Source organism: Carcharodon carcharias (assembly GCF_017639515.1).
Source record: "Carcharodon carcharias isolate sCarCar2 chromosome 29 unlocalized genomic scaffold, sCarCar2.pri SUPER_29_unloc_3, whole genome shotgun sequence".
Classification (NCBI taxonomy): Eukaryota; Metazoa; Chordata; class Chondrichthyes; order Lamniformes; family Lamnidae; genus Carcharodon; species Carcharodon carcharias.
In genome coordinates, this window is record NW_024470676.1 from 1,646,760 (window position 1) to 1,718,848 (window position 72,089).

A 72,089-nucleotide genomic window follows, 5' to 3' on the forward strand; every position below is an offset into this window, starting at 1 on the left:
ATTATGACTGAGGGAGTGCTGCACTGTCAGAGGCTCAGTACTGGGGGAGTGCTGCACTGTTGGAGGGTCAGTACTGAGGGAGTGCTGCACTGTCGGAGATCAGTACTGGGGCAGTGCTGGACTGTTGGACATCAGTACTGGGGGAGTGCTGCACTGTTGGAGATCAGTACTGGGGGACTGCTGCATTGTTGGAGATCGGTATCTGGGGAGCGCTGCATTGTTGGAGATCAGTACTGAGGGAGTGCTGCATTGTTAGAGATCAGTACCGGGGGAGTACTGGACTGTCGCTAATGTAGAATGAAGGATGTCTGTACTTCTGTTGCACAGTTAGTACGAGGGTCCGCTCCGATGAAACAGATGGATATCTCACTCTGCAGCTGAGAGTGTGTCCGTGGTGTTTGAGTGATGGGATCAGGGTCAGAACAGAAGTTGAGACTGATGCAGGTACGTCAGTGGGAGTGTCCCAGGTTAAGACAGGTGCTGCTGTTCCATTGCACGTTGTGTTGAAGGTGCAGCTTACATCCACACGCTTTCCTGCAATAATTTCAGCAGGGAATATCGTGGGTTTATCTGTGAAATCTATCAGACAGAGAATGGATCCTTTTAGAGAAATATAACGTGAAGCATCAGTTCAAATAGAAATCACAGTCCCACAAGAGAAAGCACTTTTACAAGGATGATATCAGATCTGATAGGTTACAACGATCAGGAGAGAATTTCCTGCTTTGAGACTTTGGTGTTTCTGTCTCTCAGCTTAATACACGTTCACTCCGAGACACTTGAACTGATAATAGTGGGTGAGGGTGGTGGAGCAGACCAGAGTTTGGAGTGCACCCTCTGACCATTGTCTCAGTGATCTGGGTTATTTATGTTATTGCAGTCTGTGGGATCTTTCTGTGCATTAATTGTCAGCTGTGTTTCTGACATGACAATGATAACGACAATTCAGGAAATATTTCATTGGCTGTGAACGTGCAAGAGAAGTGTTGAGGTGGTGAACGGCGCTATAGAAATGCAAGTCTTTCGTTTAAAGAGGATTAGAGAGATCGATGGGAGTTGATAACATTGATGGACACAGTCAATACATTTAATCATTGATATTAAAGTGAGTATTAGAGGTTGATTTAGAACTGAACTGGAAGCTATCACCAGGTTGTTGAGAATCAGACAGTGTGTTATAATAAGCTGTGTTTTGTGTAAATATGTAAACATCACAGTTTGTGTTATTTCCCATTGAGTGTTGAATGTGAATTGTTGAGTAATTATAACACAGCACGTACCAGAAACATGAAGCTGGGTTACAGGGTAATAGTTATGGCTCGGACCATTGTCAAATTCTATTCTGAAAAAATAAGGTCCTGCATCTTCCCGTCTGATGTTGTTTATAATCAGGGAACAGTCGCCATCTTTCAGGTCTCCAGACAGCTGGGTCCGATGGTGGAACCGTGGTAACTCGTGACTGTGATCCTTGGAGTGAAAGGCAATGGGAGCCCAGGGAATCTGTTTCTCATTATTAAACCAGACTCCACCTCGCAGTTGGTTTTCCAGACACGATGGATAACTGTAATGACATGGAATCTGTACACACGAACCTTCCTGCGCTGTCACCTCTCGTGGAGTGTCACCTTTCCACTCTTGTGAGGGTTCAGCTGGGGAGAGAAATATCAATATTTAACTCTGGATGGTTTGTAGATCCACTGAAACCGATATTTACAGATGAGGCTGAATTGGGGGGGATGGTCAATAATGGGGAGGACTGCAACAAATTGCAGGAAGATATTAATAAACTTGCAGAATGGGCAGATAATTGACAAATTAGTTTCAACATTAATACATGTGAGATATTACATTTTGGTCAGGAAAATAAGGAGGTTGCATATTACCTTGATATTAAGAATATAAATGGTCTAGAGGAGCATAGAACAATAGATTATATTGTAATAAAATATCACAAGGTGCTACACAGGAGCATTATAATACAAAGTATGGTCCCACACCATATAAGGAGATATTAGGTCAGGTGATCAGAATCTTGGTCGAAGAGGTGGGTTTTAAGGAGGGTCTTAAAGGAGGAGATAGAGAGGTGAAGGGATTTTGGGCTTAGGACCCAGGCTACTGATGGCTTGGCCGTCCATGCTGGAGCGATGGAAATCAGGGATGCTGAAGAGTCCAGAGGTAGAGGAGTGCAGAAATCTGGGAAGGCTGTAGGACAGGAGGAGATTACAGAGATAGGGAGGAAGCAAGGACGAGTATTTTGAAATCATGAAATCATTGGCTCCTTGACCAGGAGCCAATCTAGGTCAGAGAGTACAGGGGGGGATGAGGGAATGGGAGTTACTGCTGGTTAAGACAGGGGCAGCAGAGTTTAAGATGACCCCAAGTTTACAGAGGGTAGAATGTGCGAGACCAACCAGGAGTGCGTTGGAATGGTAATTATAACGCAGCACTTATCAGAAACGTGAAGCTGGGTTACAGGATAGTAGCTGTAACTGTTCCTGATGTCAAATTCTATTCTGAAAAAATAAGGTCCTGCATCTCCGTCTGATGTTGGTTATAATCAGGGAACAGTCGCCATCTTTCAGGTCTCCAGACAGCCGGGTCCGATGGTGGAACCGTGGTAACTCGTGATTGTGATCCTTGGAGGGAAAGGCAATGGGAGCCCAGGGAATTTGTTTCTCATTATTAAACCAGACTCTAGCTCGCAGTTGGTTTTCCACCTCTGATAGATAACTGTAATGACGTGGAATCTGTACGCACGAACCTTCCTGCGCTATCACCTCTTGTGGCGTGTCACCTTTCCACTCTTGTGACAGTCCAACTGGGGAGAGAAATATCAATATTTAACTCTGGATGGTTTATAGATCCACTAGACTCGATATCCACCCCCTCCATCACTGGGGCACAGTGGCTGCAGTGTGGACCATCTACAGGACACACAAGGAACTCCCCAAGGTTTCACAACGGATGGAAGGGAATCCTGGACACAGGAGTGGACAAGTTCATTCTACATTGGCTCATGGTCCTCAGGACTCTGTTTAGTGAAGCCAGTCTTCCACCCAACACAGAGTCTACAAGACGCACCAATTGAGATCCATTCAGTGCTGATTTACAAGACAGGACAATGGATTAGGAGCCCTCAGAACTCCCCCCATTATCACCATTATGAATCACTATTTAGCCTATCATTCCTGTCTGCTCTTCAACACAGCTGATTGGCTAATCTGATTCAATATAATTAGTGCACTTTGTAATCTTCATTCTCTGAGGAATCTCTTTGGATCCTCATTGTCTAAGGAATCTCTTTGGATCCTCATTGTCTAAGGGATTATTTCTGATCCAAACCCCATATTGTTGTATTGTTGATTCCGATGCAGCATTGTAGACTGACTTGTCCCCAAGCTCAGCACTGACCCTACTCCAGCAGACACTGTGAAACACACTAACAAAGCGCCTCCAGCCTGAGCTCTGCATGTGTCGAGAGCAAAGACAAATATGCAAACTGAATATCGACACCTTCAGACATGGACAGCTTTACCTTCCTTCTCTCTTTCAGTTATCTTGCTCCCTTATTGAAGTTTCTATCATGGTGAGAATGGACAGTAAGTGCGATGCTGAACAGCCTGTCTATTCTAGGAGCTGCTGTGTTGTCTTCATGGGAAATTCTGACTAAAATCAGCAAAAGACACAAATTTCAGTATATGGCTATCGGATTCCTAGCATCGGGATAGACTTCATCCCCAGTTTTTATTCCTGATTTTCTACTCAACCTTTTACCACCCCCCATCGCTCACTGACCAACGTCCGATACCACCTGAATTTTAAGATTCTGCTCTCGCTGTTACAATCCTGCCTAACTCTGTAACCTCCTCCAGCCCCTACAACTCTCTGAGATCGCTGCTCACCTCCAATTCTGCTGTCAGACAGGGAGACAGTGTATATCAGTGAGCACAGGGGTGATTGGTGAATGGGACTTGGTCTGTGTATGTGCACAGGGTCACTGCTGAATCAGTTCCCAATCACAGCACAATAAGAATGATCCTTTACAGAGATTATTAACATTAAATCTGATGATGATGTTACCTTGGAGAAGGGACAGGAGGAAGTAAGATTTCCCGATCATTGTCCACTCCCAGATATTCCATCCACTTCTCACTCTCAAACTCTGAAAGAGAAAGGAGTTAATGAGACCTCACCTCTTGACCAACAGATCTCGAGAGATCAGAACTCCTTTTAGATAATGTCTTCACAGACTAATTTGATTCGCTGTGGGATGAGAAGTGCTCTGCTGAGGGTTACAAGGCTTTAAGAATGAAGAACAATGAAGGGCTTGCATTTCTATAGCACCTTTCACAAGCTCAGGGTATCCCATTTTCCTCATCCCTTGAGCTAGAAAGATGTTCTGTATGACAGACTTGAGCCTCACACCCTGATCTCAATAATCAGTAGAAATATTTCAAAGGCATCAATCATTGGAATCTGTCTTTAAAAAGTCACAACATCAACAAAGGACGGTGTTGGTCGTGGAAGTGAATTCCAATCGTTCCGTTACTTACCCAGGACCTGTCCGACTGCTCGCCTGGGGAGGAATTGCCCACACGCTCTGCTTGGGCTGAATGACCTCTTCCTGTGCTGCTCCCTCTGTGTATTTAATTAGAAAGGGTGGATGTGTCACTGTGAGACAAAATGTGAGTTGGTTTGTGTGAATTTGAGAAACCAACTCTTTGTCTTGCACCATAAGCAAACTGGTAACCCCTTTGGTGCCAAGGCTGTGGTTGAATGGCCTTCTCCTGTTCCTGTGTAACAGATTCAAGGGGGCTGAATGGGCCTCTTCCCGTACCTGTGTAACAGGCAGCTAGGTGGTTGAATGGGCCTCTTCCTGTTCCTGTGTAACAGGCACCTGGGTGACTGAATGGGCCTCCTCCTGTTACTGTGTAACAGACTCGAGGGGGCTGAATGGGCCTCCTCCTGTTCCTGTGTAACAGACTCGAGGGGGCTGAATGGGCCTCCTCCTGTACCTTTGTAACAGGTTCAAGGGGACTGAAAAGGCCTCCTCCTGTTACTGTGTAACAAACTCGAGGGGGCCGAATGGGCCTCCTCCTGTTACTGTGTAACAGACTCGAGGGGGCTGAATGGGCCTCATCCTCTTCCAGTGCAACAGGCTCGAGGGGCTGAATGGCCTCCTCCTGTAACTTTGTAACAGCATCAAAGGGGCTGAATGGACCTACTGCTGTTCCTGTGTAACAGACTCAAGGGGGCTAAATGGCCTCCTGTTCCTATTCAATGGGCAATCAATGGATGTGTATGATTCTGGAGGGTAGCGCCCTCAAACCCAATCCTGTCCTCAAATGATTAACAGAGGGAGATTAATCAATTACAGATTAATGCTGGTGAATTACTTATTTTCCCAATCTTTGTTCTACAAATGTGGTTGGGATCTTTTAATCAAACACAGAACTAAACCTGGATCTAGGATGTTGGTCTCTGTAATCTGTAACACACAGCACAGTCCACCCAACCACTCAGCCATCAGGATGAATGCTAAATGTACTTTCAGAAACTGAGAGACTAAAATGGTTGTTTATTGTAGCTTTAGCTTGTTCTGTAATCACATTGTGTTTCATCCATCTATGATGTATTGAAAAACGTACATCATAATTTCCTCTGTCCACAATTACAATGTAAACACGTCACGCTGTACTGATGTCCTCCCACCAGTGGTGGCACTCTAGGTCCTCGGTTTTCCTTTGTGTTGGAGAGAATTTCCCAATTCTACAAGCAACTCTGTTTCCCTGTTTCCCAGATTGTTGTTAGTTTCGCTATTTAATAATGAAATATAAAATCCAAATATCTGAAAATAAGTTTGACTGTAAAATGCTGAGTAAATTATTCCTATCTTCTCTGCTCCAATTATCCACTAATCGTGCATTTCCTGAAATCTACACTGGCTGATGAATATTCTGTAAACACTGACAGACAGGAAGGTGAATAACAGAATGAAAATTAACTCTTAATCACGGACACGGGATTGAATTTGTCCGTTCTGTCCTGGTACATCATCGAAAGATATCTAAAGACATTTACAATCAGAATGGAGAGAAGGATGTTTCCAACAGTGAGGGACAATTCTGAAGGAGGATTTTCGAATTGAAACCCACAGACAATCATCCTGGATAGATCATTCCGAAGAAATTCCATCAGATTGTAACAAGAGGTTTAAATCTATTTCCTGGGAGTGAGTTCCTGTGGATATTAGGAAGGTAAATTGGAGTTTTGAATGATTCTCCCATTCTGTATTCTCCCCACACTGTGTGTGTCTCATTCTTGCTCAGTTTATACATTCACATAAACAGAATCCTCGGCAAAATCACAGTTTGTGTAAAGATCATCATCTGTATCAGGATTGATTCCGCGGTTAGATTTCATTTTCAGATCCTCCTCATCTTTCTTCTGTAATAGAAACAGAAATGATTAGATTGACAATCAGAGTGATCAGTGTTTAGTATTATTGATCCAAATCGAAAATTCCACCCACAATAGATACATTAATTATTGATACTGAACAGGATTTGATTATTGACATTGAATGGGGTTTGATTATTGATTCTGAATGGGGCTTGATTATTGATACTGAACGGGGTTTGATTATTGATACTGAACGGGGTTGATTATTGACACTGGACGGTGATTGATTATTGATAGTGAAAGGGGTTTGATTATTGATACTGAACGGGGTTTGATTATTGATGCTGAACAGGGTTTGATTATTGATACTGAACAGGGTTTGATTATTGATATTGAACAAAGGTTTGATTATTGATACTGAATGGGGTTTGATTATTGATCGTGAACGGGGTTTGATTATTGATACTGAAAGAAGGTTTGATTATTGCTACTGAACGGGGTTTGATTATTGATGCTGAACGGGGTTTGATTATTGATACTGAACGGGGTTTGATTATTGATTCTGAACGGTGTTTGATTATTGATGCAGAACGGGGTTTGATTATTGATTCTGAACGGGGTTTGATTATTGATGCTGAACGGGGTTTGATTATTGATACTGAACGGGATTTGATTATTGATGCTGAACGGGGTTTGATTATTGATGCTGAACGGGGTTTGATTATTGATACTGAACGGGATTTGATTATTGATGCTGAACGGGGTTTGATTATTGATACTTTTACTTCTAAAGATGTGCGGTTGAGTTGTCCTCGATCAGCAGATCCACACAGGTGACCTGGGTCATTGTCACATTGGTGTTTGTTGGATCTTGCTGTATAAGAATTGGCTGCCTCGGATCCTACGTTGCAACATATGACTACTCTTCAAAATTACTTCATTGGCTGTGAAATGCTCTGTGACACACGCACATATGAATTAGGGACAGACACAGACCTTTCGGCCCCTGGAGCCTGTTCCACCATTTTATATGATCAAGGCTAATCTGACTGTGGCCTTAACCCTACTTTCCCGTTTACCTCCTATACCCTTGACTGTCCTGTCAGTCAGGAATCCAACTAGCTCAGCCTTAAACGTGTTCAATGATCCAGCATCCACTGCTGCCTGGGTAGGAGAATTCCAAATACTGAAGAATCCCTGAGGGGAAATAATCCCTCCTCATCACCATTTTAAATGGAAGGCTCCTTATTTTGAAACTGTGTTGCCTCCAATGGCTTCAGGCCCAGCCTGTCCAACCTTTCCTTGTAAGATAACCCCCTCATTCCAGGAACCAGTCGAGCGAACCTTCTCTGAACTGCGACTAATGCAATAATGTCCTTCATAAAATGAGACCAAAACTGTGCACAGTTCTCCACATGTGGTCTCACCAATGCCCTGTGCAACTGTAGTAAAACATCCCTACTTTTATATTCCGGTCCCCTCGCAATAAATGGCAACATTCCATTTGCCTTCCTAATCATTTGCTGCATCTGCTGACTAACTTATTGTGATTCATGTACCAGGACACCCAGATCCCTCTGTACCTTAAAGTTCTGCAATCTCTCTCCATTTAGATCATTTGCTGCTTTTCTCTTTCTCCTGCCCAAGTGGACAAGTTCATATTTTCCCACCTTGTGTTCCATCTGCCAATTTTGTACCCATTCACTTAGCCTATCTATATCCCTTTGCAGACTCCTTATGTCCTCTTCACAACTCACTCTCCTGCCTTTCTTTGTGTCATCAGCAACATTAGCAACAATACATTCAGTCCCTTCATCTAAGTCATTGATGTAAGTTGTAAATAGTTGAGGCTCCAGCTCTGATCCCTATTGCATTGCACTCATTAACCCGAAAATAACCCGCTTATCCCTATTCTATGCTCCTGTTCCTGAACCAATCCTCTCTGCACGCTAATATGTTACCCCTGACACCAGGAGCTCATATTTTGACTTGTAACCTTTGATGTGACGCCATGTTGAATGCCTTATGCAAATCCAAGTATACCACATCTCCTTTATCCACAGTTGCTTGATACTTTGTTAAAGAATGCAAGACTTCCCTTTCACAAGACCATGGTGACTCTGCCTGATTACATTTAGATTTTCTAAAAGTTCTCTCTAACCTCCTTATTAATTGATTCTAGTATTTTCCCTATCACAGGTGTTGGACTAACTGGCCTGTACTTTCCCGTTCTCTGTCTCCCTCCTTTCTTGAATAGAAATGTTACATTTGAGATTTTTTTCAATCTGCTGGGACTTTTCCAGAATCTAGGGAGTTTTGGAAAATTACAAGCAACAACTCTACTTTCTCTGCAGCCACATTTAAGGTGTGAAGATGCAGCTCATGAGAACCTGGGGACTTGTCAGCCTAATGGGGTGAAGGTGGGTTATGTTAATGGGGGCCCTGTTAACTATTGTCACTCCTCAGTGCTCTGTGCTCCATGGCTCCTGTTTAACATGTAATAACTGAAGCCTTATCGAGAGAGAAGGGGAATGTGCCGTATAAACGGATGTCTGTCCTTAACCTTAGCGGCTGGTACTCCATCTATGAGGTGAAGGAGTAATTGCACCACATGCATCAGTCATGGGGAAAGTTATTACCTGGCCCATTTTGGGAAGGAGAGAGAATATTTCAACACGTTTCATTCTGTTTGGTTCCTGTCTCACGGACATCATTTCAGGCTACTCCTCTGGGATCACCTTTCCTGTCTGTTTTATTTCAATTCCTCTTGGTCTGAGGACGTAGGTCAAGATAAAGTTACAAGCCAGGGAAATGATAAGGTTCCCATTGTAATGCTGGAGATTGCAACCAGATTATAATATTGTGACTGAATTTTAATTCTTGTGGTTGGTTCACTGTCTGAAATTTTCCCGACTCCGGATCGGTGTTGAGTTCAGGAACATGACAAACTGGGAAAAGGATGGGTCAGTGACTTCAGGAGGACAGGGACTAATTGGGAGTTTGGATAGAGAGATGACATTTAATGCAGAGAATTCAGAGGTGATATATTTCAGGAGGAGGAATAAGGAGACAAAACAAACCATTCAGCCCATCGTGCCTGTGCTGGCTCTTTGAAAGATCTGTCCAATTAGTCCCAAATGTCCGTGACCCCACTCTTTCCCTCATAGACCTGCAAAATTTTCCCCTTTGAGTATTTATCCAATTCCCCTTGTGAAAGTTGCTATTGAATCTGCTTCCACCGCCCTTTCAGGCAGCGCCTTCCAGATCACAACAACTCGCTGTGTCAAAAAAAAATTCCCCTCATCTCCCCCCTCTGGTTCTTTTCCCGATTCTGGCAGGATGCAGGAGGCTATAAAGATAGGGAAGGTCGTCGGGACTGGAGGAGGTTACACAGATTGGGAGGGTTGTCGGGGCTGGAGGAGGTTACAGAGATAGGGAGGATTGTAGGGTCTGATGTGGGTCACTGAGATGGGGAGGGTTTTAGGGACTGGAGGAGGTTACAGAAAGGGAGGGTTGTAGGTGCTGGAGGAGGGTACAGAGATAAGGAGGGTTGTAGGGGCCGGAGGAGGTTACAGAGATAGGGAGGGTTGTAGGGGCTGGAGGAGGTTACAGAGATAAGGAGGGTTGGAGGGGCAGGAGGAGGTTACAGAGATAGGGAGTGTTGTAGGGACTGGAGGAGGTTACAGAGATAGGGAGGGTTGTAGGGGCTGGAGGAGGTTACAGAGATAGTAAGGGTTGTAGGGACTGGAGGAGGTTACAGAAATAGGGAGGTGTGTAAGGATTGGAGTAGGTTACAGAGATAGGGAGGGTTGATTTCCCAGTTGTGCCCACACTCACTTGTCCGTTCTCCTGTATGTCTTTGTAATGAGGTAAATCGCGATTGTCGTGGTGATGAGCAGGACAGCCCCTCCCACAGAACCTAATCCAATTTTCCACATCAGGCCAGACCTTGTTCCAGCTAAGGAGGAGAAGAATTAGAAATGATCAGATGAGAAATCCCTTAAATTCTCACACGCACCCTGTAAAAATCACTTGCCATAAATCACCAAGCGTCACACAATTATCGTCAAGTGGCTATCCTACTGTGGGATGCATCACAGATAATGAGCCTGGTCCGCTCAAGGTCTCTTGGCCAGGCGCAGAAGAGCAAAGACGATGGGTGCAGGGGGAGTTCTCTCAGCCCTGAAACCACAACAGTTAACATAAAATAATTATCAACTGATTATTTGGCCATTGGCATTTGTGGGATCTTGCTGTGCAAAAGTAGGGCTGTGACCACACTCCAAGCAAAGGCTGGAATGCTCTTTGGGGTGTCCTCAGGTTCTCAGCACGTTGAATAAATGCAGGAGACCTAGAATTATCACAGGATAGAATTCACTTCCAGCACAGCAAAAGGCCGTTCAGCCCATCTGCTCTGTGCTGGTGTTTCTGCTCCACACGAGCCTCCTCCCACCCCCTCTCTATCTCACCCCATCACCATGTCCTTCTATTCCTTTCTCCCTCATGTGTTTATCCAGCTTCCCCCTTAAATACATCGACACTATTCACCTCCACCACTCCCTGTGGGAGCGAGTCCCACATTCTCCCCACTCTCTGGGTAAAGAAGTTTCTCCTGAATTCCCCATTGGGGTTTATTAGTGATGGTCTTATATCGATGGCCCCAGTTCTGTTCTCATCCATAAGTGGAAACATCTTCTCTACGTCTACCCTATCGAAACGCTTTCATCATTTTAAAGACCTCGATCAGGTCACCGTTCAGCCTTCTCTTTTCTAGAGAAAAGAATCCCAGCCTGTTCAGTCTTTCCTGAGAGTTGTAACCTCCTTTAGTACTAACCCTCTGACAGTGCAGCACACCCTCAGTACTGACCTTCTGACAATGCAGCACACCCTCAGTACTAACCCTCTGACAGTGCAACACACCCTCAGTACTGACCCTCTGACAGTGCAGCACTCCCTCAGTACTAACCCTCTGACAGTGCAGCACACCCTCAGTACTAACCCTCTGACAATGCAGCACACCCTCAGTACTGACCCTCTGACAGTGCAGCACTCCCTCAGTACTGACCTTCTGACAGTGCAGCACTCTCTCAGTACTGACTCTCTGACAGTGCAGCACTCTCTCAGTACTGATTCTCTGACAGTGCAGCACACCCTCAGTACTGACCCTCTGACAGTGCAGCACTCCTTCAGTAGTGACCCTCAGACAGTGCGGCACTCCCTCAGTACTGACCCTCTGACAGTGCAGCACTCCCTCAGTACTGACCCTCCGACAGTGCAGCACTCCCTCAGTACTGACCCTCCAACAGCGCCACACTCTGACACAGCTCTGAGCACACTGAGCCACAGCCTTCAACATCTGACGTGGATACGATGGGAATGTCTTTCGGGATGTGCCTTGGTCCCGCACTATAATAACGTGACCTTGTTTTGTCCTGAATAGGGACAGGTTTCTGAATCCCCCGTGTGTCCACTGTCCAATGGTCATTTACTCTTTAATGAGCCTTTATTTAACCTTGGGCAGGGACTGACCTTGTTCCCCCACAGCCTGGATTTCCAATCGCCTCTGTAAGTATCTGTCCCCTCGATCATTCACCACAGAGCAGTTCACCGTCTGAAAGGCCATGTTGCTCCCACTGATGGTCAGCGTGTTGGTTACCAAGGGACCGACCCTGGCCGACACCGTCTTGTAGATCCCGTCCGATCCTGTCTGTCTGACCGTCCTTCCCGGCAGAGCCCACGTGATGTGGACTGAGGAGTTTGCACGGACCAGACAGAGGCAGGTGAGGTTGGTCAGATACTGTGTACACCTGGACTCTGGCAGTATGACCGCACCATCTGTGAGATACAGTTCAGAGGAAAACCGCCCGTTAATATATCCCGTGTCACTCACACCGTAGCAATAGAGAATTCCGATGGAATAGGGACCTTTATCCCAAGGAAGTGGGAATACAAAGAGGGTCGGAGTGATGCATCAGGTTATAAATCTCTGCTCAGAGCCCACCTAAGTTAGTGGGTTCAGTTTTTGGTCCCACAACTCAGGGAGGATATGTTGTCCTTGGAGGGGGTGCAGCCCAGTCACCAGAACGATCCCAGGGCTGAAAGGGTTAAATCCCTAGGACCGGTTGCACAGACCAGGCTTGTGTTCCCTCGAGTCTCGAAGATTAAGGGGTGATCTAATCGAGGAGTTTAAGATGATTTAAGGATTCGATAGTGTCGACAGAGAGAAACTATTTCCCCTGGTGGTGTGGGGGGGTCCAGAACAAAGGGGCAGAATCTTAAAATTGGAGCCAGGCCGTTCAGGGGGTGATGTCAGGAAGCACTTCTTCACACAAAGGGGGGGTGGAAATCTGGAACTCTCCCCCCCAGAAAAAGCTGTCGAGGCTGGGAGGGGTCAATTGTAAATTTCAAAACCGAGATTGGGAGATTTTTGTTGGGTCGGCGGGGGGCGGAGGTGGTTAAGGTTTAAGGAACCGAGGTGGGTGGATGGGGTTAATATACAGACCAGCCGTGATCTGATTGAATGGGGGAACAGGCTGATTATTGAATGACTGGGAATGTCAGCCCAGTGTATGGATCACCAATCTCGAGAATGGGAGGACTCCTCTTCTATTGGAATTCATTCAGTAATGTGGGCATCACTGGCAGGGCCAGCGTTTATTGCCCATCCCTAGTTGCCCCTTGAGAAGGCGGTGGTGAGCCGCCCGCTCGAATACAACTGAGTGGCTTGCCTGGCCCATTCAGAGGGGCAGTTAAGATTCACCCACATAGGTGTGGGTCAGGAGTCACATGTAGGCCAGACCGGGTAAGGATGGCAGAATTCCCTCCCTAAAGGAGATTTGTGCACCAGATGGGTTTTTACAACAATCTGGTATTTTCACGGTCACCATCACTGAGAATTGTGAACAAACCGTGGAGAAATGTCGACTTGCCAGCCAATCAGCATGCCCTCTTCTCCCGCATCAGAAATGGCTGTTCCCGTTGAGATTGGGTTTTCTCGTGACTCTGTCCTGACGAGGATTGAAACCTTCGACAGCATGTTTTCAGCAACACCCAAGGGGAGATTTGGTTCACCTCGGAGTTTGGACAAGATGTGGAATTGTTTAAAAGTCAGGATTGAAATTACTCACATTCAGTGGGAATTCTAATGGGCAGAGACTGGGAACTGCCCAGGATACTTGTTGCTTCACAGTAGTAGGAAATTTCCTCATCGAATCCATAAGGAACTGTAATAGTTTGACCAGCGAGCGCCAGATTCGTCACCTTGCCTTGGGAGATCTTAAACCAGGTGAAATTGTGGACTGCTGGATTCCCGTCACTGGAACAACTTAGAGAAATCACCTTTCCTTTTTCCAGTGTCATCCTGACAGACGTGTTGTGAGGAGAATCTTTCAAATACAAAATTATCAACACATTAAACACTGAGCTGAAGTCAGGAGTGTGAATAGAATACTCTCCACTTGCCTGGATGAGTGCAGCTCCCACAACACTCAAGAAGCTTGACACCATCCAGGACAAAGTAGCCCACTTGAGTGGCATCCCACTCATCATCTTCAACATTCACTCCCTCCACCGCCGATGCACAGTGGCAGCAGTGTGTGTACCATCTACAAGATGCACTGCAACTGCTCACCAAGGCTCCTTTAACAGCACTTTCCAAACCTGTGACCTCTAACATCTAGAAGGACAAGGACAGAAGACTCATGGAAACACCACCACCTGTAAGTTCCCCTCCAAGTCATTCACCATCCTGACTTGGAAATCTATTGCCATTCTTACACTGTCACTGGGTCAAAATCCTGGAACTCACTGCCTAACATTGCTGTGGGTGTACCTAATGCACATGGACTGCAGCAGTTCAAGACAATGGCTCAAGGGGTAATTAGGGATGTTGCCCATATCAGCAAATGAATTAAATATGGACAAACTCATGAGGTTTAAAATCTAGATTTGAATAGTCTCTTTATATAATCATGGACTGGATACAGCTCCAACACTAGCACGCGTACAGACTGCACTGTATTCCTCACCTGCAGATAACGTTACACAGAATTACAGGTAGTCTACAGCTGCGTATTCAGCCCCATCTTTTCTATGTCAGAAGCCAAGACTGTACACAGTACTCCTGATGCAGTCTCACCAAGAGCCTGTACAGTTGTTACATGTGTCCCTACTTTTACACTCAAGCTTGCTTGCAATAAACACCAACGTTCCATTTGCCTTCCTAACCACTTGCTGCACCTGCATACTAACTTTCTCTGATTCATGTACCAGAAATGATGTGTTCGTCATTTGAGAGAGTATTCAGGATTCTGATTTACAGAAGAAGATATTTATAGTCACTTGGCAGTACTAAACTTAAGCATTGGTGTAAAAGGAGACATTCTCTAAAAGCTTTTCATCTTTCACTCATCAGAACAGAATTGCAAGAATATCAAATCTCAAGAGGAACAACAATTGATACTGCATGAGTAGAGTGTGATGATTGCCTTGGAAGCAGATAATTGTGGACAGATTGTTGCCAAAGTGTCAAATGTCCACTTGTCAACCAATTCAATTAGGATCTGGAATTGAAAGTCTAACGATGACCATGAAAACATTGCCGATTGTCGTTAAAAACCCATTTGGTTCACTAATGTCCTTTAGGGAGGGAAATCTGCCGTCCTTACCTGGTCTGGCCTACATGTGGCTCCAGACTCACAGCGATGTGGTTGACTCTTCAATACCCTCTGAAATGGCCCAGCAAGCCATTCTGTTCCAGGGTAATTTGGGATGGGCAATAAATGTTGGTCTAGCCAGTGAGACCTTCATCCCATGAACGAATAAAAAAATTACTCACATTCAGTGTGAATTCTAATGGGCAGAGATTGGGAACTGCCCAGGATACTTGTTGCTTCACAGTAGTAGGAGATTTCTTCATCAAATCCATAAGGAACTGTAATAGTTTGACCAGCGACTGCCAAATTCGTCACCTTGCCTTGGGAGATCTTAAACCAGGTGAAATTGTGGACTGTTGGATTCCCGTCTCTGGAACAACCTAGAGAAATCATCTTTCCTTTTTCCAGTGTCATCCTGACAGATGTGTTATGAGGAGAATCTTTCAAATCCAAAATTATCAACACACTAAACACTGAGGATAAGTCAGGAGTGTGATGGAACACTCTCCACTTGCCTGGATGAGCGCGGCTCCAACAAAAATCAAGAAGCTCGACACCATCCAGGACAAAGCAGCCCACTTGAACGGCATCCATCCACCATCTTCAACATTCACTCCCTCCACCGCCGATGCACAGTGGCAGCAGTGTGTACCATCTACAAGATGCACTGCAACTGCTCACCAAGGCTCCTTTAACAGCAGCTTCCAAGCCTGTGACCTCTAACATCTAGAAGGACAAGGACAGAAGACTCATGGGAACACCACCACCTGTAAGTTCCCCTCCAAGTCATTCACCATCCTGACTTGGAAATCTATTGCCATTCTTACACTGTCACTGGGTCAAAATCCTGGAACTCACTGCCTAACAGTGCTGTGGTTGTGCCTACTGCACATGAACTGCAGCAGTTCAAGACAATGGCTCAAGAGGAAATTAGGGATGGGCAATAAATGTTGCCCATATCAGCAAATGAGTTAAATATGGGCAAACCCATGAGGTTTAAAATCTAGATTTGAATAGTCTCTTTATATAATCATGGACTGGATACAGCTCCAACACTAGCACAAGTACAAACTGCACTGTATTCATCACCTGCAGATAATGTTACACAGAATTACAGGTAGTCTACAGCTGCATATTCAGCCCCATCTTTTCTATGTCAGAAGCCAAGACTGTACACAGTACTCCTGATGCAGTCTCACCAAGAGCCTGTACAGTTGTTACATGTGTCCCTACTTTTACACTCAAGCTTGCTTGCAATAAACACCAACGTTCCATTTGCCTTCCTAACCACTTGCTGCACCTGCATACTAACTTTCTCTGATTCATGTACCAGGAATGATGTGTTAGTCATTTGAGAGAGTATTCAAGATTCTGATTTACAGAAGAAGATATTTATAGTCACTTGGCAGTACTAAACTTAAGCATTGGTGTAAAAGGAGACATTCTCTAAAAGCTTTTCATCTTTCACTCATCAGAACAGAATTGCAAGAATACCAAATCTCAAAAGGAATAACAATTGATACTGCATGAGTAGAGTGTGCTGATTGCCTTGGAAGCAGATAATTGTGGACAAATTTTTGCCAAAGTGTCAAATGTCCACTTGCCAACCAATTCAATTAGGATCTGGAATTGAAAGTCTAACGATGACCATGAAAACATTGCCGGTTGTCGTTAAAAACCCATCTGGTTCACTAATGTCCTTCAGGGAGGGAAATCTGCCGTCCTTACCTGGTCTGGCCTACATGTGGCTCCAGACTCACAGCGATGTGGTTGACTCTTCAATACCCTCTGAAATGGCCCAGCAAGCCATTCTGTTCCAGGGTAATTTGGGATGGGCAATAAATGTTGGTCTAGCCAGTGAGACCTTCATCCCATGAACGAATAAAAAAATTACTCACATTCAGTGTGAATTCTAATGGGCAGAGATTGGGAACTGCCCAGGATACTTGTTGCTTCACAGTAGTAGGAGATTTCCTCATCAAATCCATAAGGAACTGTAATAGTTTGACCAGCGAGTGCCAGATTCGTCACCTTGCCTTGGGAGATCTTAAACCAGGTGAAATTGTGGACTGTTGGATTCCCATCACTGGAACAACTTAGAGAAATCATCTTTCCTTTTTCCAGTGTCATCCTGACAGATGTGTTATGAGGAGAATCTTTCAAATCCAAAATTATCAACACACTAAACACTGCGGATAAGTCAGGAGTGTGATGGAACACTCTCCACTTGCCTGGATGAGCGCGGCTCCAACAAAAATCAAGAAGCTCGACACCATCCAGGACAAAGCAGCCCACTTGAACGGCATCCGTCCACCATCTTCAACATTCATTCCCTCCACCGCCGATGCACAGTGGCAGCAATGTGTACCATCTACAAGATGCACTGCAACTGCTCACCAAGGCTCCTTTAACAGCAGCTTCCAAGCCTGTGACCTCTAACATCTAGAAGGACAAGGACAGAAGACTCATGGGAACACCACCACCTGCAAGTTCCCCTCCAAGTCATTCACCATCCTGACTTGGAAATCTATTGCCATTCTTACACTGTCACTGGGTCAAAATCCTGGAACTCACTGCCTAACAGTGCTGTGGTTGTGCCTACTGCACATGAACTGCAGCAGTTCAAGACAATGGCTCAAGAGGAAATTAGGGATGGGCAATAAATGTTGCCCATATCAGCAAATGAGTTAAATATGGGCAAACCCATGAGGTTTAAAATCTAGATTTGAATAGTCTCTTTATATAATCATGGACTGGATACAGCTCCAACACTAGCACAAGTACAAACTGCACTGTATTCATCACCTGCAGATAATGTTACACAGAATTACAGGTAGTCTACAGCTGCATATTCAGCCCCATCTTTTCTATGTCAGAAGCCAAGACTGTACACAGTACTCCTGATGCAGTCTCACCAAGAGCCTGTACAGTTGTTACATGTGTCCCTACTTTTACACTCAAGCTTGCTTGCAATAAACACCAACGTTCCATTTGCCTTCCTAACCACTTGCTGCACCTGCATACTAACTTTCTCTGATTCATGTACCAGGAATGATGTGTTAGTCATTTGAGAGAGTATTCAAGATTCTGATTTACAGAAGAAGTTATTTATAGTCACTTGGCAGTACTAAACTTAAGCATTGGTGTAAAAGGAGACATTCTCTAAAAGCTTTTCATCTTTCACTCATCAGAACAGAATTGCAAGAATACCAAATCTCAAAAGGAATAACAATTGATACTGCATGAGTAGAGTGTGCTGATTGCCTTGGAAGCAGATAATTGTGGACAAATTTTTGCCAAAGTGTCAAATGTCCACTTGCCAACCAATTCAATTAGGATCTGGAATTGAAAGTCTAACGATGACCATGAAAACATTGCCGGTTGTTGTTAAAAACCCATCTGGTTCACTAATGTCCTTTAGGGAGGGAAATCTGCCGTCCTTACCTGGTCTGGCCTACATGTGGCTCCAGACTCACAGCGATGTGGTTGACTCTTCAATACCCTCTGAAATGGCCCAGCAAGCCATTCTGTTCCAGGGTAATTTGGGATGGGCAATAAATGTTGGTCTAGCCAGTGAGACCTTCATCCCATGAACGAATAAAAAAATTACTCACATTCAGTGTGAATTCTAATGGGCAGAGATTGGGAACTGCCCAGGATACTTGTTGCTTCACAGTAGTAGGAGATTTCCTCATCAAATCCATAAGGAACTGTAATAGTTTGACCAGCGAGTGCCAGATTCGTCACCTTGCCTTGGGAGATCTTAAACCAGGTGAAATTGTGGACTGTTGGATTCCCGTCACTGGAACAACTTAGAGAAATCATCTTTCCTTTTTCTAGTGTCATCCTGATAGATGTATTGCGAGGAGAATCTTTGAAATACAAAATTATCAACACATTAAACACTGAGCTAATGTCAGGAGTCTGATGGAACACTCTACACTTGCCTGGATGAGTGCAGCTCCAACAAAACTCAAGAGGCTCGACACCATCCAGGACAAAGCAGCCCACTTGAACGGCATCCACCCACCATCTTCAACATTCGCTCCCTCTACCGCCAATGCACAGTGGCAGTAGTGTGTACCATCTACAAGATGCATTGCAACTGCTCACCAAGGCTACTTTAACAGCAGCTTCTAAGCCTGTGACCTCTAACATCTAGAAGGACAAGGACAGAAGACTCATGGGAACACCACCACCTGCAAGTTCCCCTCCAAGTCATTCACCATCCTGACTTGGAAATCTATGGCCATTCCTACACTTTCACTGGGTCAAAATCCTGGATTTCACTGCCTAACAGCACTGTGGGTGTATCTACTGCACATGGACTGCAGCAGTTGAAGACAACGGCTCAAGGGGTAATTAGAGATGGGCCATAAATGTTGCCCATATCATCAAATGTATTAAATATGGGGAAACTCATTAAGTTTAAAATCTAGATTTGAATAGTCTCTTTATATAATCATGGACTGAATACAACTCCAACAATATAACAAATACAAACTGCACTGTATTCTCACCTGCAGATAATGTTACACAGAATTACAGGTAGTCTACAGCTGCACATTCAGACCCATCTTTTCTATGTCAGAAGCCAAGACTGTACACAGTACACCTGATGCAGTCTCACCAAGAGCCTGTACAGTTGTTACATACGTCCCTACTTTTACACTCGAGCTCCCTTGCAATAAACACCAGCGTTCCATTTGCCTTCCTAACCACTTGCTGCACCTGCATACTAACTTTCTATGATTCATGTATCAGGAGTGATGTGTTGGTCATTTGAGAGAGTATTCAGGATTCTGATTTACAGAAGAAGATATTTATAGTCACTTGGCAGTACTAAACTTGAGCATTGCTGTAAAAGGAGACGTTCTGTAAAAGCTTTTCATCTTTCACTCATCAGAAGAGAATTGCAAGAATGCCAAATCTCAAAAGGAACAACAATTGATACTGCATGAGGAGTGTGTGCTAATTGGCTGGCAAGCAGATAATTGTGGGCAAATTGTGGCCAAAGTGTCAAGTGTCCACTTGTCAAACAATTCAATTAGAATCTGCAATTAAAATACTAACTGACCACGAAAACATTGCCGATTGTTGTTAAAATACATTTGGTTCACTAATGTCCTTCAGGGAGGGAAATCTGCCGTCCTTACCGGGTCTAGCCAACATGTGACTCCAGACCCAGAGTGATGTGGTTGACACTTCAATACCCTCCGAAATTGCACAGCAAGCCACTCAGTTAAAGGGTAATTTAGGATGGGCAATAAATGTTGGTCTAGCCAGTGAGACCTCCATCCCATCAACAAATAAAAAAAATTACTCACATTCAGTGGGAATTCTAATCGGCAGAGACTGGGAACTGCCCAGGATACTTGTTGCTTCACAGTAGTAGGAGATTTCCTCTTCAAATCCATAAGGAACCGTAATAGTTTGAACAGCGAGCGCCAGATTCGTCACCTTGCCTTGGGAGATCTTAAACCAGGTGAAATTGTGGACTGCTGGATTCCCGTCACTGGAACAACTTAGAGAAATCATCTTTCCTTTCTCCAGTGTCATCCTGACAGACATGTTGTGAGGAGAATCTTTCAAATACAAAATTATCAACACATTAACCACTGAGCTAAAGTCAGGAGTGTGATGGAATTCTCTCCAGTTGCCTGGATGAGTACAGCTCCAATAACACTCAGGAAGTTCAACACCATCCAGGCTAAGCAGCCGACTTGAGTGGCATCCCATCTTCAACATTCACTCCCTCCACCATGAATGCACAGTTGCAGCACTGTGTACCATGTACAAGATGCACTGCAACAACTCACCAAGGCACCTTGAACAGCACCTTCTAAACCCTTGACCTCTAACATCTAGAAGGACAAGGGCAGCAGATAAATGGGAACACCTCCACCTGCAAGTTACCCTCCAAGCCAGTCACCATCCTGATTTGAAAATCTATCACCAGTCTTTCAGTGTCGCTGAGTCAAAATCCTGGAAATCCCTCCCTAACAGCATTGTGGGTACACCTACAGCACATGAGCTGAAACAGTTCAGGCTCAAGGGGTAATTAGGGATGGGCACTAAATGTTGCCAATATCAGAAAATGAATTAAATGTGGGCAAACTCATGAGGTTTAAGATCTAGATTTGAATACTCTCTTTATATAATCATGGACTGGATGCAGCTCCAACACTAGCACACATACAAACTGCACTGTATTCCTCACCTGCAGATAATGTTACATAGAATTACAGGTAGTCTACAGCTGCGCATTTGCCGATCTTTTCTATGTCAGAAGCCAAGACTGTACACAGTACTCCTGATGCAGTCTCACCAACAGCCTGTACAGTTGTTACATGTGTCCCTACTTTTACACTCAAGCTCCCTTACAATAAACACCAACTTTCCACTTGCCTTCCTAACCACTTGCTGCACCTGCATACTAACTTTCTACGATTCATGTACCAGAAATGATGTGTTAGTCATTTGAGAGAGTATTCAGGACTCTGATTTACAGAAGACGATGTTTATAGTCACTTGGCAGCACAGAACCTGAGCATTGGTGAGAAAGGAGACATTCTGTCAAAGCTTTTCATCTTTCACTCATCAGGACAGAATTACAAAATACCAAATCTCAAAGGGAACAACAATTTATACTGCATGAGAAGAGGGTGCTGATTAGCTGGCAACAGATAATTGTGGACAAATTGTGGATAAAGTGTCAAATGTCGACTTGCCAACCAATTCAATGAGAATCTGGAATTGAAAGTCTAACGATGATCATGAAAACATTGCCGATTGTCCTTAAAAACCATCTTGGTCACTAATGTCCTTTAGGGAGGGAAATCTGCCGTCCTTACCTGGTCTGGCCTACATGTGACTCCAGACCCACAGCAATGAGGTTCACTCATGAATACCCTCTGAAGTGCCCAGCAAGCCATTCAGTTCAAGTGTAATTTGGGATGGGCAATAAATGTTGGTCTAGCCAGTGACATCTCCATCCCCTGAAGAATAAAAAAATTACTCACATTCAGTGGGAATTCTAATGGGCAGAGACTGGGAACTGCCCAGGATACTTGTTGCTTCACAGTAGTAGGAGTTTTCCTCTTCAAATCCATCAGGAACCGTAATAGTTTGACCAGCGAGCGCCAGATTTGTCACCTTGCCTTGGGAGATCTTAAACCAGGTGAAATTATGGACTTCTGGATTCCCATCACTGAAACAACTTAGAGAAATCATCTTTCCTTTTTCCAGTGTCATCCTGACAGACGTGTTGTGAGGAGAATCTTTCAAATACAAAATTATCAACACTTTAACCACTGAGTTAAAGTCAGGAGTGTGATGGAATACTCTCCACTTGCCTGGAAGAGTGCAGCTCCAACAACACTCAAGAAGCTCGACACAATCCAGGGCAAATCAGCCCACTTGAATGGCATCCCACCCACCATCTTCAACATTCACTCCCTCCACCATGAACGCACATGGGCAGCATTGTGTACCATCTACAAGATGCACTGCAAAAACTCACCAAGGCTCCTTGAACAGCAGCTTCCAAACCCTAAGAAGAACAAGGGCAGCAGAAAAATGGGAACAACACCACTTGCAAGTTCCCCAACAAACCTCTCACCATCCTGACTTGGAAAGATAGCGGCCGTTCCTTCACTATCGCTGGGTCAAAATCCTGGAACTCCCTCCCTAACAGCACTGTGGGTATACGTACAGCACATGGACTGCAGCAGTTCAGGACAAGGGGTAATTAGGGATGGGCAATAAATATTACCCATATCAGCAGGTCTCACATCCCGTGAATGAATCAAAAATGAGCAAACTCATGAGGTTTAAACTCTAGATTTGAATAGTCTCTTTATGTAATCATGGACTGGATACAGCTCCAGCACTAGCACACATAAAAACTGCACTGTATTCCTCACCTGCAGATAATGTTATACAGAATTACAGCTAGCTTTCAGCTGCACATTTGGCCCATCCTTTCTATGTCAGAAGACAAGACTGTACACAGTATTCCTGATGCAGTCTCACCAAGACCCTGTACAGTTGTAGTATAGTATATGTCTCTACTTTTACACTCAGGTTTGTTTGCCATAACACCAAAATTCCATTTGCTTTCCAAACCGCATACTAACTTTGTATGATTCATGTACCAGGAATAATTTGTTAGTTATTTGAGAGAGTATTCAGCATTCTGATTTACAGAAGACGATGTTTACAGTCACTTGGCAGCACAGAACCTTAGCATTGGTGTGAAAGGAGACATTCTATCAAAGCTTTTCATCTTTCACTCATCAGGACAGAATTGCAAGAATACCAAATCTTAAAGGGAACAACAATTGATACTGCATGAGAAGAGGGTGCTGATTAGCTGGCAAGCAGATAATTGTGGACAAATTGTGGCCAAAGTGGTCGAATGTCCACTTGCCAACCAATTCAATGAGAATCTGGAATTGAAAGTCTAACGAAGACCATGAAAGCATTGCCGATTGTCATTAAAACCCCATCTGGGTCACTAATGTCCTTTAGGGAGGGAAATCTGCCATCCTTACCTGGTCTGGCCTACATATGACTCCAGACCCACAGCTATGTGGTTAACTTATCAATACCCTCTGAAATGGCCAGCAAGCCATTCTGTTCCAGGGTAATTTGGGATGGGCAATAAATGTTGGTCTAGCCAGTGGCACCTCCATCCCATGAACGAATAAAAAAATTACTCACATTCAGTGGGAATTCTAATGGGCAGAGACTGGGAACTGCCCAGAATACTTGTTGCTTCACAGTAGTAGGAGATTTCCTCATCGAATCCATAAGGAACTGTAATAGTTTGACCAGCGAGCGCCAGATTCATCATCTTTCCTTGGGTGATCTTAAACCAGGTGAAATTGTGGACTGCTGGATCCCCGTCACTGAAACAACTTAGAGAAATCATCTTTCCTTTTTCCAGTGTCAGCCTGACAGACGTATTGTGAGGAGAATCTTTCAAATACAAAATTAACAACAAATTATTCACTGAGCTAAAGTCAGGAGTGTGATGGAATACTCTCCATTTGCCTGGAAGAGTGCAGCTCCCACAACACTCAAGAAGCTCGACACCATCCAGGACAAAGCAGCCCACTTGACTGGCATCCCACCCATCATCTTCATCATTCACTCCCTCCACCGCCGACGCACAGTGGCATCAGTGTGGACCCTCTACAAAATGCACTGCAACTGCTCACCAAGGCTCCTTTAACAGCACTTCCAAGCTTGTGATCTCTAACATCTAGAAGGACAAGGAAAGAATACTCATGGGAACACCACCAACTGTAAGTTCCTCTCCAAGTCATTCATCATCCCGACTTGGAAATCTATTGCCATTCCTACACTATCACTGGGTCAAAATCTTGGACCTCACACTCTAATAGTGGGTGTACCTACTGCACATGGACTGCAGCACTGAAGACAACGGCTCAAGGGGTAATTAGGGATGGGCCATAAATGTTGCCCATATCATCAAATGAATTAAATATGGGCAAACTCATGAGGTTTAAAATCTAGATTTCTTCATATAATCGTGGACTGGATACAGCTCCAACACTAGCACACGTAGAAACTGCACTGTATTCCTCACCTGCAGATAATGTTACACAGAATTACAGCTAATCTACAACTGTGCATTCGACCCATCTTTTCTATGTCATAAGCCAAGACTGTACACAATACTCCTGCTGCAGTCTCGTCAAGAGCCTGTACAGTTGTTACATGTGTCCCTACTTTTACACTCAAGCTCCCTTGCAATAAACACCTATGTCCCATTTGCCTTCCTAACCACTTGCTGCACCTGCATACTAACTTCCTATGATTCATGTACCAGGAATGATGTGTTAGTCAATTGGGAAAGCACTCAGGATTCCGATTTACAGAAGAAGATATTTATAATCACTTGGCAGTACTAAACTTGAGCATTGGTGAGACAGGAGACATTCTGTCAAAGCTTTTCATCTTTCACTCATCAGGACAGAAAAGCAAGAATACCAAATCTCAAAAGGAACAACAATTTATACTGCATGAGAAGAGTGTGCTGATTGGCTGTTAAGCAGATAATTGTGGACAAATTGTGGCCAAATTGTCAAATGTCCTCTTGTCAAACAATTCAATTAGAATCTGGAATTAAAATTCTAACAATGACCACGAAAACATTGCCGATTGTCATTAAAAACCCATTTGGTTCACTAATGTCCTTCAGGGAGGGAAATCTGCCGTCCTTACCGGATCTAGCCAACATGTGACTCCAGACCCAGAGTGATGTGGTTGACACTTCAATTCCCTCCGAAATGGCCCAGTTAGCCACTCAGTTCAAGGGTAATTTGGGATGGGCAATAAATGTTGGTCTAGCCAGTGGCACCTCCATCCCATGAACGAATAAAAAAATTACTCACATTCAGTGGGAATTCTAATGGGCAGAGACTGGGAACTGCCCATGATACTTGTTGCTTCACAGTAGTAGGAGATTTCTTCTTCAAATCCATAAGGAACCATAATAGTTTGACCAGCGAGCGCCAGATTTGTCACCTTGGCTTGGGAGATCTTAAACCAGGTGAAATTGTGGACTGCTGGATTCCCGTCACTGGAACAACTTAGAGAAATCATATTTCCTTTTTCCAGTGTCATCCTGACAGACATGTTGTGAGGATAATCTTTCAAATCCAAAATTATCAACACATTAACCACTGAGCTAAAGTCAGGAGTGTGATGGAATTCTCACTAGTTGCTGAGATGAGTGCAGCTCCAACAACACTCAGGAAGCTCAACACCATGCAGGACAAAGCAGCCCGCTTGATCGGCACCCCACCCACCATCTTCAACATTCACTCCCTCCACCATGAATGCACAGTGGCAGCGTGTGTACCGTCTACAAGATGCACTGCAACAACTCACCAAGGCTCCTACGACAGCACCTTCCAAACCCGTGACCTCTAACATCTAGAAGGACAAGGGCAGCAGATAAATGGAACACCTCCCACCTGCAAGTTACCCTCCAAGCCAGTTACCATCCTGATTTGAAAAACTATCACCAGTCCTTCAGTGTTGTGAGTCAAAATCCTGGAAATCCCTCCCTAACAGCATTGTGGGTATACCTACAGCACATGAGCTGCAACAGTTCAGGCTCAAGGGGTAATTAGGGATGGGCACTAAATGTTGCCAATATCAGAAAATGAATTAAATGTGGGCAAACTCATGAGGTTTAAGATCTAGATTTGAATACTCTCTTTATATAATCATGGACTGGATGCAGCTCCAACACTAGCACACATACAAACTGCACTGTATTCCTCACCTGCAGATAATGTTACACAGAATTACAGGTATCTACTGCTGCGCATTTGCCGATCTTTTCTATGTCAGAAGCCAAGACTGTACACAGTACACCTGATGCAGTCTCACCAACAGCCTGTACAGTTGTTACATGTGTCCCTGCTTTTACACTCAAGCTCCCTTACAATAAACACCAACATTCCACTTGCCTTCCTAACCACTTGCTGCACCTGCATACTAACTTTCTATTATTCATGTACCAGGATTGACGTGTTAGTCATTTAAGAAGGTATTCAGGACTCTGATTTACAAAAGAAGATATTTACAGCTGCTTGACACCACAAAGCTTGAGCGTTGGTGAGAAAGGAGACATTCTGTCAAAGCTTTTCATCTTTCACTCCTCAGGACAGAATTGCAAGAATGCCAAATCTCAAAAGGAACAACAATTTATACTGCATGAGAAGAGGGTGCTGATTAGCTGGCAACAGATAATTGTGGAAAATTGTGGCCCGAGTGTCAAATGTCGACTTGCCAAACAATTAGAATCTGGAATTGAAAGTCTAACGATGACCATGAAAACATTGCCGATTGTCGTTAAAAACCATCTTGGTCACCAATGTCCTTTAGGGAGGGAAATCTGCTGTCCTTACCTGGTCTGGCCTACATGTGACTCCAGACCCACAGCAAAGTGGTTGACTCTTGAATACCCTCTGAAATGGCCCAGCAAGCCACTCTGTGCCAGGGTAATTTGGGATGGGCAATAAATGTTGGTCTAGCCAGTGAGACCTTCATCCCATGAACGAATAAAAAAATTACTCACATTCAGTGTGAATTCTAATGGGCAGAGATTGGGAACTGCCCAGGATACTTGTTGCTTCACAGTAGTAGGAGATTTCTTCATCAAATCCATAAGGAACTGTAATAGATTGACCAGCGAGTGCCAGATTCGTCACCTTGCCTTGGGAGATCTTAAACCAGGTGAAATTGTGGACTGCGGGATTTCCGTCACTGGAACAACTTAGAGAAATCATCTTTCCTTTTTCCAGTGTCATCCTGATAGATGTATTGCGAGGAGAATCTTTCAAATACAAAATTATCAACACATTAAACACTGAGCTGAAGTCAGGAGTGTGATGGAACACTCTCCACTTGCCTGGAAGAGTGCAGCTCCAACAACACTCAAGAAGCTCGACACCATCCAGGGCAAAGCAGCCCACTTGAGTGGCATCCCACCCATCATCTTCATCATTCACTCCCTCCAGCGCTGACACACAGTGGCATCAGTGTGTACCCTCCACAAGATGCACTTGTTCACCAAGGCTCCTTTAACAGAACCTTCCAAGCTTGTGACCTCTAACATCTAGAAGGACAGGGACAGAAGACTCATGGGAACACCACCACCTGCTAGTTCCCCTCCAAGTCACACCATCCTGACTTGGAAATCTATTGCCATTCCTACACTGTCGCTGGGACAAAATCCTGGACTCCCTGCCGAACAGTGCTGTGGGTTTACCTACAGCACACGGACTGCTGCAGTTGAAGACAACGGCTCAAGGGGTAATTAGGGAGGGGCAATAAATGTTGCCCATATCATCAAATGAATTAAATTTGGGGAAACTTATGAGGTTTAAAATCTAAATTTGATTGGTTTTTTTATATAATCATGGACTGGATACAGCTCCAACACTAGCACACATACAAACTGCACTGTATTCCTCACCTGCAGATAATGTTACACAGAATTACAGCTAATCTACAACTGCGCATTCGGCCCATCTTTTCTATGTCAGAAGCCAAGACTGCACACAGTACTCCTGATGCAGTCTCACCAAGAGTCTGTGCAGTTGTAACGTGTGTCCCTATTTTTACACTCGAGGTCCCTTGCAAAAAACAACAACGTTCCATTTGCCTTCCTAACAACTTGCTGCACCTGCATACTAACTTTCTATGATTCATGTACCAGGAATGATTGTTGGTAAATTGGGAGAGCATTCAAGATTCTGATTTACAGAAGAATATATTTATAGTCACTTGGCAGTACTAAACTTGAGCGTTGGTGAGAAAGGATACATTCTGTAAAAGGTTTTCATCTTTCACTCATCAGGACAGAATTGTAAGAATACCAAATCTCAAGAGGAACAACAATTTATACTGCATGAGAAGAGTGTGCTGATTGGCTGGCAAGCAGATAATTGTGGGCAAATTGTGGCCCAAGTGTCAAATGTCCACTTGCCAACCAATTCAATGAGAATCTGGAATTGAAAGTCTAACGAAGACCATGAAAACATTGCCGATTGTCGTTAAAACCCTGTCTGGGTCACTAATGTCCTTTAGGGAGCGAAATCTGCCGTTCTTTCCTGGTCTGGCCTACATGTGACTCCAGACTCACAGCAATGTGGTTGATTCACGAATACCCTCCGAAATGGCCAGTAAGCCATTCAGTTCAAGGGTAATTTGGAATGGGCAATAAATGTTGGTCTAGCCAGTGTCATCTCCATCCCATGAAGAATAAAAAATGTACTTACATTCTGTGGGAATTCTAATGGGCAGAGATTGGGAACTGCCTAGGATACTTGTCGCTTCACAGTAGTAGGAGATTTCCTCTTCAAATCCATAAGGAACCGTAATAGTTTGACCAGCGAGCGCCAGATCCGTCACCTTTCCATGGGAGATCTTAAACCAGGTGAAATTGTGGACTGCTGGATTCCCGTCACTGGAACAACTTAGAGATATCGTCTTTTCTTTCGCCAGTGTCATTCTGACAGATGTGTTTTGAGCAGAATCTTTCAAATACAAAATTATCAACACATTAATCACTGAGCTCGTCAGGAGTGTGATGGAATACTCTTCATTTGCCTGGATGAGTGCAGCTCCAACAACACTCAAGAAGCTCGACACCATCCAGGACAAAGCAGCCCACTTGAGCGGCACCCTACCCATCATCTTCAACATTCACTCCCTGCACCATGAGTGCACAGTGGCAGCATTGTGTACCATCTAAAAGATGCACTGCAACAGCACACCAAGGCTCCTTGAACAGCACCTTCCAACCTCTAACATCTAGAAGGACAAGGACAGCAATAAGATGGGAGCATCGCCACCTGCAAGATCCACACCAAGTCACTCACCATCCTGACTTGGAAATCTATTGCTATTCCTTCACTGTTGCTGTGTCAAAATCCTGGAACTCCCTCCCTAAAAACAGTGTCTGTGTACCTACAGGACATGGACTGCAGCCGTTCAAGACAACGGCTCAATGGGTAATTAGGGACGGGCACTAAATGTTGCCGAGATCAGCAACACCTGCATCCAGTGAATGAATTAAATATGAGCAAGCGCATGAGATTCAAAATCTAAATAGGAATAGACTCTTTATATAATCGTGGACTGGATAAAGCTCCAACATTAGCAGATGTACAAACTGCACTATATTCCTCACCAGCAGTTTATGTTACGCAGAATTACAGGTAGCTTTCAGCTGCACCCTCCGCCCATCTTTTCTATGTCAGAAGCCAAGACTGTACATAGTACTGCTGATGCAGTCTCACCAAGAGCCTGTACAGTTGCAGTATTGTATACATCCCTACTTTTACACCCAAGCTCCCTTGCAATAAACACTGATGCTTCATTTGTCTTCCTAAGCACTTGCTGCAGCAGGTACGATGTGTTAGTGATTTGAGAAGGTATTCAGGATTCTGATTTACAGAAGACAATATTTATTGTCACTTGGCAGAACAAAACCATAGCATTGGTGAGAAAGGAGACATTCCGTCAAAGCTTTTCATCTTTCACTCATCAGGACAGAATTGCAAGAATACCAAATCTCAAAGGGAACAACAATTTATACTGCATGAGGAGAATGTGCTGATTGGCTGGCAAGCAGATAATTATGGACAAATTGTGGCCAAAGTGGTCAAATGTCCACTTGCCAACCAATTCAATGAGAATCTGGAATTGGAAGCCTAACAATGCCCATGAAAACATTGCCGATTGTCATTAAAAACCCATCTCAGTCACTAATGTCCTTCAGGGAGGGAAATCTGCCATCCTTACCTGGTCTGGCCTACATGTGACTCCAGACCCACAGAGATGTAGTTGACTCTTCAATGACCTCTGAAATGGCCCAGAAAGCCCAGTTCAAGGGTAATTTGGGATGGGCAATAAATGTTGGTCTAGCCAGTGAGATCTTCATCCCATGAAGGAATAAAAAAAGTACTCACATTTAGTGGGAATTCTTATGGGCAGAGACTGGGAACTGCCCAGGATACTTGTTGCTTCACAGTAGTAGGAGATTTCCTCATCAAATCCATAAGGAACTGTAATAGTTTGACCAGCGAGCGCCAGATTTGTCACCTTGCCTCGGGAGGTCTTAAACCAGGTGAAATTGTGGACTGCTGGATTCCCGTCACTGGAACAACTTAGAGAAATCATCTTTCCTTTTTCCAGTGTCATCCTGACAGATGTGTTATGAGGAGAATCTTTCAAATACAAAATAATCAACACATTAAACACTGTGCTAAAGTCAGGAGTGTGATGGAACACTCTCCACTTGCCTGGATGAGTGCAGCTCCAACAACACTCAAGAAACTCGACACCATCCAGGACAAAGCAGCCCACTTGAACGGCATCCCACCCACCATCTTCAACATTCACTCCCTCCACCATGAGTGCACAGTGGCAGCAGTGTGTACCGTCTACAAGATGCACTGCAACAGCTCACCAAGGCTCTTTAACAGCACCTTCCAAACCCTAACACCTAGAAGAACAAGGGCAGGAGAAAAATGTAAACAACGCCACCTGCAAGTTCCCCACCAAGCCTCTCACCATCTTGACTTGGAAATCTATTGCAATTCCTTCACTATTGCTGGGTCAAAGTTCTGGAACTCCCTCCCTAACAGTACTGTGGGTATACGTACAGCACATGGACTGTAGCAGGTCAGGACAAGGGGTAATTAGGGATGGACAATAAATGTTGCCCATATCAGCAGCTCCCACATCCTGTGAATGAATTAAATATGGGCAAACTCATGAGGTTTAAAGTCTAGATTTGAATAGTCTCTTTATATAATCATGGACTGGATACAGCTCCAACACTAGCACATGTACAAACTGCATTGTATTCCTCACCAGCAGATAATGTTACACAGTATAACAGGTAGCCTTCAGCTGCACATTCGGCCCATCTTTTCTATGTCAGAAGCCAAGACTGTACACAGTATTTTTATTGCAATCTTGCCAAGAGCCTGTACAGTTGTAGAATATGATAAGTCCCTACTATTACACTCAAGCTCTGCAATAAACTCCAACATTCCAGGTTAGCCTTCCTAACCACTTGCTGCACCTGCATACTAACGTTCTACGATTCATGTACCAGGAATGATGTGTTAGTCATTTAAGAGAGTATTCAGGATTCTGATTTACAGAAGACGATGTTTACAGTCACTTGGCTGCACAGAACCTGAGCATTGGTGTGAAAGGAGACATTCTGTCAAAGCTTTTCATCTTTCACTCATCAGGGCAGAATTGCAAGGATACCAAATCTCAAAGGGAACAACAATTGATACTGCATGAGAAGAGGGTGCTGATTAGCTGGCAAACAGACAATTGTGGACAAATTGTGGCCAAAGTGGTCAAATGTCCACTTGCCAACCAATTCAATGAGAATCTGGAATTGAAAGTCTAACGAAAACCATGAAAACATTGCCGATTGTCGTTAAAACACCATTTGGGTCACTAATGTCCTTTAGGGAGCGAAATCTGCTGTCCTTACCTGGTCTGGCCTACATGTGGCTCCAGACCCACAGCAATGTGGTTGACTTTTCAATGACCTCTGTAATGGCCCAGCAAGCCACTCAGTTCCAGGGAAATTTGGGATGGGCTATAATTGTTGGTCTAGCCAGTGACACCTCCATCCCATGAATGAATAAAAAAAGTACTCACATTCAGTGGGAATTCTAATGGGCAGAGACTGGGAACTGCCCAGGATACTTGTTGCTTCACAGTAGTAGGAGATTTCCTCATCAAATCCATAAGGAACTGTAATAGTTTGACCAGCAAGCTCCAGATTCGTCACCTTGCCTTGGGAGATCTTAAACCAGGTGAAATTGTGGACTGCTGGATTCCCATCACTGGAACAACTTAGAGAAATCATCTTTCCTTTTTCTAGTGTCATCCTGACAGATGTCTTGCGAGGAGAATCTTTCAAATACAAAATTATCAACACATTAAACACTGAGGATAAGTCAGGAGTGTGATGGAACACTCTCCACTTGCCTAGATGAGTGTGGCTCCAACAACACTCAAGAAGCTCAACACCATCCAGGACAAAGCAGCCCACTTGAATGGCATCCCACCCACCATCTTCAACATTCAGTCCCTCCACCATGAAAGCACAGTGGCAGCAATGTGTACCATCTACAAGATGCACTGCAATAGCATACCAAGGCTCCTTGAACAGCACCTTCCAAACTCATTATCTCTGAAACCTATAAGGACAAGGGCAGCAGATACATGGGAACATCACCACCTGTAAGTTCCCCTCCAAGCCACACGCCAGCCTGACTTGGAACGATTTCACTGTTACTTCATTGTTGCTGGGTCAACATCCTAGAACGCTCTCCAGGAAGCATTTTTGGTGTACCTTCAGTATTTGCTGTGCAGCAGTCCAAGAAGTTAGCTCACCACCACCTTCCTAAGGGACGATTAGGAATGGGTGATAAATGCTGGGCCCAGCCAGTAATGGCTACATCCCAAAAAAGAATGAAAATAAGAGTGAACTGATGAGGTTTAACATCCAGATTGGGATAGGATCTGTTTTGAATCATGGACTGGATACAGCTCCAACACTAGCACCTGTACAAACTGCACTCTATTCCTCACCAGTAGATGATGTTACACAGAATTACAGCGAGTCTACGAATGGATATCTCACCCCATCCCCATAACCTTTTCTTGCTTTCGCCCTCATATGTTTATCCAGCTCACCCCTTAAATACATCGATACTATTCACCTCGACCACTCGCTGTGGGAGCGAGTTCCACATTCTCACCACTCTCTGGGTAAAGAAGTTTCTCCTGAATTCCCCATTGGGTTTATTAGTGGTGATCTTATATCGATGGATCCTAGTTCTGGCCTCACTCCGACAAGTGGAAACATCTTCTCTACATCTACCCTATCGAAACACTTTCATCATTTTAAAGACCTCAATCAGGTCACCCCCTCAGCCTTCTCTGTTCTAGAGAAAAGAATCCCAGCTTGTTCAGTCTTTCCTGTTAGTTATAACCTCTCAGTTCTGGGATCGTCCTTGTCAATCCCACTTGCACCTTCTCCAATGCCTCATTTAATAGGAGACTGACACCCCCTCCATCACAAGCAGGATGTTCTAACCAATACTTACACTTTACGCTCAGATTAACTGAGTTGACCATGCGATGGCTGGTTTGAGGGTAGTCACACGTACAGCGGAGAGTTCGTCCGTGATGCTTGAACGAAGGGTTAAAGGTCAGTACCGCAGAAACCTCGTCACCGTTCTCTGTGATGTTGCTGACCGAGGAAGTCAGCAATTCACTCCAGGTTAGATTGGGGTGGTTATCAGGGCAGGTGTAGAGGCATTTACAGATGATATGTGCAGGAGTCCCCTCCTGTAAATCCTTCAGGAGCACAATAACTGGCTTATCTGGAACATCTGTAATAGAAAGTTCCAGATGTTAACAGACAAGTAGAAGAGAGATTGATTTGTCCTATGATTTTTCAATAGGGTCACAGACACTCAGAACACAGAAGGAGGCCATTCAGCCCATCGAGTCCATGCTGTCTCTCTGCAGAGCAATGCCATTCCTCCCGCTCTATCCCTGCGAATTTATTTCCCTCAAGTATCTGTCCAATTTCATTTTGAAATCGCCCATCGTCTCCACTTCCACCATCCTCGTAGCAGCGAGTTCCAGCTCATTACCACTCGCTGTGTAAAAAAGTTCTTCCTCACATTCCCCGCTGCCCAAAACCTTCAATCTGTGTCCCCCAGTCCTTGTACCATCAGCTAATGGCAAGAACTTCTCTTTGTCTACCTTATCTAAACCCGTCATCATCTTGTACACCTCGATCAGATCCCCCCCCTCAATCTCCTTTGCTCCAAGGAGAACAACCCCAGCTTCTCCAACCCAACCTTGTAGGTAAAATCTCTCATCCCTGGACCCATTCTGCTCATTCTCCTCCTCACCCAGAAGCAAAAAAACAGTTCAGACCAGGACTCTTATTTCCCAGTTTTACTGGTGTTCTATATTAAGCTATACAAGACCAGTTTGGACCAGGACTCTTATTTCCCAGTTTTACTGGTGTTCTATATTAAACTATACAAGACCAGTTTGGACCAGTACTCTTATTTCCCAGTTTTACTGGTGTTCTATATTAAGCTACACAAGACCAGTTTGGAGCAATACTCTTATTTCCCAGTTTTACTGGTGTTCTATATTAAGCTATACAAGGCCAGTTTGGACCAGTACTCTTATTTCCCAGTTTTACTGGTGTTCTATATTAAGCTATACAAGACCAGTTTGGACCAGGAGTCTTATTTCCCAGTTTTACTGGTGTTCTATATTAAGCTATACAAGACCAGTTTGGACCAGTACTCTTATTTCCCAGTTTTACTGGTGTTCTATATTAAGCTATACAAGGCCAGTTTGGACCAGTACTCTTATTTCCCAGTTTTACTGGTGTTCTATATTAAGCTATACAAGACCAGTTTGGACCAGGAGTCTTATTTCCCAGTTTTACTGGTGTTCTATATTAAACTATACAAGACCAGTTTGTAACAGTACTCTTATTTCCCAGTTTTACTGGTGTTCTATATTAAGCTATACAAGACCAGTTTGGACCAGGAGTCTTATTTCCCAGTTTTACTGGTGTTCTATATTAAGCTATACAAGACCAGTTTGGACCAGTACTCTTATTTCCCAGTTTTACTGTTTTTTTCTCCTGGGCTCCCTTTCTAAAGCTCTTACATTTTTCCTGAAGTGTGGGGGCCCAGTGTTCTGAACAATATTCTAGCTGAGTTCTAACCAGTGATTTATAAAGTTCCAGCATGACCTCTTTGCTTTTAACTTGGTTCCTCAGTCTATAAACACGAGGAAGACATTTGCTTTCTTAATCACCTCAACAAGTTGCCCTTTAATCTTTCAGAATGTGTGCAGAGAGACACCCAGGTCTCTCTTGTCCAACACTTGTCCAAATTGTTCGTGTCCAATATCTTTCTGTATTCATCCTGACAAAGTGCGTCACTTCACACGTCACTGCGCTGAACTGCATCTGCCATGTGTCTGACCACCTCACCCTGATCCTGCCCCTCTCATGCCCAATCTCTCCTTATCACTACCCACTGCTTTGCCAAGTTTCATTCCATCAGAAAACATCATCACTGAGGGACACTTAGTGATGCCAGCTTCAATGTGTGATAGCAGATTCTGCTCTGGAATTCCATGTAACTCCAGGCTGACATGCTCCAGTTAACACATGGGGATGTGGTGCAGTTGCTGCATAAGTTGGAACAAAAATTAAACTAAAACTTTTTGACACAAGTAATGATCCTCAGTCTGTGCAGCACTCACTCAGCACTGACCCCTCCAACGCTGCAGCACTCCTTCAGTACTGATCCTCCAACAGTGCAGCACTCCCTCAGTACTGACCCTCTGACAGTCCAGCATTCCCTCAGTACTGACCCTCCAACAGCGCAGCACTCTCTCACTACAGACCCTGTGACAGTGCAGCACTCCCTCAGTACTGACCCTCCGACAGTGCGGCAGTCCCTCACTACTGACCCTCCAACAGTGCGGCACTCTCTCAGTACTGACCCTATGACAGTGCAGCAATCCCTCAGTACTGACCTTCTGACAGTGCAGCACTCTCTCAGTACTGATGCTCCAACAGTGCAGCACTCCCCCAGTACTGATCCTCTGACAGTGCAGCACTCCTTCATTACTGACCCTCTGACAGTGTGGCACTCCTTCAGTACTGTGCCTGATCGCATCCTGGACTTTGTTCTGACATGTCCTGGAGCAGGAATTGAACTCATGACTGCCTGGCTCTGAGATGAGAACATGACCCCCTTGTTCTGAGAGACTGAGTGTGAAAGGAACTGGGACTTACCAAGAACCTGGAGTTGGACTGGTTCTGTAAAAGTGTGATCTGTGTAGCCCTCCGCATCCACGTAAAAGTAATACACATCACTGTCTTCAGCTCTGAGACTGTCAATCCTCACCGAACAATTCTTCCCTTCCAAGTCGCCGATTATTTTAGCACGTCCCACGAATGTGGCCATCCCATAATTGGGATCTTTGGTGTATGTGATGGTATATTTCCATCTATACCAATATTTAAACCAAGCTCCGTGCAGTGCTGTGTAAGAGTGGGAAGGAAAGTCAAAGCTACACGGAATAACCACACAAGAGCTGCTGATGGCCCTCCGAGGCAGCGCCTTCATAGACCATCCCTCTGACGTCACTCCTGAAAGGCAAAAAGGGAGGGGACAGGACATCAAAAAGCAGAATATTACTTCAATGGAGAGAGTCTACAGAATGCGGTACAGAGGGATCTGGGTGTCCTTGTACATGAATCACAGAAAGTCAGCATTCAGGAACAGCACGGAATGAGGAAGGCAAGTGGAATGTTGGCCTTTATTGCAAAGGGATGGAGTATAAAAGGAGGGAAGTCTTGCTACAACTGTACAGGGCGTTGGTGAGACTGTATCAGGAGCAGTGTGTACAGTTCTGGTCTCCTTACTTAGGGAGGAATAGACTCTGCATTGGAGGCAGTTCAGAGGAGGTTCACTGGGCTGATTCCTGGGATGAAGGGGTTTGTCTTATGAGGAAATGTTGAGCAGGTTGGGCCCTGTATCCATTGGAGTTTAGAAGAATGAGAGGTGATCTTATTGAAACATATAAGATTCTGAGGTGGTGGGGGGTTTGACAGGGTGGATGCTGAGGGGATGTTTCCCCTTGTGGGGGAATCCTGTGAAGCAATAAGGACATTTTACTGCATTAAAGGAGCTATATAAATGCACTGTCGCTACTATTGAAACAAGCTCTCTGATGCAAAAACAGAAAATGCTGGAAAAACTCAGCAGGTCTGACAGCATCTGTGGAGAGAGAAACGGAGTTGACGTTTCGAGTCCGTATGAGGCTTTTTCTTTTGCTATGTTCTCTGACTCGCTATCCGCTCACTCTCTGTGTGATCACTAACCCTGTTCTCTAAAATTAAATGCTCACTTCCTCAATCTAGGAAAGAATCCAATTCCCTGAGTTCCGATCAGTAATGAATTTGTACCTTGCAGCAAGCTGATGAAGATCAGTATCAGACCGACCTCTCCCATCTTCAGTTCCTCATCTAAATGGAAAATGATAAAGACAGAGACTTTTTCAGAAATTGCCCCCAGCGTTTCTTCCTCAATCAACAACAACTTGTGTTTAAATGGCACCTTTCAGGGAATTAAACAGCCCCAGGGAATAAACTAATGTCAAGACAAAGAAGGAGAGATTGAGAAGGGACATCACAAACCGATTCACCAAACACGGCAAAAATTCATTGTTCCCTCACTCCCTATGCTGGGTGTACAGCTTTTTCTCTCAGTGAGTTTAGCCCTCACAATCTCTTTCACACTCTTCTGCACTATCTCTCTCTCTCTCTCACACACACATTCTCTCTCTAACACTCACAATCTCTCTCTATCGCACTCTTCTGCTCTATCTCTCTCTCTCTCTCACACACACACATTCTCTCTCTTACACTGACAATCTCTCTCTATCACACTCTTCTGCTCTATCTCTCTCTCTCTCTCACACACACGCATTCTCTCTCTAACACTCACAATCTCTCTCTATCGCACTCTTCTGCTCTATCTCTCTCTCTGTCACACACACACACACACATTCTCTCTCTAACACTCACAATCTCTCTCTATCACACTCTTCTGCTCTATCTCTCTCTCACACGCACACATTCTCGCTCCCTCTCCCAAACACACACTCTCTCGTGCTGACACACTCTCTCTCACACAGACACACTCTCATACACACTCTCTCACACACGCAATCTCTCTTTCAAACACACACTCTCGCACAGACATTCTCTATCTCAAACACATACATACTCACACAAACTCTCTCTCTCTCACAAACATTCTCAAACACACACTCTCGTACAGACACTCTCTCACACACACTCTTTCGCTCACACACACTCTCTCACACACACAATCCCTCTCTCTCAAACACACATTCTCGCTCCCTCTCCCAAACACACTGTCGCACTGACACTCTCTCTCACACAGACACACTCTCATACACACTCTCTCACACACACAATCCCTCTCTCTCAAACACATACTCTCGCACAGACATTCTCTATCTCAAACACATACATACTCACTCACACAAACTCTCTCTCTCTCTCAAACACACACTCTTGTACAGACACTCACACACACTCTTTCGCTCATACTCTCTCACACACACAATCCCTCTCTCTCAAACACACACTCTCGCACAGACATTCTCTATCTCAAACACATACACAATCTCACTCACACACTCTCTCTCTCTCTCAAACACACACTCTCTCACACATGCACACAGTCTCTATCAAACACACACACTGTCACACACACTCTCACATACACTCTCTCACACACACACTCTCTCTCACAAACACTCTCTCTCCCACATGCACACACTCTCTCTCTCACACACACTCCCTCACACACAGACTGTTGCTCCCTCTGCCAAATACACACATACTCTCACTCTCACACACACACTCTCTCACACACAAACTCTCACTCTCACACACACACACACTCTCTCACACACACTCTCTCACACACACACTCTCTCTCACACACACTCTCTCTCACACATGCACACACTCTGTCAAACACACACTCTCACACACACACACTCTCACACACACTCTCACACACACACACACACACTCACGCACGCACACTCAATCTCAAACATTCACACACTCTCTCAAACATGCACACTCGCTCTCTTTCAAACACATTCTCGCACAGACACACACACAAGTTCTCTCGCACTCACACTCCCTCACACACACACTGTTGCTCCTTCTGTCAAATATACACACACTCTCACTCTCTCACATGCACACTGTCTTACACACACTCTCTCACATTCTCTCTCTCACACACTCTCTCATGCACTCTCTCTCACACACACAGTCTCTCGCTCTCTCTCCCACACTCTATCTCTCTCTCTCTCTGACATGGAAGGTTGTGATTTTCAGACCTGCTCAAGATTTCAGCTCAAAACGTAGTTGGACACACAGTGAGGGAGTGCGAAGGGAGGTCAGAATTGTCGGAGGGTCAGTACTGAGGGAGTGCTGCACTGCCAGAGGGTCAGTACTGAGGGGGCACAGCACTATCAGAAAGTCAGTACTGAGGGAGTGCTGCACTATTGGAGGGTCAGTCTGAGGGAGTGCTGCACTGTCGGAGGGTCAGTACTGAGGGAGTGCTGCACTGTCGGAGGGTCGGTATTGAGGGAGTGCTGCACTGCCAAAGGGTCAGTACTGAGGGGGCACAGCACTATCAGAAAGTCAGTACTGAGGGAGTGCTGCACTGTCGGAGGGTCAGTCTGAGGGAGTGCTGCACTGTCGGAGGGTCAGTACTGAGGGAGTGCTGCACTGTCGGAGGGTCAGTACTGAGGGAGTGCTGCACTGTCGGAGGGTCAGTACTGAGGGAGTGCTGCACTGTCAGAGGGTCAGTACTGAGCGAGTGCTGCACTGTCAGAGGGTCAGTACTGAGGGAGTGCTGCACTGTCGGAGGGTCAGTACTGAGGGAGTGCTGCACTGTCAGAGGGTCAGTACTGAGGGAGTGCTGCACTGTCATAGGGTCAGTACTGAGGGAGTGCTGCACTGTCGGAGGGTCAGTACTGAGGGAGTGCTGCACTGTCAGAACTGCCGTAATTCAGATGATGTTTGAAATTAGAAACATGCCTCGTGTAAAATTCTATATCATCAGCTCAATATAAATAGATTAGTCCTGTACGTTTCACTTTACTCCAAATTGTTGATGGTTTCATTTCCTTGTTAACCAGGCTCATGTGATCACTATTTTTAAATAATGTTTGTTATTTTGAACAAGGGGCCATGCCTGAACAGATAACTGTAGGATCAAGCAGCTGGGTTTTTTCTTGAACCTTGCTTCATTCAGATGTTTGCTGCTGGACATGAGATCATTAATGTGTGAATGTAGAATCGGAGTCACCTCAGTGAACAGCAGCATTGGTTGAACAGCCTGATCGGCAATAAGAACTGCTGAACACAATGTCCGTTCAGAACAGCTCGGTCCCCGATCAGAGAAACAGCCTCAGACAGAACCAACTGACGCTGGAATCCAGACAATTCATCAAGGTGTTGGGAGTTAGTTTGATGTCGGAGATGGAGTGTTACTGGGAAGGATGGAACCCGTCAGGATGAACAGCTCGATGTACGACAAGGAAAGGATGAGCTAAGAGGGGTTGGTCACGGACAGACGGAGCGTGTGAAGACTCAACAAGCTAATGGCAGGTGAATAGCTGGAAAGGTGTCTTTTCAACACAAGGTTTAGACACAGAACTCGATGTTTGATTGGGTATTTCAAACCAGAGAAACTCTTTACAGGGTGAATGGACCTTGTCAATAATCCATCCAGCCAACCTCGCCTGGAGATTAGTCCAATATTAGACACTAAACCGAGTCCCCCGTCTGCCCTCTCGGGCGGGTGTGAAAGATCCCACAGCCACTATTTGGAGGAAGAGCAGGGGGGAGTTCTCCCCGGTGTCCTGGGACCAATATTTATCCCTCAACCATAATCACTAAAAACAGATGATCACATTGCTGTTTGTGGGAGCTTGCTGTGCGCTAATTGGCTGCTGCGTTTCCTATATTACAACAGTAACCACACTTCGAAAAAAGGGTGAACTCAGTTGTAAAGTGCTCTGGGACATCCAGAGATCATGCTATACAGAAGAGATTTGACAGGAACAGCAAGTGTTTTACTTACAGGAGAATGAGTCCCCAGGGTTGTAGAGTCAATCCTGTTAGATGAATGACTAACTGGAGACACTTCAGGGAGCTGATCTAATTCTGGAAATGTTCAGTTTACCAGGATCGGAGGAGAGATGATCTTCCTTTCCTGACTGCATCGGACAAGAGGTAAAATGGCTCTGGGAGGAGGGTCAGTGTTAACACACTTTTTCTGCGATTGAGGCAGATGTGAAACTGGGGAAGTCACGTGGTTTTTTGGTGTGGTCACTCCATGTCTTTATTTGGTGCAGCACTCATTTAGTTCATGTCATTGTTTCAATGCTACAAAACCACAGCGCATTCTGGACTATTTCTGCCTGACCTGCTGTCAGATACACACAGTCTCACACAGAGGCACAAACACACACCTGCACACACACACACACAAAACAAATAAACATACACAAACACTGCACACAAACGCACACGAAGACGCACACAAACAGAAACACACACAGGCACACGCTCATACACACAAACACACATGCACAAACACATACACACACATATACGCTAGAATCCCACTCACACACACACACATACACACATGTAGATGCACACACTCATGCTCACTCTGTGTGTGTGTGTGTGTGTGTGTGTGGGGGGGGGAGGGGGGTGGCAGAGAGAGTGAGTGATTCACAGAGTGAAACCTCCCTGAATATGGCTGGTGTGTTTAACATTTGAGACACTCAGACAGGATATGGTTAAAATGTGAAGCCACAAGGAGTGAGTGTCTTTCCCAGTGACTGTCTCTCTGTGGGTTTCCTGTGGGTTTTTGTGGGCTCAAGTGAAAACACGAGATGGATTCACAAGACACAGACTTGGAGTTGGCATCGTCCCACCACCACTCGCTGGTACAGATATTCTGCAGTCATATGGTTAGCTACCAAAGACTCAGAGGGTGGACGAATGATGGACAGTGCCAGGCTCATTATCACATCCATTTGCCCCCTTATCACCCGTCCATCAGCAGGTGCCCACACTGTTGACCCTTGCCCAAGTCCCTCGCAGCTGCTGACTGTCACGACATAACAACGTGAGTCAGAGGGAGGAAACCGGTAGGGCTGTGGGTGGTGACGGAGCACCGCGTGTTCCCACAGAGTCACAGCCACAACATGCCCGGCACCGAGCATTCATGCAGAGCCGGTCTCTCCACCAAACCTTCCCAGTAATCACTGGTGATGCGGTGAAAATGGTTCGTGTGGACAAGCACACAAAAGTCAACGGGAGCTTTGTAATCTGAATGGACCATGACCCTTTTCACCTTACCTTTCCGTTGATAGAATGTCACACAGCGGGGACGCTGGGGAAGGGCTGGGTCCAGCTGCTCCGTGCTCTCCTGATAGGACCTTCCTGTTTTGGTGGAAGAGATCCAGAAGCGGAGAGCAGCCCTGTATTCGGCTGGTCACCGTAATGATCCTGCAGCAACTAAGAGGGCCTGGGTTCAAATAACGGTTGTGGTGAGTGCAGCACGAGCCCATCAGCGCTGGACAAAGTTCAATGAGCTGCTGTGTTCTCTCTATTGCCCGTATCAAAGCCTTTAATCATCATGAACCCCTCGATTAGATCACCCCTTAATCTTCGAGACTCGAGGGAACACAAGCCTGGTCTGTGCAACCTGTCCTTGGGATTGAACCCTTTCAGCCCCGGGATCATTCTGGTGAATCGGTACAGCACCTCCTCCATGGACAATATATCCTTCCTAAGCTGCCCACAGACCTGAACGCAGTGAGGTGACCTTTATAAAACTGTGCCAGACACTTCAAAAATCTCTTCAATTCAACCTTGTAAACGCAGTAGGAAAAATCCCACGGGGTCATTGTATCTTAGCAACATCGTAAACTTGGCCAAAAGAATCGCCCTGGTCACCCCTGAGTGTTACTCATATTGTAAACACAACGTATACAGCTCCTCCAGTCTCTGAGAAGCAAAACTAGGACACTAGAGCACCATCACTGGTAGGACGCTGTAATTACAGTGTGACATGTTTACATGGGAATGTTCCATTACCAATGACACAGGAATTTAAATAAACAGAAGGACATGTGACAACAGGAAGTGATGCCTTGGAGAATGGAATTATTCACTAGAGAACGTATTTAATTTGATAAAAATGTACAGAAATGTCAGGGCATTTTAATTGCTTCTTTTTTCTATTCATTCATGGGATGTGGACGACACTGGCTAGGCCAGAATTTATTGCCCATCCCTAATTGTCCTTGGGAATATGGGGGTGATCTGCCTTCTTGAGCTGCTGCAGTCCATGTGTTGTATGTACACCCACAGAACTGTTTGGGAGGGTATTGCAGGATTCTGACCCAGCGACAGTGAAGGAACGGTGATATATTTGCAAGTCAGGATGCTGATTGACATGGAGGGGAACTTCCAGGTGGTGATGTTACTATGTACCTGCTGCCCTTGTCCTTCTAGATGGTAGTGGCTGTATGTTTGGAAGGTGCTGTCTAAGGAGTGTTGGTGAGCCCCTGCGGTGCATCTTGTAGATGGTACACACACTGCTGCCACAGTGCGTCAATTTTGGAGGGAGTGAATGTTTGTGGATGGGGTGCCAATCAGACGCGATGCTTTGTCCTGGATGGTTTTGAGCTTCTTGAGTGTTGTGAGAGCAGCACTCACCTAGGCAAGTGGGGAGTATTCCATCACACTCCTGACCTGTTTCCTTGAAGATGGTGGACAGGTTTTGGGGAATCAGGAGGTGAGTTATTCACCACATGATTCCCAGCATCTGGCCTGGTCTTGTGGCCAAAGTATTTATATGGCTAGTCCAGTTCAGTTTTTGGTCAATGGTAACCCCCAGAATGTTGATAGTGGGGGATTCAGCAATGGTGATGCCATTGAATGTCAAGGGGAAATGGATGGTTTCTCTCTTGTTGGAGATGGTCTTTGCCTGGCACTTGTGTGGCATGAAAGTTACTTGCCACTTGTCAGGCCAAGCCTGGATAATGGCCAGGTCTTGCTGCATTTGGACATGGGCTGCTTCAGTATCTGATGAGTCACGAATGGTGCTAAACATTGTGCAATCATCAGTGAACATCCATAATTCTGACCTTCTGATAGAATGAATGTCATTGAAGAAGCAGCTGAAGCTGGTTGGGCCGAGGACACTACACTGAGCAACTCCTGCAATGATGTCCTGGAACTGAGATGAATGACCTCCAACAACCACAACCTTTGTGCTAGGTATGAATCGAACCAGCCGAGTGTTCCCCCCCCCCACCTTATGACATGGCAGATGATGTGTGTGAGGTGCACCAAATCCACAATGGCAACTTGATCGCGCTATCACAACAGTTTTGCAATTTGTATTTATTACGAGATGCATGTACTGAATTCAGGAGAAATTAATCGATCAAGACATCTAGAGATCTTAAAAACTAATTTAAAATATTTATTGACAAAATAAAAGATTTCAAGCACATACCGAAGGCAGCATTTACTACTAAAACAAATCCTAACATTCCTAATTATCGTGTCTTCCAGTTACATACCCCGTTTAAGGCAACAGTCCAAAATAAGATTTTAGATTAAAAACAAAACCAGCGAGTTAACACAGCACACACTTGACAATGGAATTCTAAACGGATTTCTCCAACTTTATTTACTGAACATAACAAACTTATGCACAAATGCCTGGAGGCTTCTTCAAACCTGTTTCACACACTCCTGTTAGATCTTACATGGCCCCCAACATAGCCTTTCATTCTCCTTTAAATGTGTTTCTCCCTCTTTGATGTGTAAATTTGATTGTTTAAATGTCTTTGGAACTGTAACTTTCTAATAATATAATAACTTTTATGTTGCCAATATTGTCAGTAAACTTTGGGAAAAATTAAAACACTCCTTAGCCTTGCTTATCAGGACAGTTGTAAACAGACCAACATGCCTCTGAAATCCAAACAATCCCTTAACTTATCTAAAAATGCAAATTCCCTTCACACCTTACATGCTAAGGCAGCCTCCATTTCAACATTTCCAGTACGTTTCTGCACCGAGTTTCTTTTGATAATATCAAGCTTGCAGTATATCTGACTCCAGATGTGATTAAACCACACAGACAGACCCATCTACACTCGCACCCGTAAACCTACTTTACAACAAACCAGAAAAATATTATGAAAATTATTGGACTTTCATACTACCCGATTCCCATTGACTCCAGTTTTGCTCAGGATCCTAGATGCCACACTCGGTCAAATGCAGCCTTGATGTCAAAGGCAGTCACTCTCACCTCACCTTGTATTAACAGATGTAAAATTATACATAATTCATAAGCCTCTCACAATCTTTTACAGCATGGAAAAAGGTGCAGCATTCAGAAAGCTCACTCAGAACCGATAAAAAAAAGTTGAGCAACATCATATTTCTGTTCATTACTATTTGGCCATGTTGGCTGCACACACCCCACAGCCCCGCTCCCTGTTTCACACTCAGTTTTTCTGGAATCCGATCAGTGTGTAATCTGTGTCCTCGCTCCTGTGCACAGTTCTGTCACCGCTGGGCAGCTTTGAAATGTTGATGTTGGCGTAGAGAAGGTCGTCGGGATTGTCAGGGTTCCCATGTCCAGCATCGCCTCCAACTGGACTTTCAGAGAGATCCCAGGGAGCTGGGGTCTCCCCCTCGCTAGTTGTGTCTCTGGTTGTGTCCCGGGGCTCAGTAATCAGCATGTTCTGTTTACCCTACAGAGAAATGGAAACAGAAGACATCCTCACATCATTTACTGGCACTGATAGGGTTAAATTATGGTGCAGTCTCGTTAGTGTCAACCGTGTCTTAGTGGGTTTAACCCTTTTTTTTACTCTCTCTGTCTCTCTTTCTCTCTCGCTCTCTCTTTCTCTCTCTCTTTATCATTTAATCTCTCTCGCTATCGCTGACCTGAGTCTTGAAGTCCTATTTTACCATCCCAATCATGAGATTTGTGCTCCATTAATCACAAACACAGACACACAAAGAACCTCACGCCAGTGAAGGAATTTTATTGAAAGGTGTCACTGCTATAGTGTTGGAAATGTGGCCGTGGGACCAGATGAGAGGGTAAACATGGTCAGCGTTATACAACCGTTCTGAAAGAGGCACCTCGAACACTGCAGTGTTCTCTCAGTGCTGGTTCCTGACAGTGCAGCACTCCCTTGGAACTGCCCCTTCAAGAGGGCAGCACTCCTTGAATATGGACTCTTCGACAGTGCAGCATCCCCTCAGTAATGTCCCTCGCACAATGCGGCATTCCCCCAGCACTGACACTCCAAAAGTGCAGCACTCCCTCAGTACTGACCCTCTGACAGTGCAGCATTCCCTCAGAAATGAACCTCCGATAGTGTAACACTCCCTCAATACTGACCCTCCGACAGTGCAGCACTCTCTCAGTATTGCCCTCTGACAGTGCAGCACCCCCTCAGTACTGACCCTCTGACAGTGCAGCACTCTCTCAGTATTGACACCCCGACAGTGCAGCACTCTCTCAGTACTGAGCCTTCTCCAATGCAGCACTCTCTCAGCACTGACCCTCCAATGGTGCAGCACTCCCTCAGTACTGACTCTTCTTCAGTGTTGCTCTCCCCCAGTGCTGACCTCAGATGTATCGGCGTTTTTGTGCTCAGGTTTCTGGAGAAAGAGAGACTGAGGGAGAGAGAGAGAGAGCGAGAGACAATGCTATCAACTGAGCGATTGCTGACTCCACAGGCAGATATCTGTGGGTAACCCGGCTGAGAATCTGGGACACGTGTTGTCTATACACTGAGAATGAAGCTTTGGAGTGAGTGTAAACAGCTCCTGTACCTGGTGCTTCACAGAGAGTGGCCTGGGGGTCAATGCAATGTCACTGGTCCCTGAAACTCTCTCCTCTGTCGCTGTCTTTCTCCTGCAGTAACACAATATCACACTGTGGTTATCATATAGCAGAGAGTCAGTGCAGCACAGACACAGAGCCCACTGTAACCTTACACCAATGACTGGACTGTCTCTAGTTGCATTAAGGGATATCAGCGTGACATCACTATAATGGAAGTGTGTCATGTGATCCAATCTTAGTTTCACTTTTGCTTTGAGCAGAACACACAGTCACAGCTCTGATGCCTCCAAGCTTTATCCGTATGTATAACTGTTCTCGTGCCGAGTCTTGATTAGCGAGCCCATAACATTCTCATCCTATCCCTGTGAGCGATTGGTGCTTTGTGTCTTGTACAGTAAATAAGCCCAAGGTATAATTTCATTATAATAACACCCCATATCTTTGATCCCCCTCCACCCCTGCTCTTCTGCCCATAGCCCTTCAAATTTAGCCCCTTCAAGTATTTATCCAATTCCCCTTTTGAAAGTTCCTATTGAATCTGCTTCCACCGCCCTTTCAGGCAGCACCTTCCAGATCACAGCAACTGATTATTATTCATCTGGATAACGGGCAATGAAAAACACTCTCTGGATCATAAGGGACAAATAGACCAGTTACGGAGAGGTGTCTGGCACTTAACACAAGGGAAACAAACACCGACTTCAGGGAAGAACATTGAAGCAAATATTTATCCAGGAGTAATTGTGCAGAGTGAGGAATCTCTGGGTCTCGTGATCGTTTACCTGGATACAGGACAATGAAAGGTTCTCTCCGGATCATAGTGGACACAGGGACCACTTACGGAGAGGGACCTGGTGCTGATCCCAAGGGAACGAATCACCGACTTAAGGAAAGAACATTGAAACAAATGTTTATATTAAAATCAAGTTAAATCTTCACACTCACTTTCTCACACAGATGAAGATGAAGATTCCAGCCAGGAAAACACTCAACATGATCCCAGCCGTGAGCAATCCTACTGTCCATTTACTGGAGTCTCTACCTGTAAAAACAGCCATTAATTACTGCACTACAGGTTTAGAATGATGCTCCGATGTATCTCGAGAAGCGATACACTCACTCAATATTTAAATACTCATTCTCGGGCAATGCTGACATTTATTGTCCATCCCTAGTTTCCTCTTGAGAAAGTGGTGGGTGATCTTCCTCCTGAACCACGGGTTTGACCCAAACTGGGAGACCAGTTCAGAGGGCAGGTAAGAGTTAACTACGTTAGTGTTTGAGACTGGAGTCACATACACACCCAGACATGTTAAAGTGGACAGGTTTCCCTCCCAAAAGTGTTATTAGTGATCCACCTCATAAATGTAATCTCTTTGTATGAATCAACTAACCTCACTAAAATAATCGATTCACAGCTCATTATTACAATGCTGATTGTTGGAATCTTGCTGTACACAAATCAGTAGCTGCGTTTCCAACAATACAACTGTGTGCTCACTTCGAAACTGCTTCATTGGCTGTCGAGAGTTTCAGGAATTTCTAAGCAATTTATGAATAAATGTCTTGCATTTCGATATAACCTATGTAATATTTATATGTAATATTTATCGATGTAATCTATATAATATTTATATATAATATTTATCGATGTAATCTATGTAACATTTATAGATGTTACGACACAGCAGTTGGTAAAAGCTGAGGTTTAAAATCCCAGAGGGGAACTTTAAGCAACTGTCATAACCTATATTTCCCAGTGGAATGTTTGAGATGCAGCTCTAAATTCAGGAATAAGACCACCAGTTCTCGAGAGGTTTTTATATCAAACTAAATTTGTCAACTTATAACAAGTTAAATATAGACACATGGCTAAAAGTTACAACGATCAAAACTTTTTATCAAATTCCCAAACTAATCTCCTCTCAGACAAACCATAAACTTTAAGCAGACACCAGGCAAAGCATTTTCACCTCACAAATTCCAAATGAAGTTCCCTTTCACTTTGGTTCCTTTGCAGACAGGTGTAGGCTTACAGCTGCTTTGATGTTACAAGCCTCTGACTTCCACAGACAAAACTCTCTCAGGTCTCTCAGCATCTCGGTTTGGACCAGTGTCCCGCATGTCGTGGGTTGAGAGGGCAGCCATGCAGCACACTCATCTCTGGCCGTCCGAGCGGTGACCAGCACTTCCCGGGAAGCATTGAGGGGCGGTCACACAGGGCCAGGAAAGGTGCTAAGTACAGCCACGATAACCAAGTCTCTCTCTCTCTTTCATGCTGCAGGAGGACCATGTCGGGATGATGGACCCTGGTGACCTAGCTGTGTGCCTGAAGGTCCACGGAGACTGTAGAAGACAGAGGAGAGAGTGACTGAGGCTCCTGGCCGCACAAAGGCAGGAACAGCAACCTCATGAAGAAGGGGCAGTGGAGGGTCTCGTATACGCTGTCGAGGAGCGACAGTGAGCTGTGGCTGGTCAGCGCCTAGCGACACCCAGGGTCTATAGACACCGCCTGTTATTCCTGCAGATGACTGAGAACCAGCGTCACTGATGTCTGTGCATGTCTAGGGACCTGTTGGCTCACATCTGCCACTTACTGCAGGACTTGGAGCCAAGGGAACATAGAGGGCATCCACTGCCAGTGCCTGTGACAGTGACCGTGGCACTCAATTTCTCTGCCACTGGCTCCTTTCAGGGCTCCATAGGCGACCTCTGTGGGATATCACAATCCTCCACCCACAAATACATCCATGAGGTCCCGGGTGCATCTTCTCCATGGCAACAACTTTGTGCATTTCGCCCGGGACCGGGACAGCCAGGATGCAAGGTCCTTTCGATTTGCCCTGATCTCGGGATTCCCATAGGTGCAGGGTACGATTGACTGCACTCATGTGGCACTCAGGTCTCCATCGCTACACCCAGTGGACTTCATCAACCACAAGGGTTTCCACTCATTGAATATGCAGTTGGTATGTGACCACCAGCAACGCATCCTGTGGTATGCACACGGTTCACAGGGAGTGCGCACATTGCTTACATCCTGAGTCACTCTCAGATCCCTACAGTTTTCCAGGGTCCACAGAGGCTGCGGGGTTGGCTCCTTGTGGACAAGGACTACCCGCAGTGGCTGTGGCTGATGACACCCGTGCAGAGGCCTCAGACTGCAGCAGAGCGACGCTATAATGAGGCTCAGGCAGCAACTTGTAACTTGGTAGCACAGACCCGGGATGCTGAAGATGTGGTTGTGGTGCCTGGACCAGTCTGGTGGAGCCCAGCAATACAGTCCGCAGAGGGTATTGCACATTGTCATCGTCTGCTGCGCCCTTTACAGCCCGGCGCTGCAACTGGGAGAGGAGCTGGCTGGGGAGGAGATGGAGGAGCTGGAGGTCTCCTCTGATGAGGAGGACGTCAATGGGGATGAGAGATGGGGTGTAGGTAGAGTGAGATCGAGCTGCCCGGCATCCCTTTCACATGCACACTGTAGGAGGCCAACTATGACATTAGAGATGGGGTTAAACCCGTGTAGCAGTACGTGAGCAACGTACTGGACCAAGGTCTCCATGGCGGCCATCATCCTGCCAGTGTTGACCTCAGTGCATTGCCATGCTGGTACTATCACCTCAACCTGAAGGCAGACGGACTCCTCCATCATGCCTTGCAATCTGAGGAGTGCAGCGGACATCCCTTCCTGATGTTCCCCAGCTTGCCTTTGCAGCTCCAGCAACTGTGACATTACTGAGTCCAGAAGCTCATCATCCGACTCGGACTCAGCAATGTTCTGGCCTCCAGCAGTCGTCCGAGTGCCGGGGACCTGGCTCAGCCTGCTGTGAATCAAACAGTGCGATGTGCTCACCAGAGGCTACTCTAAAGCTAGGTCCCATCGAGGTGTGTGTCTCTGCGCTGATGGAGGGTGAGGATGAGCGCTGTGAGGGGAGTTCAGGGAGGGTGCCTTCAGATTCCTCTTCAGAGGTTTCTTCGGAGCTTGCTTGGAGGTTCTGGGTCGTGGACTCTGTCTGCTGCTTCCCAGATGTGTCTGTGAAAGCATTGGGAGCTAATTAGTGCATGGCAGTGGCCTGTGAAAGAGGACACATCACTCACAGCACGGTTGTTTGATGGATGTTGCACTTCTGGATCCTCACTTGGGAGAGCAGCGCTAAACTCACCGTCAGCACAGGACCGATCCCGGTCATTGCCGGCCAGCTGGATGACTCTGTTTCCCAATTCTGTCAGAGCTTTGATCTCCGACATCTCTCCACCTGTCTGTGACCTTCCCCTCCTGTTGTGAGCCAGTTTGTCCTGCATGGATAGAGATGGGGAGAGTGTATCAGGATGCCTGCCAGGCCAGATGATAAGTATGCCTGACCTGTGTGGGTTGTGAGTGGTCCCACGGATGGGATGTGGACAGTGACGGTGTGAGTGAGAGAATGAATGGTGATGTCTTTTGTGCTGGCAGTGAGTGAGGGCCCTGTGGGTGTGTGATGTGTTTGTGAGTATGTGAGTTGGGAGTGATGAAAGGGGTGGCTTACACTGGCGGAACAGAAGAGATCATTCATCCTTTTGTGGCACTGAGCATTGGTGTGAAAGGAGACATTCTAATAAAACTTTTCATCTTTCACTCATCAGGACAGAATTGCAAGAATACCAAATCTCAAAGGGAACAACAATTGATACTGCATGAGAAGAGGGTGCTGATTGGCTGGCAAGCAGATAATTGTGGACAAACTATGGCCAAAGTGGTCAAATGCCGATTGCCAACCAATTCAATGAGAATCTGGAATTGAAAGTCTAACGATGACCATGAAAACATTGCCGATTGTCGTTAAAACCCCATCTGGGTCACTAATGTCCTTTAGGAAGGGTAATCTGCTGTCCTTACCTGGTCTGGCCTACATGTGGCTCCAGCAATGTGGTTGACTCTTCAATACCCTCTGAAATGGCCCAACAAGCCACTCTGTTCCAGGGTAATTTGGGATGCGCAATAAATGTTGGTCTAGCCAGTGACACCTCCATCCCATGAACGAATAAAAAAATTACTCACATTCAGTGGGAATTCTAATGGGCAGAGACTGGGAACTGCCCAGGATACTTGTTGCTTCACAGTATTAGGAGATTTCCTCATCGATTCCATTAGGAACCATAATAGTTTGACCAGCGAGTGTCAGATTTATGACCTTGCCTTGGGAGATCTTAAACCAGGTGAAATTGTGGACTGCTGGATTCCCGTCACTGGAACAACTTAGAGAAATCATCTTTCCTTTTTCCAGTGTCATCCTGACAGACGTGTTGTGAGGAGAATCTTTCAAATACAAAATTATCAACACATTAACCACTGAGCTAAAGTCAGGAGTGTGATGGAACACTCTCCAGTTGCCGGGATGAGTGCAGCTCCAGCAACACTCAGGAAGCTCGACACCATCCAGGACAAAGCAGTCAGCTTGATCGGCACCCCACCCACCATCTTCAACATTCACTCCCTCCACCACTGATGCACAGTGGCAGCAGTGTGTACCATCTACAAGATGCACTGCAACAGCTCAGCAAGGTTCCTTAAGCAGCACCTTCCAAACCTGTGACCTCTAACATCTAGAAGGACAAGGGCAGCAGACTCATGGGAACACCACCACCTGCAAGTTCCCCTCCAAGCCACACACCACCTTGACTTGGAAATCTATTGCCGTTCCTTCACTGTCACTGAGTCAAAATCCTGGAACTCCCTGCCTAACAGTGCTGTGAGTGTACGTACATCACATGGAGTGCAGTGGTACAATACAATGTCTCAAGGGGTAATTAGGGATGGGCAATAAATGTTGCCCATATCAGCAGCTCCCACATCCTGTGAATGAATTAAATATGGGCAAACTCATGAGGTTTAAAATCTAAATTTGAATAGTCTCTGTATATAATCATGGACTGGATGCAGCTCCAACACTAGCGCAAGTACAAACTGCACTGCATTCCTCACAAGCAGATATTGTTACACAGTACTACAGGTAGCCTTCAGCTACACATTCGGCCCACCTTTTCTATGTCAGAATCCAAGACTGTACACACTATTCTTGATGCAATCTCACCAAGAGCCTGTACAGTTGTAGTATATGATACATCCCTACTTTTACACTCGAGCTCCCTTGCAATAAACACCAATGTTCCATTTGCCTTCCTAACCACTTGCTGCACCTGCATACTAACTTTCTATGATTCATGTACCAGAAATGATGTGTTAGTCATTGGAGAGAGTATTCAGGATTCTGATTTACAGAAGGTCATGTTTACAATCACTTGGCTGCATAGAACGTGAGCATTGGTGAGAAAGGAGACATTCTGTCAAAGCTTTTCATCTTTCACTCATCAGGACAGAATTGCAAGAATACCAAATCTCAAAGGGAACAACAATAGATACTGCATGAGAAGAATGTGCTGATTGGCTGGCAAGCAGATAATTGTGGACAAATTGTGGCCAAAGTGTTAAATGTCCACTTGCCAACCAATTCAATTAGAATCTGGAATTGAAAGTCTAACATTGACCATGGAAACATTGCCGATTGTCGTTAAAACCCCATCTGGGTCACTAATGTCCTTTAGGGGGGGAAATCTGCTGTCCTTACCTGGTCTGGCGTACATGTGACTCCAGACCCACAGCAAAGAGGTTGATTCCTCAAAACCCTCTGAAATGGACAGCAAGCTACTCTGTTCCAGGGTAATTTGGGATGGGCAATAAATGTTGGTCTTGCCAGTGAGACCTTCATCTCATGACCGAATAAAAAAATTACTCACATTCTGTGGGAGTTCTAATGGGCAGAGACTGGGAACTGCCCAGGATATTTGTTGCTTCACAGTAGTAGGAGATTTCCTCATCGATTCCATCAGGAACCATAACAGTTTGACCAGTGAGTGCCAGATTAATGACCTTTCCTTGGGAGAACTTAAACCAGGTAAAATTGTGGACTGTTGGATTTCCGTCACTGGAGCAACTGAGAGAAATCATCTTTCCTTTTTCCCGTGTCATCCTGACAGACGTATTGCGAGGAGAATCTTTCAAATACAAAATTATCAACACATTAACCACTGTGCTAAAGTCAGGAGTGTGATGGAACACTCTCCAGTTGCCGGGATGGGTGCGGCTCCAGCAACACTCAGGAAGCTTGACACCATCCAGGACAAAGCAGTCCGCTTGATCGGCACCCCACCCACCATCTTCAACATTCACTCCCTCCACCACTGATGCACAGTGGCAGCAGTGTGTACCATCTACAAGATGCACTGCAACAGCTCACCGAAGCTCCTTGAAAAGCACCTTCCAAACCTATCACCTCTAACATCTAGAAGGACAAGGGCATCAGTTCATGGGAACACCACCACCTGCAAGTTCCCCTCCAATCCACTCACCATCCTGAGTTGGAAATCTATCGCCATTTCCTTCACTGTCATTGGGTCATAATCCTGGAACTCCCTGCCTAACATTGCTGTGGGTGTACCTACAGCACATGGAATGAAGCGGTTCAAGACAATGTAATTAGGGATGGGCAATAAATGTTGCCCATATCAGCAAATGAATTTAATATGGGCAAACTCATGTGGTTTAAAATCTAGAATTGAATAGTCTCTTTATATAATTATGGACTGGATACAGCTCCAACACTAGCACATGTACAGACTGCACTGTATTCCTCATCTGCAGATAATGTTACACAGAATTACAGGCAGTCTACAGTTGCGCATTCGGCCCATCTTTTCAATGTCAGAAGCCAAGACTGTACACAGTTCTCCTGATGCAGTCTCACCAAGAGCCTGTAGAGTTATAACATGCGTCCCTACTTTTACACTCAAGCTTGCTTGCAATAAGCACCAACATTCCATTTGCCTTCCTAACCACTTGCTGCACCTGCATACTAACTTTCTATGATTCATGTACCAGGAAGGATGTGTTAGTCATTGGAGAAGTATTCAGGATTCTGATTTACAGAAGACGATGTTTATAGTCACTTGGCAGCACAGAACCTGAGCATTGGTGAGAAAGGAGACATTCTGTCAAAGCTTTTCATCTTTCACTCATCAGGACAGAATTGTAAGAATACCAAATCTCAAAGGGAACAACAATTGATACTGCATGAGGAGAATGTGCTGATTAGCTGGCAAACAGATAATTGTGGACAAATGGTGGATAAAGTGTCAAATGTCCACTTGCCAACCAATTCAATGAGAATCTGGAATTGACATTCTAACGATGATCATGAAAACATTACCGATTGTCGTTAAAAACCCAGCTGGGTCACTAATGTCCTTTAGGGAGGGAAATCTGCTGTCCCTACCTGGTCTGGCCTACATGCAAGTCAAGACCCACAGAGATGTGGTTGACTCTTCAATACCGTCTGTAATGGCCCAGCAAGTTCCAGGGTAATTTGGGATGGGCAATAAATGTTGGTCTGGTCAGTGACACCTCCATCCCATGAACAAATGAAGAAAAGTACTCACATTCTGTGGGAATTTTAATGGGCAGAGACTGGGAACTGCCCAGGATACTTGTTGCTTCACAGTAGTAGGAGATTTCCTCTTCAAATCCATAAGGAACTGTAATAGTTTGACCAGCGAGCGCCAGATTCGTCACTTTTCTTTGAGAGATTTTAAACCAGGTGAAATTGTGGACTACTGCATTCCCTTCACTGGAACAACTTAGAGAAATCATCATTCCTTTTTCCAGTGTCATCCTGACAGACGTGTTGTGAGGAGAATCTTTCAAATACAAAATTATAAACACATTAACCACTGAGTTAAAGTCAGGAGTCTGATGGAACACTCGGAAGTTGCCTGGATGAGTGCGGCTCCAGCAACACTCAGGAAGCTTGACACCATCCAGGACAAACAGCCCACTTGAACATCATCCCACCCACAATCTACAACATTCACTCTCTCCACCATGAATGTCCCGTGTGTACCATCTACAAGATGCACTGCAACAGCTCACCAAGGCTCCTTGAGCAGCACCTTCCAAACCCTAACACCAAGAAGAACAAGGGCAGCAGAAAAATGGGAACAACACCACCTGCAAGTTCCCCGTCAAGCCTCTCACCATCCTGAATTGGAAATCTATTGGCCGTTCCTTCACTATCGCTGGGTCAAAATCCTGGAACTCCCTCCCTAACAGCACTGTGGGTATACATACAGCACATGGACTGCAGCAGGTCAGAACAAGGGGTAATTAGGGATGGGCAATAAATGTTACCCATATCAGCAGCTCCCACATCCTGTGAATGAATTAAATATGGGCAAACTCATGAGGTTTAAAATCGAGATTTGAATAGTCTCTTTACATAATCATGGACTGGATACAGCTCCAACACTAGCACTAGTAGAAACTGCACTGTATTCCTCACCAGCAGCTAACATTACACAGTATTACAGGTAGCCTTCAGCTGCACATTTGGCCCATCTTTTCTATGTCAGAAGCCAAGACTGTACACAGTACTCGTGATGCAGACTCACCAAGAGCCTGTACAGTTGTTACATGCGTCCCTACTTTTACACGCGAGCTCTCTTACAATAAACACCAACATTCCATTTGCCTTCCTAACCACTTGCTGCACCTGCATACTAACTTTCTCTGATTCGTGCACCAGGAATGATGTGTTAGTCATTGGAGAGAGTATTCAGGATTCTGATTTACAGAAGATGATGTTTACAATCACTTGGCTGCACAGAACCTGAGCATTGGTGAGAAAGGAGACATTCTGTCAAAGCTTTTCATCTTTCACTCATCAGGACAGAATTGCAAGAATACCAAATCTCAAAGGGAACAACAATTGATACTGCATGAGAAGAGGGTGCTGATTGGCTGGCAACAGATAATTGTGGACCAATTGTGGCCAAAGTGGTCAAATGTCCACTTGCCAACCAATTCAATTAGAATCTGGAATTGAAAGTCTAATGATGACCATGAAAACATTGCCGATTGTCGTTAAAACCCCATCTGGGTCACTAATGTCCTTTAGGGAGGGAAATCTGCCGTCCTTACCTGGTCTGGCCTACTTGTGACTCCAGCAATGTGGTTGACTCTTCAATACTCTCTGAAATGGCCCACCAAGCCACTCTGTTCCAGGGTAATTTGGGATGGGCAATAAATGTTGGTCTAGCCAGTGACACCTCCATCCCATGAACGAATAAAAAAATTACTCACATTCAGTGGGAGTTCTAATGGGCAGAGACTGGGAACTGCCCAGGATACTTGTTGCTTCACAGTAGTAGGAGATTTCCTCATCGAATCCATAAGGAACTGTAATAGTTTGACGAGCGAGCACCAGATTTGTCACTTTTCCTTGGGCGATCTTAAACCAGGTGAAATTGTGGACTGCTGGATTCCCGTCACTGGAACAACTTAGAGAAATCATCTTTCCTTTTTCCAGTGTCATCCTGACAGACGTGTTGTGAGGAGAATCTTTCAAATACAAAATTATCAACACATTAACCACTGAGCTAAAGTCAGGAGTGTGATGGAACACTCTCCAGTTGCCGGGATGAGTGCAGCTCCAACAACACTCAGGAAGCTCGACACCATCCAGGACAAAGCAGCCACTTGATCGGCACCCCACCCACCATCTTCATCATTCACTCCCTCCACCATGAATGCACAGTGGCAGTAGTGTGTACCATCTACAAGATGCAGTGTAATAGCACACCAAGGCTCCTTGAACAGCACCTTCCAATCCCTAACACCAAGAAGAACAAGGGCAGCAGAAAAGTCGGAACAATGCCACCTGCAAGTTCCCCGTCAAGCCTCTCACCATCCTGAATTGGAAATATATCGGCCGTTCCTTCACTATCGCTGGGTCAAAATCCTGGAACTCCCTCCCTAACAGCACTGTGGGTATACATACAGCACATGGACTGCAGCAGGTCAGAACAAGGGGTAATTAGGGATGGGCAATAAATGTTACCCATATCAGCAGCTCCCACATCCTGTGAATGAATTAAATATGGGCAAACTCATGAGGTTTAAAATCTAGATTTGAATAGTCTCTTTATATAATCATGGACTGGATACAGCTCCAACATTAGCACATGTACAAACTGCACTGTATTCCTCACCAGCAGATAACGTTACACAGTATTACAGGTAGCCTTCAGCTGCACATTCGGCCCATCTTTTCTATGTCAGAAGCCAAGACTATACACAGTACTCGTGATGCAGTCTCACCAAGAGCCTGTACAGTTGTAACATGCATCCCTACTTTTACACTCAAGCTCCCTTGCAATAAACACCAACGTTCCATTTGCCTTCCTAACCACTTGCTGCATCTGCATACTAACTTTCTCTGATTCGTGCACCAGGAATGATGTGTTAGTCATTGGAGAGAGTTTTCAGGATTCTGATTTACAGAAGACGATGTTTACAGTCACTTGGCAGCACAGGACCTGAGCATTGGTGTGAAAGGAGACATACTATCAAAGCTTTTCAAATATTCTTTCCTTTTTCCAGTCTCATCCTGACAGACATGTTCTAAGGAGATTCTTTCAAATCCAAAATTATCAACACATTAACCACTGAGCTAAAGTCAGGAGTGTGATGGAACACTCTCCAGTTGCAGGGATGAGTGCAGCTCCAACAACACTCAGGAAGCTCGGCACCATCCAGGACAAAGCAGTCCGCTTGATCGGCACCCCACCCACCATCTTCAACATTCACTCCCTCCACCACTGATGCACAGTGGCAGCATTGTGTACCATCTACAAGATGCACTGCAACAGCTCACCAAGGCTCCTTAAGCAGCACCTTCCAAACCTGTGACCTCTAACATCTAGAAGGACAAGGGCAGCAGACTCATGGGAACACCACCACCTGCAAGTTCCCCTCCAAGTCACACACCACCTTGACTTGGAAATCTATTGCCGTTCCTTCACTGTCACTGAGTCAAAATCCTGGAACTCCCTGCCTAACAGTGCTGTGGGTGTACCTACAGCACATGGAGTGAAGCGGTTCAAGACAATGTCTCAAGGGGTAATTAGGGATGGGCAATAAATGTTGCCCATATCAGCAAATGAATTAAATATGGGCAAACTCATTTGGTTTAAACTCTAGATTTGAATGGTCTCTTTATATAATCATGGACTGGCTACAGCTCCAACACTAGCACACGTACAAACTGCACTGTATTACCCACCAGCAGATAATGTTACACAGAATTAAAGATAGTCTACAGCTGCGCATTCGGCCCATCTTTTCTATGTCAGAAGCCAAGACTGTACACAGTACTCGTGATGCAGTCTCACCAAGAGCCTGTACAGTTGTAACATGCGTCTCTACTTTTACACTCAAGCTCCCTTGCAATAAACACCAATGTTCCATTTGCCTTCCTAACCACTTGCTGCACCTGCATACTAACTTTCTCTGATTCGTGTACCAGGAATGATATGTTAGTCATTTACGAGTGTATTCAGGATTTTGATTTACAGAAGACGATGTTTACAGTCACTTGGCTGCACAGAACCTGAGCATTGGTGAGACAGGAGACATTCTGTCAAAGCTTTTCATCTTTCACTCATCAGGACAGAATTGCAAGATTACCAAATCTCAAAGGGAACAACAAATTATACTGCATGAGAAGAGGGTGCTGATTGGCTGGCAACAGATAATTGTCGACAAATTGTGGCCATAGTGTTCAAATGTCCACTTTCTAACCAATTGAATGAGAATCTGTAATTGAAAGTCTAATGATGACCATGAAAACATTGCCGATTGTCGTTAAAACCCCATCTGGTTCACTAATGTCCTTTAGGGAGGGAAATCTGCTGTCCTTACCTGGTCTGGCCTACATGTGACTCCAGACCCACAGCAACGTGATTGACTCTTCAATATCCTCTGAAATGGCCCACCAAGCCACTCTATTCCAGTATAATTTGGGATGGGCAATAAATGTTGGTCTAGCCAGTGACACCTTCATCGCATGTACGAATAAAAAAAGTACTCACATTCAGTGGGAATTCTAATGGGCAGAGACTGGGAACTGCCCAGGATACTTGTTGCTTCACAGTAGTAGGAGATTTCCTCATCGAATCCATAAGGAACTGTAATAGTTTGACGAGCGAGCGCCAGATTTGTCACCTTGCCTTGGGAGATCTTAAACCAGGTGAAATTGTGGACTGCTGGATTCCCGTCACTGGAACAACTTAGAGAAATCATCTTTCCTTTTTCCCGTGTCAGCCTGACAGACGTGTTGCGAGGAGAATCTTTCAAATACAAAATTATCAACACATTAACCACTGAGCTAAAGTCAGGAGTGTGATGGAATTCTCTCCAGTTGCCAGGATGAGTGCTGCTCCAACACACCCAAGAAACTCGACACCATCCAGGACAAAGCCCAAATGATCAGCATCCCAACAACCATCTTCAACATTCATTCCCTCCACCAACGACGCACATTATCAGCAATGTGTAACATCTACAAGATGCACTGCAGCAACTCACCAAGGCTCTTAAGACAGCACCTTCCAACGCATGACCTCTGAAACCTATAAGGACAAGGGCAGCAGATACATGGGAACATCACCACCTGTAAGTTCCCCTCCAAGCCACACACCAGCCTGACTTGGAACGATTTCACTGTTACTTCATTGTTACTGGGTCAACATCCTAGAACGCACTCCAGGAAGCACTTTTGGTGCACCTTCACTACATGCTGTGCAGCAGTCCAAGAAGTTAGCTCACCACCACCTTCCTAAGGGACGATTAGGAATGGGTGATAAATGCTGGGCCCAGCCAGTAATGGCTACATCCCAAAAAAGAATGAAAATAAGAGTGAACTGATGAGGTTTAACATCCAGATTGGGATAGGATCTGTTTTGAATCATGGACTGGATACAGCTCCAACACTAGCACCTGTACAAACTGCACTCTATTCCTCACCAGTAGATGATGTTACACAGAATTACAGCGAGTCTACGAATGGATATCTCACCCCATCCCCATAACCTTTTCTTGCTTTCGCCCTCATATGTTTATCCAGCTCACCCCTTAAATACATCGATACTATTCACCTTTACCACTCCCTGTGGGAGCGAGTTCCACATTTTCCCACTCTCTGGGTAAAGAAGTTTCTCCTGAATTCCCCATTGGATTTATTAATGATTATCTTATATTGATGGACCCTAGTTCTGGCCTCGTTCCAACAAGTGGAAACATCTTCTCTACATCTACCCTATCGAAACCGTTTCATCATTTTAAAGGCCTTGATCAGGTCACCCCCTCAGCCTTTTCTTTTCTAGAGAAAAGAATCCCAGCTTGTTCAGTCTTTCCTGTTAGTTATAACCTCTCAGTTCTGGGATCAACCAATTGCACCTTCTCCAATGCCTCATTTAATAGGAGACTGACTCCCCCTCCATCACAAGCAGGATGTTCTAACCAATACTTACACTTTACACTCAGAGTAACTGAGTTGACCACTCGATGGCTGGTTTGAGGGTAGTCACACGTACAGCGGAGAGTTCGTCCATGATGCTTGAACGAAGGGTTAAAGGTCAGTAGAGCGGAAACATCACCACCGTTCTCTGTGATGGTGCTGACCGAGGAAGTCAGCAATTCACTCCAGGTTAGATTGGGGTGGTTATCAGGGCAGGTGTAGAGGCATTTACAGATGATATGTGCAGGAGTCCCCTCCTGTAAATCTTTCAGGAGCACAATAACTGGCTTATCTGGAACATCTGTAATAGAAGGTTCCAGATGTTAACAGACAAGTAGAAGAGAGATTTGATTTGTGCTATGATTTTTCAATAGGGTCACAGACACTCAGAACACAGAAGGAGGCCATTCAGCCCATCGAGTCCATGCTGTCACTCTGCAGATCAATCCAATCAGTCCCATTCCCCCCTCCTCTATCCCCGTATCCCTGAGAGTTTATTTCCCTCAAGTGTCCGTCCAATTTCCTTTTGAAATCGTTCATCGTCTCCACTTCCACCATCCTCGTAGGCAGCGAGTTCCAGCTCATTACCACTCGCTGTGTAAAAAAGTTCCTCCTCACATCACCCCCTGACCAAAACCTTCAATCTGTGTCCCCCAGTCCTTGTACCATCAGCTAATGGCAACAGCTTCTCTTTGTCTACATTATCTAAACCCATCATCATCTTGTACACCTCGATCAGATCCCCCCTCAATCTCCTTTGCTCCAAGAAGAACAACACCAGCTTCTCCAACCCAACTTTGTAGCTAAAATCCCTCATCTCTGGACCTATTCTGGTCAATCTCCTTCCCACTCAGAAGCAAAGAAACAGCTCAGACGAGGACTCTTATTTCCCAGTTTTACTGGTGTTCTATATTAAGCTAAACAAGACCAGTTTGGACCAGTACTCTTATTTCCCAGCTTTACTGGTGTTCTATATTAAGCTATGCAAGACCAGTTTGGACCAGTACTCTTATTTCCCAGTTTTACTGGTGTTCTATATTAAGCTCTACAAGACCAGTTTGCACCAGGACTCTTATTTCCCAGTTTTTACTGTTTTGTCCTCTTGGGCTCCCTTTCTAAAGCTCTTACATCTTTCCTGAAGTGTGGGGCTCCAGGGTTCTGAACAATATTCCAGCTGAGTTCTAACCAGTGATTTATAAAGTTCCAGCATGATCTTTTTGCGCTTAACTCGGTTCCTCAGTCTATAAACACGAGGAAGACATTTTCTTTCTTAATCACCTCAACAAGTTGCCCTTTAATTTTTTCAGAATGTGTTTAGAGAGACACCCAGGTCTCTCTGCTCACCTACACCTGACCAAATCATTACTGTCCAATATCTTTCTGTATTCATCCTGACAAAGTGCGTCAGTTCACACTTCACTGCACTAAAATGCATCTGCCATGTGTCTGCCCACCTCACCCTAATCCTGCCCCTCTCATGCCCAATCTCTCCTTATCACTACCCACTGCTTTGCCAATGATCCTCAGACTGTGGAGCACTCACGCAGCACTGACCCCTAACCATGCAGAACTCCCTCAGTACTGACACTCTGACAGTGCAGCACTCCCTCAGTACTGACCCTCTGACAGTGCAGCACTCCCTCAGTACTGACACTCTGACACTGCAGCACTCCCTCAGTACTGACACTCTGACAATGCAGTACTCCCTCAGTACAGACCCTTCGACAGTGCAGCAATCCCTCAGTACTGACCCTCTGACAGTGCAGCACTCCCTCAGTACTGACCCTCCGACAGTGCAGCACTCCCTCAGTACTGACCCTTTGATAGTGCAGCACTCCCTCAGTACTGACCCTCTGACAGTGCAGCACTCCCTCAATACTGACCCTCTGACAGTGTGGCACTCCTTCAGTACTGTGCCTGATCACATCCTGGACTTTGTTCTGACATCTCCTGGAGCAGGAATTGAACCCATGACTGCCTGGCTCTGAGATGAGAACATGACCCCCTTGTGCTGAGATACTGATTGTGAAAGGAACTGGGACTTACCAAGAACCTGGAGTTGGACTGGTTCTGTAAAAGTGTGATCTGTGTAGCCCTCCGCATCCACGTAAAAGTAATACACATCACTGTCTTCAGCTCTGAGACTGTCAATCCTCACCGAACAATTCTTCCCTTCCAAGTCGCCGATTATTTTAGCACGTCCCACGAATGTGGGCATCCCATAATTGGGATCTTTGGTGTATGTGATGGTATATTTCCATCTATACCAATATTTAAACCAAGCTCCGTGCAGTGCTGTGTAAGAGTGGGAAGGAAAGTCAAAGCTACACGGAATAACCACACAAGAGCTGCTGATGGCCCTCCGAGGCAGCGCCTTCATAGACCATCCCTCTGACGTCACTCCTAAAAGGCAACAAGGGAGGGGACAGGACATCAAAAAGCAGAATATTACTTCAATGGAGAGAGTCTACAGAATGCGGTACAGAGGGATCTGGGTGTCCTTGTACATGAATCACAGAAAGTCAGCATTCAGGAACAGCACGGAATGAGGAAGGCAAGTGGAATGTTGGCCTTTATTGCAAAGGGATGGAGTATAAAAGGAGGGAAGTCTTGCTACAACTGTATAGGGCATTGGTGAGATTATATCAGGAGCAGTGTGTACAGTTCTGGTCTCCTTACTTAGGGAGAGATAGACTTGCATTGGAGGCAGTTCAGAGGAGGTTCACTGGGCTGATTCCTGGGATGAAGGGGTTTGTCTTATGAGGAAACGTTGAGCAGGTTGGGCCCTGTATCCATTGGAGTTTAGAAGAATGAGAGGTGATCTTATTGAAACATATAAGATTCTGAGGTGGTGGTGGGTTTGACAGGGTGGATGCTGAGGGGATGTTTCCCCTTGTGGGGGAATCCTGTGAATCACTAAGGACGTTTTACTGCATTAAAGGCGCTATATAAATGCACTGTCGCTACTATTGAAACAAGCTCTCTGATGCACAAACAGAAAATGCTGGAAAAACTCAGCAGGGCTGACAGCATCTGTGGAGAGAGAAACCGAGTTGACGTTTCGAGTCCGTATGAGGCTTTTTCTTTTGCTATATTCTCTGACTCGTTATTTGCTCACTCTCTGTGTGATCACTAACCCTGTTCTCTAAAATTAAATGCTCACTTCCTCAATCCAGGAAAGAATCCAATTCCCTGAGTTCCGATCAGTAATGAATTTGTACCTTGCAGCAAGCTGATGAAGATCAGTATCAGACCGACCTCTCCCATCTTCAGTTCCTCATCTAAATGGAAAATGATAAAGACAGAGACTTTTTCAGAAATTGTCCCCAGCGTTTCTTCCTCAATCAACAACAACTTGTGTTTAAATGGCACCTTTCAGGGAATTAAACAGCCCCAGGGAATTAACTAATGTCAAGACAAGGAAGGAGAGATTGAGAAGGGACATCGCAAACTGATTCACCAAACACGGCAAAAATTCATTGTTCCCTCACTCCCTATGCTGGGTGTACAGCTTTTTCTCTCAGTGAGTTTAGCCCTCACAATCTCTCTCTATCACACTCTTCTGCTCTATGTCTCTCTCTCACGCACACACACACACATTCTCTCTCTAACACTCACAATCTCTCTCTATCACACTCTTCTGCTCTATGTCTCTCTCTCACGCACACACACACACATTCTCTCTCTAACACTCACAATCTCTCTCTATCGCACTCTTCTGCTCTATGTCTCTCTCTCACGCACACACACACACATTCTCTCTCTAACACTCACAATCTCTCTCTATCACACTCTTCTGCTCTATGTCTCTCTCTCACGCACACACACACATTCTCTCTCTAACACTCACAATCTCTCTCTATCGCACTCTTCTGCTCTCTCTCTCCCTCACACGCACACATTCTCTCTCTAACACTCACAAGCTCTCTCTATCACACTCTTCTGCTCTCTCTCTCTCTCACACACATTCTCTCTCTAACACTCACAATCTCTCTCTGTCACACTCTTCTGCTCCATCTCTCTCTCTCTCACCGACATTCTCTCTCTAACAATCACAATCTCTTTCTATTGCACTCTTCTGCTCTCTCTCTCTCTCTCACATGCACACATTCTCTCTCTAACACTGACAAGCTCTCTCTATCACACTCTTCTGCTCTATCCCTCTCACATGCACACATTCTCGCTCCCTCTCCCAAACACACTCTCGCACTGACACTCTCTCTCACACAGACACACTCTCATACACACTCTCTCACACACACAATCTCTCTCTCAAACACACACTCTCACACAGACATTCTCTATCTCAAACACATACATACTCACTCACACAAACTCTCTCTCTCTCACAAACTCTCTCAAACACACTCTCGTACAGACACTCTCTCACACACACTCTTTCGCTTACACACACTCTCTCACACACACAATCCCTCTCTCTCTCAAACACACACTCTCGCACAGACATTCTCTATCTCAAACACATACACACTCTCACTCACACACACTCTCTCTCTCTCAAACACACTCTCTCACACATGCACACAGTCTCTATCAAACGCACACACTGTCACACACACACACTCACACACACTCTCTCTCATGCATGCACACAGTCTCTGTCAAACACACACACTGTCAAACACACACACTGTCACACACACACACTCTCTCACACACACTCTCACACATGCGCACAGTCTCTATCAAATACACACACTGTCACACACACACACTCTCTCACACACACACTCTCTCTCACACATGCACACACTCTGTCAAACACACACACTGTCACACACACACACTCTCACACACACACACTCTCTCAAACACACACACACTCTCACACACACACTCTCACACACACACTCTCACACACACACACTCTCTCACACACTCTCTCTCTCTCACACACACACTCTCCCTCACACACACACACTCTCTCTCTCACACACACTCTTTCGCTTACACACACTCTCTCACACACACAATCCCTCTCTCTCAAACACACACTCTCGCACAGACATTCTCTATCTCAAACACATACACACTCTCACTCACACACACTCTCTCTCTCTCAAACACACTCTCTCTCAAACACACTCTCTCTCACACATGCACACAGTCTCTATCAAACGCACACACTGTCACACACACACACTCTCACACACACTCTCTCTCACACATGCGCACAGTCTCTGTCAAACACACACACTGTCAAACACACACACTGTCACACACATACACTCTCACACACACTCTCACACATGAGCACAGTCTCTATCAAACACACACACTGTCACACACACACACTCTCTCACACACACACTCTCTCTCACACATGCACACACTCTGTCAAACACACACACTGTCACACACACACACTCTCACACACACACACTCTCTCAAACACACACACTCTCACACACACACACTCTCACACACACACTCTCTCACACACACACACTCTCTCACACACTCTCTCTCTCACACACACACTCTCCCTCACACACACACACTCTCTCACATACACTCTTTCGCTTACACACACTCTCTCACACACACAATCCCTCTCTCTCAAACACACACTCTCGCACAGACATTCTCTATCTCAAACACATACACACTCTCACTGACACACACTCTCTCAAACACACACACACTCTCACACACACACACTCTCACACACACACTCTCTCACACACACACACTCTCTCACACACTCTCTCTCTCACACACACACTCTCCCTCACACACACACACTCTCTCACATACACTCTTTCGCTTACACACACTCTCTCACACACACAATCCCTCTCTCTCAAACACACACTCTCGCACAGACATTCTCTATCTCAAACACATACACACTCTCTCAAACACACACTCTCTCACACATGCACACAGTCTCTATCAAATGCACACACTGTCACACACACACACTCTCCAACACTCTCTCTCATACATGCGCACAGTCTCTATCAAACACACACACTGTCAAACACACACACTGTCACACACACACACTCTCTCTCACACATGCACACACTCTGTCACACACACACACTCTCTCACACACACACTCCCTCAAACACATGCACACACTCTGTCAAACACACACACTGTCACACACACACACTCTCACACACACACACTCCCTCAAACACACACACACTCTCACACACACACTCTCACACACACACTCTCTCACACACACACACTCTCCCTCACACACACACACTCTCCCTCTCACACACACACTCTCCCTCACACACACACACTCTCTCTCACACACACACTCTCCCTCACACACACACACACTCTCTCTCACATACACACTCTCTCTCTCACACACACTCTCTCTCACACACACACACACTCTCTCACACACACACTCAATCTCAAACATTCACACACTCTCTCTCTCTCAAACATGCACACTCGCTCTATTTCAAGCACACTCTCGCACAGACACACACACACACTCTCTCACACTCACACACACTCCCTCACACACACACTGTTGCTCCCTCTCTCAAATATGCACACACTCTCAATCTCTCCCATGCACACTGTCTTACATACAATCTCTCGCATTCTCTCTCTCTCACACTCTCTCACAGACACAGTCTCTTGTTCTGTCTCCCACACACCCTCTCTCTCTCTCTCTCTCTCTGACACGGAAGGTTGTGATTTTAAGACCTGCTCAAGATTTCAGCTCAAAACGCAGTTGGACACACAGTGAGGGAGTGCTAAGGGAGGTTGGAATTGTGGGAGGGTCAGTACTGAGGGAGTGCTGCACTGCCAGAGGGTCAGTACTGAGGGAGTGCTGCACTGTCGGAGGGACAGTACTGAGGGAGTGCTGCACTGTCGGAGGGACAGTACTGAGGGAGTGCTGCACTGTCGGAGGGTCAGTACTGAGGGAGTGCTGCACTGCCAGAGGGTCAGTACTGAGGGGGCACAGCACTATCAGAAAGTCAGTACTGAGGGAGTGCTGCACTGTCAGAGGGTCAGTACTGAGGGAGTGCTGCACAGTCGGAGGGTCAGTACTGAGGGAGTGCTGCACTGTCAGAACTGCCGTATTTTAGTGATGTTAGAATTTAGAAACATGCCTCGTTTATAATTCTATATCAGCAGCTCAAAATAACTAGATTAGTCCTGTACATTTCACTTCACTGTAAATTGATTGAGACTCCATTCCCTTAAAAACCAGGCTCGTGTGATCACTATTTTTAAATAATGTTTGTTATTTTGAACAAGGGGCCATGCCTGTACAGATAACTGTAGGATCAAGCAGCTGGGTTTTTTCTTGAACCTTGCTTCATTCAGATGTTTGCTGCTGGACATGAGATCATTAATGTGTGAATGTAGAATCGGAGTCACCTCAGTGAACAGCAGAATTGGTTGAACAGCCTGATCGGCAATAAGAACTGCTGAACACAATGTCCGTTCGGAACAGCTCGGTCCCTGATCAGAGAAACAGCCTCAGACAGAACCAACTGATGCTGGAATCCATACAATTCATCAAGGTGTTGGGAGTTAGTTTGATGTCGGAGATGGAGTGTTACTGGGAAGGATGGAACCCGTCAGGATGAACAGCTCGATGTACGACAAGGAAAGGATGAGCTAAGAGGGGTTGGTCACGGACAGACGGAGCGTGTGAAGACTCAACAAGCTAATGGCAGGTGAATAGCTGGAAAGGTGTCTTTTCAACACAAGGTTTAGACACAGAACTCGATGTTTGATCGGGTATTTCAAACCAGAGAAACTCTTTACAGGGTGAATGGACCTTGTCAATAATCCATCCAGCCAACCTCACCTGGAGATTAGTCCAGAATTAGACACTATGCCGAGTCCCCTGTCTGCCTTCTCGGGCGGGTGTGAAAGATCCCACAGCCACTATTTGGAGGAAGAGCAGGGGGGAATTCTCCCCGGTGTCCTGGGACCAATATTTATCCCTCAACCAACATCACTAAAAACAGATGATCACATTGCTGTTTGTGGGAGCTTGCTGTGCGCTAATTGGCTGCTGCGTTTCCTACATTACAACAGTAACCACACTTCGAAAAAAGGGTGAACTCAGTTGTAAAGTGCTCTGGGACATCCAGAGATCATGCTATACAGAAGAGATTTGACAGGAACAGCAAGTGTTTTACTTACAGGAGAATGAGTCCCCAGGGTTGTAGAGTCAATCCTGTCAGATGAATGACTAACTGGAGACACTTCAGGGAGCTGATCTAATTCTGGAAATGTTCAGTTTACCAGGATCGGAGGAGAGATGATCTTCCTTTCCTGACTGCATTGGACAAGAGGTGAACTGGCTCTGGGAGGAGGGTCAGTGTTAACCCAGTGTTTCTGTGTTTGAGGGAGATGTGAAACTGGGGAAGTCACATGGTTTTTTGGTGTGGTCACTCCATGTCTTTATTTGGTGCAGCACTCATTTAGTTCATGTCATTGTTTCAATGCTACAAAACCACAGCGCATTCTGGACTATTTCTGCCTGACCTGCTGTCAGATACACACAGTCTCACACAGAGGCACAAACACACACCTGCACACACACACACACACACACACACACAAAACAAATAAACATACACAAACACTGCACACGAACACACAAACACACACGAAGACGCACACAAACAGAAACACACACGCACAAAAACACAGAAACACACACACACACGCACAAAAACACACACACACAGGCACACACACACACAAACACACACATGCACAAACACACACACACACATACACTAGAATCCCACTCTCACACACACACACATACACACATGTAGACGCACACACTCATGCTCACTCTGTGTGTCTGTGTGTGTGTGTGTTTGTGTGTGTGTGTGTGGGGGGCAGAGAGAGTGAGTGATTCACAGAGTGAAACCTCCCTGAATATGGCTGGTGTGTTTAACATTTGAGACACTCAGACAGGATATGGTTAAAATGTGAAGCCACAAGGAGTGAGTGTCTTTCCCAGTGACTGTCTCTCTGTGGGTTTCCTGTGGGTTTTTGTGGGCTCAAGTGAAAACATGAGATGGATTCACAAGACACAGACTTGGAGTTGGCATCGTCCCACCACCACTCGCTGGTACAGATATTCTGCAGTCATGTGGTTAGCTACCAAAGACTCAGAGGGTGGACGAATGATGGACAGTGCCAGGCTCATTATCACATCCATTTGCCCCCTTACCACCCGTCCATCAGCAGGTGCCCACACTGTTGACCCTTGCCCAAGTCCCTCGCAGCAGCTCACTGTCACGACATAACAGCGTGAGTCAGAGGGAGGAAACCGGTAGGGCTGTGGGTGGTGACGGAGCACCGCGTGTTCCCACAGAGTCACAGCCACAACATGCCCGGCACCGAGCATTCATGCAGAGCCGGTCTCTCCACCAAACCTTCCCAGTAATCACTGGTGATGCGGTGAAAATGGTTCGTGTGGACAAGCACACAAAAGTCAACGGGAGCTTTGTAATCTGAATGGACCATGACCCTTTTCACCTTACCTTTCCGTTGATAGAATTTCACACAGCGGGGACGCTGGGGAAGGGCTGGGTCCAGCTGCTCCGTGCTCTCCTGATAGGACCTTCCTGTTTTGGTGGAAGAGATTCAGAAGAGGAGAGCAGCCCTGTATTCGGCTGATCACTGTAATGATCCTGCAGCAACCAAGAGGTCCTGGGTTCAAATAGCGGCTGTGGTGAGTGCAACACGAGCCCATCAGAGCTGGACAAAGTTCAATAAGCTGCTGCGTTCTCTCTATTGCCCGTATCAAAGCCTTTAATCATCATAAACCCCTCAATTAGATCACCCCTTAATCTTCGAGACTCGAGGGAACACAAGCCTGGTCTGTGCAACCTGTCCTTGGGATTGAACCCTTTCAGCCCCGGGATCATTCTGGTGAATCGGTACAGCACTTCCTCCATGGACAATATATCCTTCCTAAGCTGCAGGCCTCAGACCTGAACGCAGTGAGGGGACCTTTATAAAACTGTGCCAGACACTTCAAAAATCTCTTCAATTCAACCTTGTAAACGCAGTAGGAAAAATCCCACGGGGTCATTGTATCTTAGCAACATCGTAAACTTGGCCAAAAGAATCGCCCTGGTCACCCCTGAGTGTTACTAATATTGTAAACACAATGTATACAGCTCCTCCAGTCTCTGAGAAGCAAAACTAGGACACTAGAGCACCACCACTGGCAGGAGGCTGTAATTACAGTGTGACATGTTTACGTGGGAATGTTCCATTACCAATGACACAGGAATTTAAATAATCAGAAGGGCATGTGACAACAGGAAGTGATGCCTTGGAGAATGGAATTATTCACAAGAGTACGTATTTAATTTGATAAAAATGTACAGAAATGTCAGAGCATTTTAGTTGCTTCTTTATTTATTTCATTCATGGGTTGTGGACGACACTGGCTAGGCCAGAATTTATTGCCCATCCCT

The 72,089-nt window shown here is 45.4% G+C and overlaps 2 protein-coding genes across 10 annotated transcripts; both read right to left on the reverse strand.

The window, feature by feature from the left end:
- Nucleotides 1-259: 259 nt before the first annotated feature.
- LOC121274100 (sialic acid-binding Ig-like lectin 13) lies at nt 260-4,120 on the reverse strand. The gene is made up of 4 exons (XM_041181253.1): nt 4,081-4,120; nt 2,795-2,818; nt 1,281-1,625; nt 260-579 (listed from the first exon to the last, which is right to left on the reverse strand). Exons 1-4 carry the CDS (start codon nt 4,118-4,120, stop codon nt 260-262), a joined length of 729 nt encoding a protein of 242 aa, XP_041037187.1.
- Nucleotides 4,121-5,558: 1,438 nt separating this feature from the next.
- On the reverse strand, nt 5,559-41,603 carry LOC121274085 (Schwann cell myelin protein-like). Of its 9 annotated transcripts, XM_041181230.1 has the most exons (16): nt 41,408-41,602; nt 37,672-37,731; nt 36,496-36,852; nt 33,755-34,042; nt 32,298-32,555; nt 30,578-30,835; nt 28,883-29,140; nt 27,178-27,435; nt 23,781-24,038; nt 22,079-22,336; nt 20,384-20,641; nt 18,671-18,928; nt 13,530-13,787; nt 11,932-12,237; nt 10,240-10,360; nt 5,559-6,447 (listed from the first exon to the last, which is right to left on the reverse strand). In XM_041181230.1, the coding sequence occupies exons 2-16, from the start codon at nt 37,715-37,717 to the stop codon at nt 6,426-6,428; spliced, it is 3,462 nt and encodes a 1,153-aa protein (XP_041037164.1). In that variant the 5' UTR covers nt 37,718-37,731; nt 41,408-41,602; the 3' UTR covers nt 5,559-6,425. The 9 variants fall into 9 exon arrangements, with proteins under 9 accessions (XP_041037164.1, XP_041037168.1, XP_041037169.1 ...); XM_041181234.1 differs by lacking the exon at nt 27,178-27,435 and having other exon boundaries at nt 41,408-41,603; XM_041181235.1 differs by lacking the exon at nt 30,578-30,835.
- Nucleotides 41,604-72,089: the final 30,486 nt, after the last annotated feature.

Coding starts and splice junctions, on each gene's coding strand:
- LOC121274100 (XM_041181253.1), bottom strand. CDS start 4,120: ATGATCGGGAAATCTTACTTCCTCCTGTCCCTTCTCCAAG. Junction 1,626..2,794: donor ACTGTCACAAGAGTGGAAAG/GTGACACGCCAC, acceptor AAGAGTGGAAAG/GTGACACTCCACGAGAGGTG. Junction 580..1,280: donor AACCCAGCTTCATGTTTCTG/GTACGTGCTGTG, acceptor TCTGTCTGATAG/ATTTCACAGATAAACCCACG.
- LOC121274085 (XM_041181230.1), bottom strand. CDS start 37,717: ATGGGAGAGGTCGGTCTGATACTGATCTTCATCAGCTTGCTGCAAG. Junction 34,043..36,495: donor AGTCCAACTCCAGGTTCTTG/GTAAGTCCCAGT, acceptor TTTCTATTACAG/ATGTTCCAGATAAGCCAGTT. Junction 30,836..32,297: donor CATTAGAATTCCCACTGAAT/GTGAGTACTTTT, acceptor TGTATTTGAAAG/ATTCTCCTCATAACACATCT.